This window comes from Physella acuta, unplaced genomic scaffold (assembly GCF_028476545.2).
Source record: "Physella acuta isolate Inbredline_101_S28 unplaced genomic scaffold, ASM2847654v3 ptg000503l, whole genome shotgun sequence".
NCBI lineage: Eukaryota > Metazoa > Mollusca > Gastropoda > Physidae > Physella > Physella acuta.
The window spans coordinates 131,438-183,918 of NW_026732022.1; the positions used below are offsets into that span (position 1 = coordinate 131,438).

Consider the following 52,481-nt stretch of genomic DNA (forward strand, 5'->3'; position numbering starts at 1 on the left):
CTCTGTTTTTGTAGGCTCTAGAGTAGACTGAGCTAAAGATGGCGTTCTACCATCAACATCTACAAGCTCTTCATTTTCGCCTTTTGGTAAAAGTATACATAATAAGTTGAATTAAAATTGCAATTCGTTTTTTAGCTTTAGTACATGAGTGATTAAATAAATTACATATTCTATGTTTACTGGAAATGTTTCAAGCAACATCTAAAAAGGCCGTGGTCGCTGATGCAAATTCATAGCAAAGCTCTATGTATGTGATAGACGGGTTGTGATTTATGTCTTCCATCCATGTTTTACTTGTTTCATATAAGAATGTTCGAGAAATTTTGGGGGAGATCACTCCCGGTTTATTTTCAGTAGAAACGCTACACTACTGAACACACAGTCTACATGATCGTGGGCTTTGAAACTTTAAATAATAAAAACTATTAGAGTACTGACTTAAAATATATGACGTCACATCCAACAAGGCCGTGGCTGCTGTGTCCAGTTCTTGAGATAGCTCGATGTAGCTGACAGATGATTGGTCAGTTTTTTCTTCTAGCCACGCCTTACTTTTTGTAACAACCTGGTGAAAGCAATTAACATAATTGTCAATTGGTCACGTGTTGTAGTGCTATATTCCTAAACATGTGATGTTGTTCTGTGTTTTTTAACACATGCACTTCGAAAAACGCTAAACCTGCTTTATCGTGAATAAAATGATTTTTACATATTAAGTACTACAAAGAATTTTTAGTTTGTAATGACTTACATTTTTTATATTTCCCAAAACAGGTTCCAGAACTTGTATCTGTTCTTCCAAATATTTCTTGTGCTCCGTAACAAGCTTGACCTGAATTCTTGTAGGCATCTAAATGTTAATAAATACTAAATTAAAAAAAATATGTTAACTTTGTCATCATCACTAAACTAAACTAAAGCAGTGTTTCTTCTGGCAGATATGCTCGATCACTGCCAACACTAAAAATTAAGAGCGAAGAAGAAGAAGAAGTGTTTCTTCAAAGTACCCCCCCCCCCTCGAAGATAGTTTACCGCCCCCATAACGAAATATCGAAAATATATACTTTTAACAGTGTCTGCCTCCCCTCCCTTGAAAGTTTAGTTCGCCAACCTCCCCCCGCCCCCGAAAATTTCAAGTGCCACCCTTTATCTACTGACTGTACCATATATAAGCCTATCTCTTAAATTATTTTAATTTAAGGTGAATCTTTATAATTATTTATCCTAATATATAATTCCCCATGTGCGCACTTCTCTCTCTCTCTCTCTCTGTCTCTCTGTATGTCCGCAAAATATTTTCGCCGGACATCACGTCAGAAACGGCAGCGATATATGGTGAACTTTATACGGACTTTTGTTGAAAATAATATGTTAGATGTTTTAAATGTATAACCACAATTTTATTAAAAGAAGAAAAATAAAAATTAAAGGCGTATTCGAATGTAGAGAAACAGTGTTATTTATGCAACCGGAAAAGCATTAATAGATGTGAAAAAGAACGCATAAAACTGTGACGTCACTATTGCTTATACATTAACTAATGACGTCATCTGCCGTGTTTAGAATAAAAAGAAATGAACTATTTCATTCAAATTTGATTTAGATCTACGTACACTATGAAACGTATACAATACAATTTTTCCAGCCTAAACTCATAAAATTTATTTTATTTATTTGGATTCTAGATCTAGATATTCTAGATTCATCTATTCAAAGAATACATTTCTATACTAAAGTATTTCAGGCCTTAATTACTTTATTGAAATCTTTGTTTAGCTATGCCATTTGCTAATCTCTATAATATATAAAGCAAAGTTGTCGGGTGCCCGAAAGGGCACTTCTCGGCGCCGTAGGCGCTTCAAATTTGGCAGGATCTTGCCTTGGGGCGACAGAACACGGGGGCCGGTTGGCCGAAAAGTCTACGATGATGGGGTCAAAACTGACCTCGACTGACCGGCGCCTTATATGAGCTATAAATCGAAAAAAAATGTCCACGGAGGAACCTCTTCATAACTCCTGAGGTCGTAGACCGACCCTCGGGCGAATTAATTAAGCATTCAAATTCTCAATGTTTTCGAAAGCCTAAGCAAAGCTGGGCAGCATGAGTAGTATTTTTATAATCTTCCTTGAGTCAAGTATACTTTTAGTTTACCAAAAGTAATATAATAATTCATTGTTTAAGAAAAAAAAATTCATCCAGAAATTAACTCAGTAAATAAAGAGTTAATTATAACAATGAAATAAAATCTAATATATGATTTATAAAACTACCAAGACTAGGTTTTTGTCCTAAATTATTAAACTATAACTGGCAATCCACAATTAAATGAAAACTACTTTAAATAAATATTGTTATATTTCTTTTTTAGATATGTTAACTAATGTAGTTAATTATGTAATACATAATACGTTTTCCTTGGCTTCACTTATGTTATTTCCTGCTTGCTAAAATTATACACTTGGGTATTTCCGTTTTTCACTTTCATTATCTATCCAGCGTTGTGATGAACTATTTTACAATTTGTCTGTGAATTGCCTAAATATACAGTAATAAAATACTTTTTTTTATAAAACGACCTACATACTTTTCTATTAATAAGTATATTTTAAGGAAATTATATATTATCAAGCTTTATAACTAAGAAAATATAATTATATATAACTAAGTAAGAATTAAGGAAGTAGAAGAGCTTTTGATTTTGTTTGAAATTCATTATTTTAAGGTTGTTTGGTTATATTAAAAGGAAATGCTGTTTTAAAAATAGATGAAAATAGATTAAAGATTAGCAGTACCTTAAGTAGGGCTATTTTTGTTGTGAGGAATCAAACGACTGGAATTTTGTAGAGTTGCAGAACATCCTCCGTTAAATAATAGCAGGATTTCCCGAAACGCGTTGTCAATATGAGAGTTATCTCTCTTGTTGTGGTGATTTAACTACGTGTAGATCAGCCACAACAAGAAATCAAAACAACGTATTCTAAAGGTCAGTAAATAACTGTAGATCTCAAACACGTCGTTTTAATTATTTGCATAGCAACTAACGTGGGTAAAGTTCAAATGCGAAATTGAATTCAATTTGTCATATGTAGAGGGCGTAAAATGCAAGTTTAAGCTGAAACTTAAAACAGTCGTTTACGTAACATTTGTGTCTCACAGTTTAAATATTCCACTGGGGCTATTGCATCTGCAGTCGTATGCTATCAGGGGTGTAGCAACACAAGCCGGCCCCGGGGCGAACTACCAATTTTGTGCCCCCTCCCACTTAAATTATATTTATTGACGTTAGTTAAAAAATCTCCCCCTCCCCACCCCACCCCCCTCTTTCCCCACCCCAGCACCAGTTGAAAAGGTTGGTACGCTTTTTACCAGTCACTATTTTTTTAAAGACACACTTAGACTATTCAATTCCTCATCTATCAATGTTTTCTACGCGATTTGACGCCCAATTAAGGTCGGCAGCCTCCCCACCCGCCCTACACTAACTACACCACTGTATGTTACATGCATTTATTAGCTCTTTAGCGGTCAGCAATGTAGAGGTGCCACTTTATAAAACACATGTAGATGATAATTTCAAATGAACATTTATTTAGCCTATCTATTACTTACATGTAGATGTCTGAGTACAACCCCACCTATGAATCTTTGAATATTTTGTTGGAACAGTTAGAGAAGATGCATGTTCATGTCCAAAATAATTTAAGTCATTTTGTCATACAGGTTAGTCTAATTTATATGTTTTTAAAGCACTTATATACTTTAAATCGAATATATGTGATTTATAAACCTGTATTTAAAAATATTTATATTTTCTTGTATGGTTTATGCCTTTGCTAACAATGAGCATTTATATTAACTAAACTAATAAGGTATCAAGATTTGGAAACTATTTTCAACTAGTCTGTTTGCTCTAATTAATTAGATCAAACTAAAAACAAGGAACTGGATGGATAAAACGTCTGACAATGATATGACATTTAAAGATGTAATTTCCATGGTAACATGCGCGAATGCTATATTGATAAAACATCTAGATATAACAGCTGGTAAACTGAACATGTGTATCTTGCTGTTAGATTGGCTGCTCTAGTGCTATGTTCAACTTTTGGTTTTAGTTCTTTACTCTCAGTTTTAAAATATAAATTGTGTAACATGTAACAGAACATTTAAGTATGGCATTTAACTATTATTTTAGAGAATAGTGTTTATTTAATGTTGAGCATACACAAAGCAAGAGTTTTTTAAAACAAATATTGGTTAATATATTTAATTTAGATTGATTAAGCATTTAGTAAACCAAATCAACGTTTAAAGTGAGAGTGACTTTCGGTCTTGATAAAAACATATTTGTTTTAGAGCTTTTTTTTCTAAATTAAATTATAGATTCTTACCAACGAAAGACTTTTTTATAAGTTTCAAATAACTCATCGTTAGACCAAACATTTTTTACAGAATGCAACATGCAGTCTACCAAGACAGTTGTACAACACTAGAAAGCTGGTGTAACAGACACCAAGGAATCTCAAACTGGTGAGAGTGGTTTCTGAAATTAAGAACAAATATTAGCTTAATAGGTGTTGTAACTATTGTCGCCTAGAAGGTTATTTTCTGTTTACATTTAAAACAGTTGTTATAATACACTAGTTTAATTTAAAAGAGTTGTTATAATACAATAGTTTAATTTAAAAGAGTTGTTATAATACACTAGTTTAATTTAAAAGAGTTGTTATAATACACTAGTTTAATTTAAAACAGTTGTCATAATACGCTAGTGTAATAACTATTTTGTTGTTGCTAGTCTGTGGAAGCATCTCTCATTTTGTTTATGTAATGTGTTTAAACACTGTATACTATATCTACAAACTAGAATCAATCTTATTCAAATCAGATTTGTCAAATCGAGTGAAACTTGTTGAGAAAGCTACAGTTTCTCTTCAAGGAACAAAAAAGACTGAAGATGACGTGTCAAAACTGAAACAATGGAGAGAACACATGCTAATATAACAGAGCGACAGCACAACAAGAATTGAACAATTAAGTAAAATGCAGAAACAAAACACTAGAGAAACTGTCTCTAGATAAAAAAAAGAATATGAAAACAACCTACACAAACGAAATAAATTAATGCAAGTTCACACTGATATTTAATAAAATAATGGCCGACGTAACAACCAGCATTACTAAATTACAATTAAAGGTAAGTCAAAATAAAATTACCTTTTCTAAATACTTGTGTACACCATTCTTCAACTCATCTGTAATTACAAGTTTAAATCTGAACACAAATCTAATCAGCTGAAGTAGATAAAGTCTAAAAGGCTTACTGTTTCAGTTATGAAACTGACATTTCGTTCAACATTTGTTTTAAGGCTATTAGGTGTCACCCCGTAAGGTTCGCCCCCCGTCTCACGACGCCTCTGTACACACATACAGGTAGATTAAACCACAATTTTTAGAGAATGTCAATTGTTTCCAGGCATCTCTTCCTACCTCCTCCCCCCTCCTCTCCGAACGAAACGAATTTATATAAAAAATATATGCTTTTAACAGTTTCCGCTCCCCGGAAATTTAGTTTCCTCTCCCCCCCCCCTCTGTGATATATCAGATTTTAATTGTTTGCTCATTATAATTTGACATACTTTGGACTTTTTATTTGTAAAATATCTGTATATTGTGAGGTTAATCTTGAAATTATATTTAGGTAATAAATGTAATGATATCAGGAGCGTGACAAAGTGTAGATGTCTATTACTTGTTTGTTTACCGAAGGAGATATCATTCATTAATAAAACTTAAGGCAAAAGATCCTGCATACTGAAATATAAATTAAAACCATATGTGTAACAAGTCATTTAGTAAACCAAAACTCTTAATTTAATACTGCACACTCATATGCATACGAAAATATACACGAATTAATACAAATATTTGAAAATGTGGCTTCACTGTTGTTTTGTTATAAGATTAATCCCTTGGGCAAATTTTAAAAATGGTTACAACCTCGTGTTATATATGAAAAGCCTGCATTTTGTGCTGGGTGTAGTATCTATACGTAATGTTTATATTAAGCATGTAGGACAGTATCAGGATGTATTTACGATGCGTCATGAGAAAATGTCAACAATCGACAGAATGTGGTTACTTGAGAAATCAAAATGAACGTTACACGCAAGAAAACTCTAACAATGTTCTTATGAAAATGTTTAGTTATATTTATCTTAAGCAAGATTGAAGATACATGCATTAATCAAAACAAACGTTCTCTAAACACAAATTATCGTTAAATTTCAAATTAAATATTTTATCTCTGGAAGAAACACTGCACGTAACTAGTAGAATGGGTTTAGCTAATTATACTCATGCTTGGGACTGGATTACACACACTTTTTTAAAGATTGTAAATCAGCTTGAGAAACTTGAGGAGAGCAGTAAAAGCAAACGCATAGCTTCATTTTATTTTAACAGGTTAATTTTCTTCTATGTTTTCATGGGAAAATCAAATTATGCATTTCTCTTTAAATAATATTGTCTATGTTATCTAACTAAAAGTTACGATTATTATTATACAGTCATCAACAAACTTTTATAATTTGCTGATGCTAAACCATATATATATTGTTTACATCAAGAAACTTTGGGCGTTAGTCCCTCAATAGACTGATGATTTTAAGGACAGTGGTACACTGGTCTTTTATGACAGTAAATAGAACAACAGCATAAACAGGCTATAAATTTGTTTCGGTAATTGATTTGTCTGTTATATTACAGAGGGATTTTAATTGTTTGCTCATTGTAAATTGACATACTTTGAACTTTTAACTTGTAAAATATATGTATTTTGTAATTATAATCTTGTAATTATATTAAGGAAATAAATTTAATTATATCATGAGCGTGACAAAGTGTAGATGTCTATAAACATATGACCAAATATCCTGCGTACTGAAATATAGATTAAAACCGTATGTGTAACAAGTCATTTAGTAAACCAAAAAATTATAAATTTTATACTCCATATTCATATGCATACGAAAATGTACAAGAATTAATACAAATATTTGAAAATGTGGCTTCACTGTTGTTTTGATATAAGATTAATCTCCTGGGTAAATAAACAAATAATTTTTTGTTACAACTTCGTGTTATAGACGATAGGCCTGCTGTGCTGGGTATAGTATCTATACGACATTAAGACTGTACGACCATTTTAGGATGTGTTTACGGTGCGTCGTGAGAAATTGTCAACAATCGACAATATATGATTACTTGAGAAATCAAAATGTACTTCACACGCAAGAAAACTCTAACAATGTTTTCTATGATAATGTTTAATTATATTTATCTTAAACAAGATTGAAGATACATGCATTAATCTTCGTGCACCTTGATAGTGGTTTTGTAAAACATTTTTGTGTTTGTGCTTCTGTTTTCTTACTTGTTGAGTTTGCGTTTGTGTTACGTTTTCGTTTGCATTTTCAAATGTTTATTTTGGATTTGGTTGGTTGTGGATAAAGTTAATTTGAAAATGCATGTGCTGTCGTTTGCGTTGATAGAACTAGGAATTAAAACGGAAGATGGATTAGCTTTTGTACTACAGCGAGAAAAAGCAGATGAAGAGAAAGCTGCTAAAGAAGAAAAGGCTAGAGAAGAGAAAGCTATTAAAGAGAAAGATGAAAGAAAAGAAGAAGAGAAGGCTAGAGAAAAAGAAGATAGGGCTAGGAGGTTAGAAGAAAGAACTTGGAAATAAGATAATGAAAATAATATAGCAGCAAAGAAAGAAGAAGATGACAAAGTAATGAGAGAATTAGCTGCTGAGATAGAAATAGTGCGTAATAGATCAAGAGCTATTACAGACATGCAAAAAGAATAAGAAATGTCAGAAGTAGATAAAGCAGAGGAGACTGTACAACCAAAAGGAAAGAGGAAAAAAAGAAACAGAAAATAGAGAGCAGATAAAAGGGCTGAAACTATGGAAGAGCAAGTACGCCCACATGAGCTAGCATATGAACAAGAACTATTAGAAATGAAAGCTATAACAGACACAAGAGGACCAAAATTAGAAAGTCAACAGGCAGAACTTAAAGCTGAACTTAAAGAAGAAAATATTGACAACCTTAAGATTGACTCTTTATTGACTGATACGCAGGTACTCAAGAATATTAGTAGAAGTTGTATCGTAAGTCCATCAGAGAATGGCAGTCAACTAGAAATAAGTCTATCATTGAATGGCAGTGATGATTTAATAAGTCCATTGGAGAATGGCAGTAATAAGGATAAACTAATGATTAAAGAATCAGTCAACGTAATAAGCAACAATGAAGATAAAGTACCTATAGAAGATTTACTTAGAAAATTGGAGTTAAATAATTTATAATTATTATAAAGACGATATAGTAGAACTTAAGAATAAATTTAACAAAGAAGTAATGAAATTAACACAGAAATTTATGTGTGAATTAGAATCAATAAAGAAGTACAAGGAAGTGAAGGAAGATAAAACAATAATTAGAAACTACAATGTCAATAAAGCACAGACTAAAATCAAAAGAAATCTAGCAAACTATGGATACAGTCACCATGTTAATAAGAAGCAAAAATCCAGATGTTTTTACTGCGGGAAAACAAGCCATTACCAATATCAATGTTGGTATAGGTTGGCAAATCAGAAAATTATGTACAAAGAAAGTCATGTGGGAAATACAGCAATATTAAGTGTTTAAGAAAGAATGTATCAAGTTCCAATCAGAACTAGAATAGTGTGAACAAGTATACTAATGAAAGATACCGAACCAAGACATATTATGAGAGGCCAAGGCAATGCCATAATATTTGTATTAAGTTGGTTGATGAACCAAGAGAACGAACACAAATTAAGAAAACTACTGACGTTGTTCAGAAACCAGAGGAGAATAAGGATAATGGTCAAGAAAAACCTAATATTAAAACAAATGAAGTGAGACAAGTTACAAGAAATCCAGTTAATCAATATGGTAGCAAGGTTAGAAGCTACAAATACAATTTAAGGGAGAGATGGCAAGCAGGTCATCATCCATTACAAAAGGATTATTTGAGTGGAATGTTATGCCCTTTGATCTAGTAAATTCAACAGCAACATTCTCCAGATTTATGAGAATAATGCTGGCAGATATGTCGTACATTTTGTAGATGACATATGTTTTCATTCCAAGGATATCAAGACACATATACATTCGGTTAGAGAGGTACTAACAATTTTAAGGGAGCATGGCGCGACTATTGCACCCGAAAAGTTGAAATTTGCAAATGAAGAAATGGATTTTTTGGGATTCAAAGTAGGCAAAAATCAAATTAGACCTACTGACGTAAATAAAAATAAAATTCTCAATTTATAGATACCTAAAACCAAGAAAGAATCCAAAGGTGTATTGGGTCTATTTAATTTCTACAGCAAATTCATACCCAAGTACTCAGATATATTCTACCTCTAAGACAGCTAATTACCAAGGACAGCAGTAGAACAATAGGTTGGTCTAAAGAATGTCAAGATGCTTTACAGCTAATAAAGCAGTACTTTGAACAGGAAGTAACGCTTACTGCACCTAACTTTGATAAGACACTAACACTAGTAACGGATGCTTCAAATTATGGATTAGGTGCATGTTTAATGCAAGAAGTGGACAAAGTACTACGGCCTATTTTTTATCTAAGTGGGTCACTGAACAAAACAGAACAGAACTATTCTACAGTGGAAAAAGAATGTCTCGCCATTGTATGGTCCATGACCAAACTACAGAAATATTTATTAGGAAGGGAATTCATCCTTCTTACAGATCACAAGCCATTGATAGCTCTAAACAACAAAAGGATAGCCAACAGCAAAATAAACAGATGGTCATTGATTTTGCTGGACTTCCAATATGAAATAAAGTCTATAAAAGGGAAGGATAATGTAGTCGCAGATTTCTTGTCTCGTCAAAATGTTGATAATACAGAAACTGATCCTACCCTACAACACATAAATCAACACTTATACTGAAAATATTGGTAATAAGAATACACTATCAATTGTCAGTGTCTTAATATTATACAGTCTGTAACTGTAATATATGGATATCAAATAATATGTATGAGTAAACATAAATTGTGTACTTTATCAAAAGAATGTAAACAGTATTATGTTTAACCTATTCTATACTCTTAATTAACAGTGAATAAAGTAAACAAATAAAAGTTAGAGACTATTTATTCCGCATAACAATAAGACAGAAGTTTCATTGATACCTGTGGAAGGCATGAATGTTGTTGTGTTTTGACCTAGATGTGACTGAAATGGGTCAACTAGGAGAGACAACAAAGAAAATTACTCATGCGTGGTAATAACATGCCTTGATGATAAGGAAGTTTTTTTACTACATAGGATATAATTATTTAATTTATGAGTTGAATTAAGTCTTTGAGTATTTCAACTATGTGTTATGGTTTTGAAATTAAGTTCTGTATCAGATTAGTTTGGTAACTTATTTAACCCAATTGATGTAGTCTTGTTTATACTATAGTTACTGGGTAATTGAAATGTTAATTTTTTCTCCTATTTGAATATATATTGATGCATTAAATATTAATCATAATGCTTGTGAATTTAAAGTTTTTGTTCAAAACACTGACACATTTTAATTATCAGGTTTAAATCATAAATTGATTTTGTTGAGGTTCTGTGTATGAACAAGCTGATCGTGATTTGTGCCACTGTGTTTTAAAAATTTCTGAACATTTTCTACGTACTTTGAATTAAACTAAACATATTGTCATATAATTTTTTTCAATTTATGACTACAAGTGTTTAGTCTACAAAGAATGTATTTAACTCTACTTTCAGATTTACAAAAATATTTGTTGTCTGGCACATGATCCTGCCCTACCAGTATTGTACTTTGTAAATTTTGTTGCACAAAATTTTATTTGAAGGGGGGACGTGTCACAGACTGTATTATTAGGTATGTTTATTATATTGTGTTTTACATGAAGTTGCATGAATGTAGAGTACCTGGCTAACGGAAGGACTGTCTGAGCGACTCGTCATGTATTTTTCCATGCTTTTGTGTGAGATCGCTCATTGACGTAAGGGGAGAGAATGGACTGTATAAAAGGGGAGCGCAAGGTGAACGAAGGTGCTTGCTGTGAATGTGTAGTAGGATGTCAACACGTTACTTTGATTCTTGATTGTACTTGCACCAGTTGTTTTTCTTCTGCTATGGATTTATCATTTCATTATGGATAGTGTAAATAAGGTTTATAGTTTAAAGTTACTACTATTGCTTGTGCTCTTGTATTAAAACGATCCCCCAACAACAATGGATATTACTGTTGTTACAAGTCTTAACCCTTTTAGAGATTTTAGGTATATGTTTGTCATATATAGTATAGAAAATACAAAGCCATTCAGAAATGGCTAGATCTGGACAATTGTAATTGTATACGTTGCAGAAGGGGGCAGCCAATAAATCCGCAAGAAAAAGATTTTCATTAAATTTTCTAAAAGAGCGATAAATTATAGTGAAGTGTTCCCGGGAAGGTACACATGTTTTCTGCGAAACAGTACAACAAACAGGGAAGTGGTCACTAACATCACAAGAGGGGACACAGACCTTTATTAGATTGCAGTCAGGTGATGCGTAGATGTGATCAATTATTATGTATCATGGTTACATATTTTATTGTTTTGAGAATTTACCATCCACCATGTTTTGTGTTGTACTTCTATAAACTAACAATAGTAAAACTACTGTAGCCGGATAACATTGCGCCTTTATATGCTGCATACACTTTAAAGAAAAGTTCTTCCCCTTTCTTCATGTCGACAACCACTGACCTAGCAGCGCTAGTTCTATTAAATTTAACATCTACAACTGCAAACAACCTGTCTCCAGCCATCACACGAACTGTAATCTGTTTATCTTCCCATTCATGTAGAGTAACACAAACAAGATATAAACCATCATGTGGTGATACAAATTTTCCTGTTGTTGGATTAAAATGTTGACCGTTATATTCACGTACTTTACTAAATGTTGAAATAATTGATCCATCACTGACAGGTGTGGGATCATCAAGCTCTACATGACAAGCATATCTGTTACATACACGTGACTCTGTGGATTAAAAAACATTTATATTTTACATGTTTAATTTCACACATGTTCTGACAATTTGATCAATAATATTTTGAATTGTCGTTTCATTAGTTTATGTTACAAATCCTAAATGTTAACTTATTATATGTTCTTTATATGTAGTTAAAAAAGTAAGGAAAAATGGCAAACCCAATGAAACTATTTTTAACAAAAAATAAAATGCGTATAACAATCCATAAACTTTCACAGTTTTGTCTGAGACACAAATTGAAATCCTAGACCACTAGTTTAATACTGTCCTCAGTTTTTAGTGGTGTTACTTTATCGCGTCCTACGTAATGAAACTACGAGTGTAGTAGGTGTCATAATACGTCACTAAAGGTACAACACATGTTATATTATGCGTTAAAATCTTACAGTCAGTATGTGTTTTCAATATAGTTTAATTTTATAAGGTTTATCTATCAAAACATGAATTACTAGAACTAAAATTATTTTGTGATTCTTATAAAACTCTAAATCAACCGATGATATTTTTTTATATTTGATTTTAGCCTAGGCTTGTATAGGAATCTATCTTAATATTAGAAACATAAAGAGATGATGTGACGTCAATTGCAATTAGTTAATTTTATACTGCAGCCGTGGAAATGTTTTGCTGTACTAGGATAGACCGTTGTAGGTCGACCCCCGACATACCAGGTGGTGTAATGTACCAGGTGAGGAAACAAACACCTGACGGAAACCCACGGGTCTAGAGACTGGCACTATGGGTGAGTGAAATGTTCCATTCTTTATCACGTCATGGTCTGTCTGGCTAACGAACATCACGTTATGGTGTGTCTGGCTAACGAACATCACGTTATGGTCTGTCTGGCTAACGAACATCACGTTATGGTCTGTCTGACTAACGAACATCACGTTATGGTCTGTCTGGCTAACGAACATCACGTTATGGTCTGTCTGGCTAAAGAACATCACGTTATGGTCTGTCTGGCTAACGAACATCCCGTTATGGTCTGTCTGGCTAACGAACATCACGTTATGGTCTGTCTGGCTAACGAACATCACGTTATGGTCTGTCTGGCTAACAAACATCCCGTTATGGTCTGTCTGGCTAACGAACATCACGTTATGGTCTGTCTGGCTAAAGAACATCACGTTATGGTCTGTCTGGCTAAGGAACATCACATTATGGTCTGTCTGGCTAACGAACATCTCGTTATGGTCTGGCTGGATAACTAACTAAGTTTAACAAGTGGTTATGTGCGTGTAATGGAAAGGCAGAGAGTGAAATATTTAGATAAAATGTGAGCGGTTGAGGGTAGGATATTGAAAAAAGGTAATAAAACAAATCAAACATTTACCAATTTGATATCATTTATATGATAGCTCTTACTATTGTTATATTTAAGCGAGAAAATCAAATAGGTAGAATTGTCTTTAAATCACTACTGTTATATAAATATGTTTCAAAACATTTTTTAAACCAAACTTACCGATGCGATGAAAATTGTTGGACAACTTGGAAATAATATTTTCAAGTTCATCCAGCTAATTTAAAATAAAATAAATAAATTAAAGCATCACAATATATTTACATAAGCTATAATGTAGGACTGGTACACTAAATTTCATAAATATTGTCAACTTGTAAGAATATAAAATGATTTAAGTTTTTTTTTCTCTGTAAATACTAAATAGTCTAATAACAGACTTGTCTTGAGTAATGTAGGATTTATCAATTTTGTGAATAATTTGTGTTTTATAAAAGCATTACAAACACACCTTATTTATTCTTTCTTCCCTAGTTTCCAAGTTCTGGTTATAGATTTGAATCAGTTTGTCAATGGGCATCAACCTTTGTTGTAGGAGTTTGTACATAACACTGTGCTAAAGACCGACGATCATAATTGAAAATCTATACATTTCACTATTTTTATTGCATATTAAAAATTAATCACAGTTAACATTAAAATGCATTGAATTACTATAGGTGAAGTCAATCAAATGCCTATCTATTAAGAATTTTAAATAAATTAACTGACAAGTAAGAATACAACTGTGTACAAAATACTTAGCAATTTTTAAGTTTACCTTTGATTTAAACTTTTCAAATTGCGTTGAAGTTTTGACCACGATTTTATTATTTTCATCTTGTATAGAAACAATCAAGTCAGAGAGGCTTTTAATTTCTTGTGTCATGCTGTCTGTTTTATCTGTGTGACATTGCATCTCTTTATTTATTTTGAGTGAGTTGTTTTCATATTCTTTCATATCTATGGACAGTTTCTCTAGTGTTTTGTTTGACTTGGTTTCTTTTTCTTTTAAACTTTCAATTTCTTTGTTCAGCTCCTTTACTTGTTCACTCATTTGTTTTCTAAGATTTTTAAAATTCTGTTTTTGTTTTTTAGTCAGTTGTGCAATGTTTACCGTCATGTCACTCTGTTCTGTTACAAAGTTGTCTCTCCATTGTTTTATTTCTGATATGTCATCTGTAGACTTGTGTTGTGTGTCCTGTAGTGAAGATAGTGTTGTTTCAATATAGGCGAGTCTACGCTCTAGGTCAGGATGTTCTTCAACTAAAAGTAATCGCGAATATAAGTTTGTCATTTAAAATGTCTGGAACCTTGATAAATAAGTTCCTAAAAACAGCGTTAAACGTAGAAACGTTAATAAAAATATTTAAAAAGTAACAGAAAAAATAGTTTAATCTTTAACATTGCATAAGGTGTATTCATGATATCGCTATATAATTTGTTATATTAAACAAAACTAAGACATACCCGCTGTATGTTGAACTTGTGTCTTGAGTTGTCTTGGTGATTGCACTGTTAGAAATGTTTCTGTTGTCTGTGTGTCAGGCTGTGGTAAAGATGGCGTTGGTTTGTTGACATCCTTGTTGTCTTCGTCTGGTAGATTGGGGTTTAGAATTTTATTTTAGTTACAGTTCAAGGAAGAATGTTTAATTGTACATATATTTCTAGTAAGCTGCAAAGTGTTTTAATTTTTTTTCAAATTTAGGAAATCAAATTTTATTGAAATTCTAATTAGCTTAAACATCTAATATCTTCATTCTGTTAAATTTTCCAGGTCTAGATATTTACATATTAATTTATTTTAAATTGAACTAAGAAGTGTATACCGAATTTATAAATTGAAAGTGCAACATTAATTTTTAACCAAGGCGTTTAATGAAAAATCATTTAACATTTTATTAAGTTATTTCTTTCTAACTCTATTTATGAATAAATAAAGTACGACAGTTGATTTTAAATTCTAAATGTTTACCATTTTATAAATGATAAATGTTAATAATGTGTTAGTTTTTTTCTATATTTCAATCTCTAAAAAAATAATATGTTGTGTGATAGTGCATCGAGAGTGAAATTATATCCCTTAATAATGGTATGTCCCATTTCTTTAAGGTAAATTGTAAGATTCTTTGCATTTTTCTCAAACCAAACTTTTAGGCTAAATGACAGCAGGCTTTGAGATATTAAATTATAAATTCAATTTAAAAAGTGACCAGAAATATGTGACGTAACATCCAACAAGGCCGTAGCTGCTGTGTCAAGTTCTTGTGATAGCTCGATGTAGCTGACAGATGATTGGTCAGTTTTTTCTTCTAGCCACGCCTTACTTTTTGTAACAACCTGGTGATCCCAAACATAAACATTATTTCAACTGGCCAGGTTTTGTATGGCTGTTTTATGAGATAATGTCAAACGTAAAACACTTTCTACCGTCTAAATAGTATATTACTAAGTAGGCCTATATAATGTTTAAATCTCTAAATAGTATATTTAAAAACAATATATATTATTTAATGAAGATACTAGGGTAAGTTTATTTTATTTTTCAAAAATCTGTTTTGTGAAATTAAAAAAAAAATTGTTGTCTCAAAAGAGCACCCATTAATATAGTATAAAATTAGTAGTAGCCTTAAAATGTTTTAATCTTACATTTTTCATAAGTTCAATGGTAGGTCCCAGAACTTGAATCTGTTCTTCCAAATATTGTATCTGTTCTGTAACAACCTTGACCTGAATTCGTGTAGGCATCTGGTTTAAAAATAGATTCTTCACTTATTACATTTTTTTTGCTAGTCGCATAAGTCTATGTGATAGATCGTAGAGGACAGAGACATTTGGTTCACTAAAAAGGGTTAAAGAGGATATGTTTAGTCTCTTATGCTTATGACACATGTGTTGAAATAATTTATGTTTTATTAATTATAAATACATATTAAAAAAAAGTAGAATGACGTTTATCCGTTGTTACGATCGTTGATGCAGAGATAGGTGTAAACATTTGCAGACGTGTGTGTTAGCATCTGTGAAAATATACATTGCCACCCCCCCCCCCTTTACCGCATGACTGCTACATCACAGCAAAAAAATGTCAAGGTGTGATACCAAGGTGTGATACCAAGGTGTGATACCAAGGTGTGATACCAAGGTGTGATACCAAGGTGTGATACCAAGTGTGATACCAAGGTGTGATTCCATGGTGTGATACCAAAGTGTGATACAAAGATGTGAAACCAATGTGTGATACATAGATGTGATACCAAGGTGTGATACCAAGGTGTGATACCAAGGTGTGATACCAAGGTGTGATACCAAGGTGTGTTACCAAGGTGTGATACCAAGGTGTGATACCAAGGTGTGATACCAAGGTGTGATATCAAGGTGTGATACCAAGGTGTGATACCAAGGTGTGATACCAAGGTGTGATACAAAGGTGTGATACCAAATTGTGGTACCATGGTGTGATACTAAGGTGCGATACCAAGGTGTGATACCAAGGTGTGGTACCAAGGTGTGGTAAATTAATTTCAGCAGTTGTTTTACAAGCTATGGAACGCTAGCAAGATATGGGTTAGTACGAAAGTAATATATATAATTACTTGTAGCGACAAAACGTATACATTCGTTGCAAAATGTTATTTTAATACATATTAATGCTACGGAAAAAATAAATAAAACAGGAGTAATCTCCCTAAACATTAACGGTATATTCGTATATCGCCCTAAGTCGTAAGGCACTTTCAGTGCAATTGCGCGTTAAACAGGTTTTTAAAAAAAAATTCTTAAATAACTAAATACATTATATCAGTATAATTGTATCATAAAAGTCCATTAGCTCAACTATCTAGTCTATGATAAGTCAGATGTCTAAAGTTTATCTATCACAAACTTTACGTTTGCTAAATGTAAACTTACATTTGACTGAATAATCCCAAGTTCTAAGCTGTTTGGCACTTGATTTAATCACTCTAGTTCCAATAAACTAACAAATTGTGGCTCCACTTAATCAACAATGTGTGAAGTCATGAACACAAGTTGCAGCTACAACTTAGAGTTGCCTGCTTTAGGTGTACTTTGTACTGACCCGTCCTTTGGCTTCATTTCATACCATTAATCTTAGTTTAATCTAAACATATGTAGCACCATATCGTGTTATCATTGACTGGTTTTATCACTTATATCAGCTCTAAATCAGGTGTGATCAAATCAAACAGTACATGACTGCTGACAAACTTTTTCTAAACTAAATTGGTTGTATGTCAGTGATACATTTCTCTGCATTACACAAAGTCAGCGTAGAGTAAATAACAAGCAAATAAGATGGGTGAAATATAAACCTTGGATCTCGGCCTTTTAAAATCTCAGTGGCCGCCCATGTTAATGACGAAACATTGATGTAAATATTATAAGTGTTCTCTTCACGCTGATCATTTCAAGTGTTCACAACCAAGAAATCCACCCACCTTCTTGAATCATTTCAAGTTTTCACAACCACCTTCTTGAAATTATAAGTGTTCTCTTCAATCTGATCATTTCATGTTTTCACAACAAGGAAATCGACATACCTTCTTGGAATTATAAGTGTTTTCTTCATGTGTTAGTTAACGTAGTGCTCGGCACATATTTGCGAGAAAGGAAATTGACATTATATTTCGATATAGTTTTGAGATGTTTGCGTATTATCTGTCTATATTGAAGATAGGTTTCGTACACAAACTATTGTTTAAAGCGATACCACTTTAATTAGTTTTTTCTACAACACATGGAACAGCAATAGATATTAACCAATTCATAATTAGAGCTAACTTTTATTAGGCTCACCGCGAATAATACAAAAATATATTTGCAATACAAACAGAAATGTTAAATTTGCAAAATACAAGTATAGAGTAATATTTATGATTGTCAAATTAGTTTTACTGCATCCATTTTTCATTATTTTCTTATTAAGGACTTAATAATATTACAAATATACAGTCTTAATATTATATAAAGTAAAAGTAATGCTAGATAGAGTTATAAAACAGTCATGATATCTTCGGTGTATAAAGTAAATAATCCTAGCGATCCATTAGGCAGACGAAGTAGAGTTCTTGTATTTCTTGACCTCGGCATATGAACAGAAGTTTTAGTTATTGAGTTACGTGGACATTAGACCTAAGCGGACTCGTGGACGCTGAACTTGCTGGATCCAGATTCTATCTTGAGACTTTCGAGTTAGCAAAACTTTTCCCCTACCGCATAGCCACGCCATTACCTCTTCAGTGTATGAATATAATTATAAGCTCATAGCGAGAATGAACCCTTATGATAATATTCAACTGAGATAATATTTTGATTTGAAATTTTTGGTTTAGAAATACACTATATTCCTTTCAGTTAAAATTTCTTAAAATAGTAAAACCGCTTCCTTTTTGCAGGAAAGACCCTGGTCCTGATTGTTGAACTTTAAAATATAGTTCTTGACCTTTCTTCATCGGAACTCCTGTTGATCCGCAAGCAGAAATATTGTCAGTTTTTGCATAAATAGTTTTATACTTTAGTTTTCTAACTTGTTTATGACGTCACACTCCGTTGACTCAAGCACATGGACAAAAATTGTGTCTTCATGAATTCAGCCCACTTATAATGATTATTATTACTAAATGAATAGTCAATTTAAGCTACAAAAGTGCTAATAGTTTTATTATTCACTATTTTATGTGTATTAACAGTTTATTTCACATATTAGAATAATTGAAGAAGTTATCTTTGGTTACGTTTTTGCGACATCAGCAACAAAACATAAAATTGTACTTGGGTGCCAAGCAAGTGCACAGGAAAGTGATGCTTCGCCTAGCTGTCGTTGCTTCAAGCTCTAAATAAGGAAGAATGTTAATATAGACTTCTCCTTTATATATAATGTACACTTTCGAACGTTACAGGCCACGAGGCGGGTGAGGTAGAGTTCACCTGTTTCATCGACCTCGGTATATGGACAGAACGATGCTGAAAAACAGTGATCATGCTGCTGGGTACAATATAAAAAATTTAGCCTTGAAATAGGATTGTAAAATATTAGAAGAATAGAAAAAACTAAATACGACAACAGGAAGTGAGGTGGTGGACAACTATCCTGGATACCACCAAAGATAGGTCTTTACAGTGACCATGACAATAACACTTACAATAGACGTACACCTCGAGATCAATACAGTAGCGTTAAAATATGCTGACAAATATACCCACTCCAGTGATGGTGAGTACCCGCATCAGTGGCATTATACAGGCATCCAGTACTGACAATATAGTTATTAAGTACCCACAGCTTCAGCACTGAGTACCCACTTTAGTGACTCTGAGCACCTACGGATTTAGCACTAAGTACCCACTGGCTAGTAAAATCATATAATACGCGGTAATACAATTGGATTTTATTCAAAGATATATAAGGATTTATTTACTTACCACTCCGATATAAATCAACCCCATTTATCTTGGCAAAAAAAAAAGCGACGCACCCCTACCACTTTTTTTGTCGTTACACAATACGCTTGGTTTCTTTTCTAAATGTTATAAGAGTCATCTACCAGTCCAGGGTAAATCCCTAACGCTAACCCACAGCAGTGATACTGAGCACCCACAGCTGAGTACTTATAACAATGTTATCGATTACCAACAGCGCCAGCGCTGAGTACCCAAACAGTGACACCAAGTACTCAGTACACATGACTTCAGCACTCAGTACCCATTGATTCAGTATTGAGGACCCACAACATTGTAGCTATAGCATTGGCATTGGGTATCAATAGCACTATTATTCGAGTATCGGAGCAGTAGAACGTACCGAAAAAGCACATAGGCCTTCTACCAATAGCAGAAACATTGGGTAACAACAACTAAGGCACTGAGTATGCTATTTTACTGTTTAGGTAGCGACGTACAAATCCATGATATTTATTTCAAGTTAATTCCATGTTTCCAGGCAAGATGGGTAAAAGTAAAAGATGAAGTTGAGAGAACAGTAGCAATTAATTACAATGAACTAGTTGCGTGATTTTCTAACAAAACTGGCTAGTGAAATCGTATATTACGCGTTAATACAATTGGTTTTTATTCTAAGATTTATAATGATTTATCTACTTACCATTCCGATATAAATCATCCCCATTTATCTTGGCAAAAAAGCGACGCACCCCTACCACTTTTTTTATCGTTACACAATACGCTTGGTTTCTTTTCTAAATGTTATAAGAGTCATCTACTTACCAGTCCAGGATAAATCATTCCGATTTTAGTCGACAGAATTGCACCCCCTCCTCTCCCATCTTGATGGTAAACGATCTTTCCAGGTCTCTGGTTCTTAAGAGTGTACTTCACATTTACCCAAGCAATGCAGAAAGCAGTTGAATAAAGACATGTATCCGTTTAATTAACTTTGACCGTTTATAATTCAAAACTTCAGCTTATTAAAACTGACTTTTACAGCTTTTTGTGCTTCCCTCCTGTCGGCAGCGGACGACCCCACCCGCTGCCCCTCTACATCAACTAGACCCATGGGTAGCCTACACTAAAGTAGACAGGTCCATGCTACTTCACTGATAGTAGTTATATAGCTGTAGACTTGTTTTGTATTAAGATAGTATACAAGTACAGAAAGCAAACCAAACACTTACGATAATATAAAAAAACCACCAATCAAACAGCCACAACAAATAAAGCAATCACACTTAACTTAATCAACAAGACTAGACAAAGAACAGAAGAGGAAAACATACTAGTAGCAACGGCTATTTATGGATCGACTATATCGGAATATAGAATATTATAATTTTTTTTTTTTAAACTGTGGCGAACAGACGTACATTTTAACGCGAATTATCTTCTTAACGGTCTTGAGAGTTGTGTTTGATGTGCGAAAACACGGAAGCTATAGTGGTTTATTTCTCATTTAAAAAAGAAATAAAACTCGATTAGCCTTGTTTAAGTTACGTAAAAATTACATTCTTCACTAAACCTTAACCCAACTAAATAAACTAAGCATTTTTTTAAATCCCTAATTAAACCCAGACCCCCCCCCCCCTCTCCACACACAATATATCTCCTTATTTACTGTATGTCTTTATATTTTAAGTTGTTTTAACTTTTTAAAAGGCTTATTATTTCTTTAATCTGATGTTTATATTACACGCGAAGTAACTTTCTGCTTGCCTAATGTTTCTTACTTTTATTATGCTTGTGTAACATTGGCGATGCTGTATGTATAATTTAGATAAATAAATGGACAGAGTCAAGATATTAGTTAATTAACGGTTGTGTTAGGATCAACCAGTGGCGGAACTAGAAAAAATGGGCCACCCCGCAAAAAAATTATTTTTGGGCCCCATATATATATATATATATATATATATATATATATATATATATATATATATATATATATATATATACATATATATATACATATATATATATATATATATATATATATATATATATATATATATATATACATATATATATATATATATATATATATATACATATATATATATATATATATATATATATATATATATATATATATATATATATATATATATATGAAAATAAGTAGGCCTACATAGAATACTCAATTCGGGCTTGTTTGAAATTTGAATTTTTTTTTTAATTAAAACATGTTACAACAACACATCATTTGTGTGAGTGCTATTAGTATGTTTTGAAATTCTCTGTTTTAATGGCTGGCATAATGATTCTTAAACTTTTGAGTCGGTCAAAAGAATATTTAGTGTTAAAGCTTTGTATTTGTAATGGTTTCTCGCCTTATGATTATTTTTATGTTTTTTTTTGTATTTATATTATTAGTTTTAAATACATTTCCTGTTTATGCTATACGATTCTTCATTATGTATTTTAAAAATAATAATAATTAAGAAAAGTAATTGCTTTTTAATTTGTTTAGTGCAAATCTATTAAAAGTTTCTTATGAACACAAATATTTGGCAATTTAAAAAAGGAAATAAGTCATGGAAGTGGTTTGAACTCATGTAGCATTTATATTTTTATTCTTTTACGAAACAACGTGTGTTGGCTACTGTAGAACATCACTACTGTAGTAGATCTGTTTGTTTTTTTACAAGAAAATTATTTTTTTAAACTATAAAAAAAAATATTACGGTCGGCTTTGGGGTTTTATAATATCAATTTTGAAAACATTGATTTTTATAGCTATACTATTGTATAGTACGTCTTATTTAAGTAACAATTCAGAGAATCAATTGCTTTTTAATATAGATAGTACAAAACAATTCAAATGAGCTTCGTGGGCATCCCTATTTTAAAGAAGGGCAGTAAGTCAAGGAAGTAGTGTGAATGTTTACCTACCTTTCAAACTATAGCTCTTGTAGATTTTAAAATATTTTTCTACGCAACAATCTCTGCTATAGTAGACCTGTTGTTTTTTGGTTCTTTTTTTACAAAACCACTTTCAAGATGCATGAAAAACATAATTTTTGAAAAAAAAAATTCATTGTTTTTGGGTCGGAACTGGGCCCCTAAACGTCTTGGGCATTAGTTCCGCCCCTGGGATCAACACAGCTTAGCTATATGTCACTTAGTAACAGGGTAGCAAGTCCAACATGCAATAGGCCTATATATATATATATATATATATATATATATATATATATATATATATATATATATATATATATATATATATATATATATATATATATATATATATATATATATATATATATATATATATATATATGTATATATATATATATATATATATATATATATATATATATATATATATATTGTCAGACTTATGTATGGTTTATTTATGTGTGCGTGTTTGCGTAGGTGTTAATTCACATACACTGTTACTCACTAGAATCACAATAGCGGTTTTTGTTTCTAGAATAACTGTAATTTATTTATTTTTTACCTTGAAACAAAAGTTATTAGCAATATCTTTCAAAATATTTACAAATTCATAAGATGGATTAATATTTTTTTAAATATATCTCACACATATTTAAGTTACCAAGTGAACTTATTCCACTGTTTTAATAGTTCATTTTGTTTGTCCGAAAATGCGGATTTCAATTTCATAGTTTACCCACAAAAAACTAGGTTTTGATTTTAACAAATACAATGATACACATATACATTGAAACAAAAGATTAAAAAAAAAACAGATGTATCTTATGTGTTTAGTGTGGTCACGTACAGCATGTTAATTGGTGATCACATTGAATTAGTTGGAACTGTATAATGATGACCAAAAAAACAACAATATACAAACTATTACATTTTTTATAGACATGTAGTAAGCTGTTAGCGTGTGCTTAACATGGTGATTAAATATATATACTAGCTGCATCCCGTGCTCCGCCACGGTAAATCTTTTTTAAATGTACCAACTTGGGAACAGGACAAAACTAAACACAACACAAACGAACGCAAAAAAAACACAAACGAAAAAACAAACACAACACTCATAACATAAACACAATTTAAATGCAATCATAAAGGCAGATTGCTCACAGTCTAGCCCGTAGCGCCAAATCGCGCCCTTTCCGGTGATTTGCACCCCTTTCAAACTTTCGATTTGCACCCCTGTCCCCCCCCCCCCCCGCCCTAAAACTTTCGATTTCCACCAACCCCCCTCGCAAATTTTTTCCAACCCACTTTGGCGCCCCCTAAGGTTGGCACCCGGGGACATACCCCCCCCCCTCGCTACGCCTCTCCTATAAAACCCCTAGCTTGTCCGCAAACCGAAAGATAGAATAATAATTAGTAAACAGTATAAATAATAGGCAGTATTTAAAATATCCGTGTTTTACCTACAATATTTTATCCATTCACGCATTTTTTCCCAGTACTTTAAATTTTAAAAATTTACAATAGAGTTTCATAACTAAAACCATTGCGCACCGAATGAACGTGATGACGCGTCTATAATAGTCCTTAATAGTTGATTAAAAATTATAAGTAGTAAACATTACATTCAGTGAATAAAATAAATAAAAAATAGCCTTTTATCAATCAATGCTAATTATAATATTCCAACAATAATGTACTTTTACACGTCTGCATAATTTGCATTCACATTTTGCTAATTATATTATTCCAACAATTATTCCGTCTTGCAGATTTTGCATTCACATTTTTAGCGTGAGTTCAATTTATTTTTAAAATACCTCCCTTGGCAAAATTACTAAACAGTTTAATTAGATTTTTCTAACCTACAGCTATTATGTTATTAAAATGTATCCACTTTCTCTAGGAATATTAACGAAAACGATATTTGACATTGATCCTTGTTTTAGCAATGTGCATGTATTTAATATTCTCTTTACGTTATGCAAAATTGTACAAACAGTGGAAATTATAAAATAGCTCTATGTCGTTATATAAACAAACCCTACTCTAATACTTATAATAAGACACTGCTGTGCACTGAAAAGCACAGCACGGTGCGTAGTTTACTTTTATAGTCCCAAAATCTATAGCGATGACGGAGAGACACAGCCCGCTTATATTATACTAGCCCTTAGCTTGTAAGAAACCCGCAAGGTGTCAAACTAAAGCCTTTTAAAAATTCTCTCTTGTCTCCATACGTTATCTGCTTCTGTAATCATTCACCAATTATTCTACTATTAAACCTTTGCGTGACGTCACGTTCAGCCGACATAGGTGTATCCTAACAGTTATGGAAATTTAAGGACACGTTTCTTACCTGTGTGTTACATATCCGTCATCGCCACGGTAAATCTTTTTTAAATGTGCCAACTTGGGAACACAACAAAACTAAACACAACTCAAACGAAAGCAAAAACAAAACAAAAAACACAAACGAAAAAACAAACACAACAAACATAACATAAACACAATTTAAAAGCAATCATAAAAGCATATTGCTCACATTCTAGCCCGTAGCGCAGGGGCGTAACGAGGGGGGGGGGCGGGGGGGGGGTGCGGACCGCACCGGGTGACACCATTTAGGGGTGACACCAAGGCAAAAAATAGCAAAATATATAGAGAAAAACTTAAGGGAGGGGGGTGCAAATCGAAAACTTGAGGGAGGGGGGTGCAAATCGAAAACTTGAAAGTTTGTCCCCGGGAAGGGTCGCTACGCCTCTGGGGGGTGACACCATTGAGTGCCGCACCGGGTGACACCCGACCTCGCTACGCCACTGCCGTAGCGCCAAATCGCGCCCTTTCCGAGGTCTGGCGGACGCGCCTTACTCAGTGAATGACTATAAAACAGAGGCGTAGCGACCATTCCCGGCGCCCGGGGAGAAACTTTCGATTTACACCGCCCCCCCCCCCCTCAAACTTTCGATTTGCACCCCCCCTCAAAATTTTGATTTGCAATTCCCCCCCCCCCCCCTCGCTACTCTTCTGCCATAAAACCCCTAGCTTGTCCGCAAACCGAAGGATAGAATAATAATTAGTAAATAGTACGTTCAGTGTATAAAATAAGTAAAAGGCAGTATCTATAATATCCGTGGTACCGACCATATTGCACTTTATAAATTCATGATTTTTCTACCCTACTGTTATTATGTTATCAAAATGTATCCATTTTTTAAATAAATCTAAACGAAAATGATATTTGACACTGATCCTTTTAATATGTTTTAGCAAAGTGCGTGTATTTAATATTTTCTTTACGTTATGCAAAAGAGTAAAAACAGTGGCAACTATAAAATAACTTTATGTCGTTATATAAACAAACCCTACTCTCTTACTTATAATAAGACAATAAGGCACTAAAAAGCACTGCATGGTGCCGTGTGTACTTTTATAGTTCCAAAAACTATAGCGATGACGGAAGGAAGGACTGACACACTACCAGCCCGCTTATATTATATATATATATATATATATATATATATATATATATATATATATATATATATATATATATATATATATATATATATATTTGTGAATTTACCTTCCACCATGTTTTTTGTTGTACTTCTATAAACTAACGATAGTAAAACTACTAAACCAGGATAACTTTGCACCTTGATCTGTGTAACACACTTCAAGGTAAATTTCTTGACCTTTCTTCATGTCAACAACCACTGACCCTGCAGCGCTAATGGCGGCACATTTCACTGCTATAGGCGTACACAACCTGTCTCCAGCCATAACACCAACTACAATCTGTTTATCTCCCCATTCATGTAGAGTGACTCAGACAAGATATAAACCATCATGTGGTGATACAAATGTTCCTGTTGTCTGATTAAAATGTTGACCGTTATATTCACGTACTTTACTAAATGTTGAAATAATTGATCTAGCACTGACAAGTGTGAGACCACCAAGCTCCACATAACAAACATATCTGTTACATACACGTGACTCTGTTGATTAGAAAACATATGTATGATATACATATTTGATTTTACGTCATCCATCTATGACGTCCACATTAAATTTGGAATTGTAACCCCCCCCCCCTAACCACACGCGTCCACTGTCGACGAACCCTCCTCCCTTCTCCAATGTGGACGTCCTCATAGATTTAGAATACCTCTCAAAACATGCTGCAAAATTATTGATACATCAACATGTAATTTGATCATTGCTATATTATTAATGACATAGTGGTTTTTGTTTTCGGTAACATCAATTGCTAGGCCCTAATAAAATGTAGATTTTTTTCGCGTGGACGTCATAATTGTATGATCCCCATGCTCTGACTATTTGATCCATAATATGTGCATTATCGTATTATTTGTTTATGTTACTAATCCTAATCATAAACTCATTGTAAGCGTTATGTGTTGTTCAGAATGTAAGTAAAATTGGCAAACCCAATTCAAATCATTTTAACAAAGAGTAATTTGTGATTAATAATCCATGTTTAGATAACAAATTGAAACACTGAACCATTAGTTTAGTTCGCTCCTTAGTTTTAGTGGTGTTAGTTTATCGTGTCCTACGTATTGAAACTGCGAGTGTAGTAGGTGACCTAATGCATCACTAAAGGTATAACAAATGTTATATGCGTTTTGTATATTTTATAGTTGAATTATATATCAAGAAACAAGAATTACCAGAGCTAATGTTATTCTGTTGAACTTATAAAACTTTAATAAAACCGATGGCAAGATCTGCACCATCGACATAATGTATTGTTCGTTTCACATAAGAGTAAATTAATGTGAAAATTTTTAATATTATTAAGTTATTATTTTATTTTAGATTTAACCCCTGGGACTCCGTCTTAATATTAGAAACATAAAGGTTACTTAAATTGAAATAAATAAAATTTAAACTGCAGCTCTGTAAATGTCTTACTGTACTAGGGTAGATCGCTGTAAGTTGACCCCCGACATACCAGGTGGTGTAATGTACCAGGTGAGGAAACAAACACCTGACGGAAACCCACGGGTCTAGAGACTGGCACTATGGGTGAGTGAAATGTGCCATTCTTTATCACGTTATGTCTGGCTAACGAACATCACGTTATGGTCTGTCTGGCTAACGAACATCACGTTATGGTCTGTCTGGCTAACGAACATCACGTTATGGTCTGTCTGGCTAACGAACTTCACGTTATGGTCTCTCTGGTTAACGAACATCACGTTATGGTCTGTCTGGTTAACGAACATCACGTTATGGTCTGGCTGGCTAACGAACATTACGTTATGGTCTGTGTGGCTAACGAACATCACATTATGGTCTGTCTGGTTAACGAACATCACGTTATGGTCTGTCTGGCTAACGAACATCACGTTATGGTCAGTGTGGCTAACGAACATCACGTTATGGTCTGTCTAACTAACGAACATCACGTTATGGTCTGGCTGGCTAACGAACATCACGTTATGGTCTGGCTGGCTAACGAACATCACGTTATGGTCTGTCTGGCTAACAAACATCACGTTATGGTCTGTCTAGCTAGCGAACATCACGTTATAGTCTGTCTGGCTAACGAACATCACGTTATGGTCTGTTTGGCTAACGAACATCATGTTATGTCTGTCTGGCTAACGAACATCACGTTATGGTCTGTCTGGCTAACGAACATCAAGTTATGGTCTGTCTGGCTAACAAACATCACGTTATGGTCTGTCTGGCTAACGAATATCACGTTATAGTCTGGCTAACGAACATCACGTTATGGTTTGTCTGGTTAACGAAATTCACATTATGGTCTGTCTGGTTAACAAACATCACGTTATGGTCTGTCTGGCTAACGAACATCACGTTATGGTCTGTCTGGCTGACGAACATCACATTATGGTCTGTCTGGCTAACAAACATCACGTTATGGTCTGTCTGGCTAACGGACATCACGTTATGGTCTGTATGCTGGTACGTCCGTGTAATAGAAATGCAGAGAGTAAGATATTTAGAGAGAGCGTGAGAGTGGGAGTTAAACAAACGTATAAAACATTTTACCGATTGGTTATCATTGAGAATTATTTGATAGCTTTTACTATTCTTACATTTAAACGAGAAAATCAATAGGTTGAATTGTTATAAAATCACTATTGTTATATAAATAAGTTTAAATTTTTTTTTTACAAAGCAAACTTACCTATGAGATGAAAATCGTTACACAACTTTGAAATAGTATTTTCAAGTACATCCAGCTAAATTAAAATAAAGTGTTAAGGAAATAAATGAAACAATCACATATCTACTGACCCACTAGCTTCAATATATAATGGTAACTTTTAAGAAAAGTTAACGATTTATTGTATATTCTTATTTAATTATTAACACTATTTATCAGCGAATTCTCAAACATTATGGACATTGCTGGAGTAATTTAGGATTTATCAATGTTGCAAATGATTTTTTAAACAATATTACAAACATACCTTATTTAATTTTTCTTCCCTATTTTCCATGCTCTGATTAAAGATTTGAATCAGTTTGTCAATGGGCATCAATCTTTGTTGTAGGAGATTATACATTACATTGTGCTAAAGACGACGATCATAATTAATGATTTATTCATTCAACTATTTTTGTTGTATATTAAAACACACATACAATTAGCAACTATATAAAAGTTATGATAATAGGTTAAATTAGTCAACGGCCCCTTTTAACAATTTAAAGTAAATTAACTGGCAAGTAACAATAGAACTGTGTACAAAAAGCACAGCGATTTTAAAATTTACCTTTAATTGCAAGTTTTCAAATCGGGTTGATGTTCTGACCAACATTTATTATTTTCATCTTGTAAAGAAACAATCAAATCAGAATGGCTTTTAATTTCTCGTTTTATACTGTCTCTTATATCTTGCATCTCTTTGTTTATTCTGCGCACTTTGTTTTCATATTCTTCCATATCTAGAAACAGTCTCTCTAGTGTTTTGTTTGACTTGGATTCTCTTTCTTTTAAACTTTCAATTTCTTTATTCAGTTCCTTTACGTTGTTATCTTGTTCACTCATTTGTTTTCTGAGACTTTTAACATTCTGCTTTTGTTTTTTAGTCAGTTGTTCAATGTTTACCTCCATGTCACTCTGTTCTGTTACAAAGTTGTCTCTCCATTGTTTTATTTCTGATATGTCATCTGTGGACTTGTCATTGGCGTCTTGTAGAGAAGATATGGCTGTCTCTATCTGCTCAAGTCGACTGACGTCTTGTAGAGAAGATATGGCTGTCTCTATCTGCTCAAGTCGACTGACGTCTTGTAGAGAAGATATGGCTGTCTCTATTTGCTCAAGTCGACTGACGTCTTGTAGAGAAGATATAGCTGTCTCTATCTGCTCAAGTCGACTGACGTCTTGTAGAGAAGATATGGCTGTCTCTATCTGCTCAAGTCGACTGACGTCTTGTAGAGAAGATATGGCTGTCTCTATCTGCTCAAGTCGACTGACGTCTTGTAGAGAAGATATGGCTGTCTCTATCTGCTCAAGTCGACTGACGTCTTGTAGAGAAGATATGGCTGTCTCTATCTGCTCAAGTCGACTGACGTCTTGTAGAGAAGATATGGCTGTCCCTATCTGCTCAAGTCGACTGACGTCTTGTAGAGAAGATATGGCTGTCTCTATCTGCTCAAGTCGACTGACGTCTTGTAGAGAAGATATGGTTGTCTCTATCTGCTCAAGTCGACGGACGTCTTGTAGAGAAGATATGGCTGTCTCTATCTGCTCAAGTCGACTGACGTCTTGTAGAGAAGATATGGCTGTCTCTATCTGCTCAAGTCGACTGACGTCTTGTAGAGAAGATATAGCTGTCTCTATCTGCTCAAGTCGACTGACGTCTTGTAGAGAAGATATGGCTGTCTCTATCTGCTCAAGTCGACTAACGTCTTGTAGAGAAGATATGGCTGTCTCTATCTGCTCAAGTCGACTGGCGTTTTGTTATACTTTTGCCAACACTAAAGTAGACAGGCCCATGTTACTTCAGTGATAGTAAACATATAGCTGTAGACTTGTTTTGTATTAAGATTGTATACTAGTACAGAAAGCAACGCAAACACTTGTGATAATATAAAAAGCCACCAATCAAACAGCCACAACAAATAAAGCAATCACACAAGATATTATTTTATTTTTAAAAACTGTGGCGAACAGATATACATTTTCACGCGAATCATCTTCTTAACGGTCTTGTTTGATGTGCGAAAACACGTAAGCTATAGTGGTTTATTTCTCATTTAAAAAAAGAAATAAAACTCGATTAGCCTTGTTTAAGTTACGTAAAAATTACATTCTTCACTAAACCTTAACCCAACTAAATAAACTAAGTATTTTTAGCGCAATTTCCATTCTGGAGAATTTCGTTTATTAACCCGTCATTTCTGTATGGATGGATGGATGTCCGCAGCTTTAAGTCGTATCTCCTCCTCAACGAAGCAATGTCGAGGACTAGTTTCAAAAGCAAAAATGTTAAGCAAGTTCCAAGGATGATTGTGGGCCAAACAGATTGTCGCAATTCCTATCTGGATTTCCCGGAAAAGCCAAAAAACCTCGAACAAATGCAGTTTTTGCTCCATATCTCGGCAACCAGACGACTTAGCGACTTCAAACATTTACCAATCGATTCCTCTTATAATTTTGACCAATATTGCCGAAGAAAGTTTTCAAAAATATCCTTTCGTTTGGTCACAAAAAATTAATTAAGAACATTTAAACTGAGCGTCGTGTAGGTTTTTAGCGCAAAGCTGAGGTTCGAAAGGATTTTACCATAGCGAATGAGCGGAGGTTCGAAAGGATTTTTTTTTCGACTGATACGGGAGGCTAGCCTATCGCGACGTGGGATCGTTCGCGTCACTGCGCGCGCAAGAGAGAGAGAGAGAGAGAGAGAGAGGCGAGCTACGCTTCGCTTGTTTTTTTTCCACGTGATTTAAAATTGTTATGGATAACATAAGGAAATTTCGCTTAAATTGTCACTAGACTTTTTAATAACTTCTTTGATACACTTCTCTCCCTTCTCTTCTCTCTTTTTAAAAAAAAAATATATTAACAAATTTGATTCACTCTCTCATAATGTCTACTTTGAAGTAAATTCATTTTTCTTTAAATCAAGTTGAGGCCAAGATATAAGCAGGAACTTAATAGATAACCCTATGTCCTACCGACTATTCATAGCACAAGGCATGCGAAGTACCAATTAAGGCTGAGTTGACGCATTTTACTGACTATTCTATGTTGGGTTATATTCGAACATAACCCAAGGCAATCAATAACATTTAGTTTAAATATGAGGTATTTTTTTTTAATATCAGGTATAAACATTTTAATGGACTTATTAGCGCAATTTCCATATTGGCAATTGCGTTTAATAATGCGTCATTTCTGGATGGATGGATGGATGAATGGATGAATGGATGGATGGATGGATGGATGGATGTATGGATGTGTGGATGTGTGTCCGCAGCTTTAAGTCGTATCTCCTCCTCAACGTAGCAATATCGAGTACTAGTTCCAAAGCAAATATGTAAAGCAAATTCCAAGGATGATTGTGGGCCAAAAAAATTCCCGGAATTCCTTCCTGGATTTCCCGGAAAAGCCAAAAAACCTCGAAAAAAATGCAGTTTTTTGCCCATATCACGGCAACCAGACCACTAAGCGACTTGAAACACTTACCAATTGATTCCTGCCATAATTTAGAACAATATTGCCGAAGGAAATTTTCAAAAATATCCTTTCGTTCGGTCACAAAAAATTAATTTCTTCTAATTTGTATTGGCTAAGATTACTAAGAATATACAAATATTTCTACCACCATCATCCCTTCGCGTCTCACCACTAGAAGAAGCGAAGCGGTGAAGTTCCAAACCAAGCACACCGGCTGAGGCAGTCGCTAGTGAGAGGTAACGTCTACTTGTTTAAAAACAAACTTGATCACTATCTATTTTTAGATAACATAAGGAAATTGCGCTTAAATTGTCACTAGACTTTTTATTAACTTGTTTTTAAAAAAATCCCTAATTAAACCCAGACCCCCCTCTCCACACACAATATATCTCCTTATTTACTGTATGTCTTTATATTTTAAGTTGTTTTAACTTTTTTAAAAGGCTTATTATTTCTTTAATCTGATGTTTATATTACACGGGAAATAACTTTCTGCTTGCCTAATGTTTCTTACTTGTACTATGCTTGTGTAACATAGGCGGTGCTGTGTGTATAATTTAGAAAAATAAATGGACAGAGTCAAGATATTAGTTGATTAACGGTTGTGTTTAAATCAACACAGCTTAGCTATATGTCTCTTAGTAACAGGGTAGCATGTCCAACATGCATAATATATATATATATATATATATATATATATATATATATATATATATAATATGGTCTATATATTGTCAGAATTATGTATAGTCTATTTATGTGTGCGTGTTTGCGTAGGTGTTAATTCACATACACAGTTACTGACTAGAATCACAAGAGCGGTTTTTGTTTCGAGAATAACTGTAATTTATTTTTTTTTTACCGTGAAGTGAAACAAAAGTTATTGTCAGTATCTTTCAAAATATTTACAAATTCATAACATGTATTATTTTTGTTAAATATATCTCACACATATTTAAGTTACCAAGTGAACTTATTCCGTTTTTTAATAGTTCAATTATAGTTCATTGTGTTTGTCCGAAAATGCGGATTTCAATTTCAAAATTTACACACAAAAAACTGGGGTTTTGTTTTTAACAAATACAATGATACACATATACATAGAAACAAAAGACTTTTAAAAACTGATGTATCTCATATGTTTATTAGGGGTCCAAAATCAAACAACTGCTGCCTTGTAGTTTGTTCTTGGTTGGACAAAGACTATGGAAGCAAATCCAAAAAGAAAAGCAGGCTGAAATCGGAGTCAATGGCCTCAATGGCGCATAACCAGTTGACACGTAATCCTTAATTGTGATGGAAGCATGGTCGAGTAGGAAAAGCTCATGGTTGATAAATTCGAAAAAAGTCTCGAGTTCAAAGCCTCTGGCAGATAAGGCGCGATTCCTCCCAACACTAAAAATTAAGAACGAATAAGAAGAAAGATATGTTTATTGTGGTCACGTACAACATATTAATTGGTGATCACATTGAATTGGTTGGAACTGTGTAATGATGACTAAAAAAACAACATACAAACCATTAAATGTTTATGTACATGTAGTAAGTTGTTAGCGTGTGCATAACGTGTTGGTTACATGTTTTATTGTTTTGAGAATTTACCATCCACAATGTTTTGTGTTGTACTCCTATAAACTAACGATAGTAAAACTACTATAGCAGGATAAAGATGCGCCTTTATCTGATTGAAACACTTCAAGGTAAATTTCTTGACCTTTTTTCATGTCAACAACCACTGACCCAGCAGCGCTAGTTCTTGCACATTTCACTTCTATTGGCGTACAGCACCTGCTTCCAGCCATCACGCTAACTCCAATCTGTTTACCTTCCCTTTCACTTAGACTGACACAGACAAGATATAAACCATCATGTGGTGATACAAATTTTCCTGTTGTTCGATTAAAATGTGGACCGTTATATTCATGTACATCCCAGAATCTTGAAATAATTAATCCAACACTGATAGGTGTGCTATCAAGCTTCACATGACAAGCATATCTGTGACCTACACATGACTCTGTTGATTAGAAAACATATGTTTAATTTTACGAATGTTCTGACTACTTGATCCATAATATTTGTAAATTGTCGTTTCATTAGTTTATGTTATCATCTCATTATATGCGTTTTGTATGCAGTTTATAATGTAAGTAAAATTGACAAACCCAAATAAAACAATTATTTTTCAAAAAATAAACTGTATATAAGAATCCATAATGTTTACATGACTTTGTCAAAGACCATAAATTGAAACACTAGACCACTAGTTTAGTACGGTCCTTAGTTTGTGTGATGTTAGTTTATCGTTTCCCACGTATTGACCTTACCAGTTTAGTAGATCAATTAAAATAAATCGTCACAAAAAGTACAACAAATGATATTTACGTTATGCTAAAACCGGGTGTACGACAAAATCCCGAAATACACATGCCCGAATGCCGTTTGCCCCAAGGTCGATTGCCCGAACGCGACAAACATCCGAATGGGCATGTGTTAATATCAAATAGACATTCTTAATCAATTCAAGTTTGACATTTTGATAACACAATTCTAGGTATAAAAAACAAATTGGTTTATATGTTTTTAAATGTGTAAAATTTTGCATGTAATGTTTGAAAATTGAGAAATTGCTGTAAAAAAAAAAACCCTTAATCTTTAATAATGTAATGTGATGTTGACGGCGGTATTTTATACTCTCTTGGTGAAGGTTTTGAAAACCTTGATTAGCCGACGTGTTGCGGTGGTTATATAGCACTTATGACACGGTGTAGTCGGCGCGGCGTCTCACATTGAAAAGAGGCGCGTTTGGTTGATTTATTTTGTTTCGTTTAACTGGTGTGGTATTTAACTGGTGTGGTGATCATTTCACAATAGAATGAGGCGCGGTCTAGGCGGCGAATTTAAAAACTAAAAGTAGTCAATTATATTTGATCTTTATTTAATTTGTTTAGATAATGTGTTGAAGCTATTACATAATACACAAAATGAGAATCATTTTAAAAACCTCAGATAAGCGAAAATTATATTTTCGTCTTGTTTTATAGATAGCAAAAGATGTAGGACCTACACTTTCTATAATATAGCAAATACTGATTAATTCATAATGCCAGCTTGCAGATATTAAATAGTATTTTGTTCCCTTTCAATTTGGTTAGACATTTATTTAATTATCAACATTTCAAGTTTAAATTGATTAAAAATGACTTTTGGTAATCAGTAATGTTCACATTTTTCGGGCGAACGGCTTTCGGGAAAATGGCTTTTGGGCATTGTCGCATTCGGGCAAGTGTCTTTCGGGAAATCGTCCGACTCCCATTAAAATCATGCAGTCCGTATGTGTTCACATTATAGTTTAATTCTATAAGGTTTATCTATCGAAACAAAAATACACGAACAAAAGTTATTATGTTGTAGACCTACTTAATAATGACCGATCACAAGATCTGCACAGCATTTTGTAATGTTCATTTCAGTTTACAGCAAATTAATTAGATACTAAGATGTTAAAAATGTATAATTATAAATGTTTTCATGTTATTACTTTTTTTATATTTCAGATCTGGCTCGTATGTGAAAACTTCTAAATATAAAAACATAAAGGGATGAAGTGACGTTAATTGAAATTAGTTAATTTTAAACTGCAGCTCTGTATATGTCTTACTGTACTAGGGTAGACCGCTGTACGTCCGTGTAATAGAAATGCAGAGAGTAAGAGATTTAGAGAGAGCGTGAGAGTTGGCGGTAAACAAACGTATAAAACATTTTACCGATTGGTTATCATTGAGAATTATTTGATAGCTTTTACTATTCCTACATTTAACGAGAAAATCAATAGATAGAATTGTCATAATGTCACTATTGTTATATAAATAAATTTTAAAAAACTTTTTTTACAAAGCAAACTTACCTATGAGATGAAAATCGTTAGACAACTTTGAAATAGTAGTTTCAAGTTCACCCAGCTAAATTAAAATAAAGTGTAAAGGAAATAAATGAAACAATCACATATCTACTGACTCAATAGATAATGGTAACTTTTAAGAAAAGGAAATGATTTATTGTATATTCTTATTTAATTATTAAAACTATTTATTAGTGAATTCCCAAAAATTGTGGACATTACTGGAGTAATTTAGGATTTATCAATGTTGCAAATGATTTTTTATACAATATTACAAACATACCTTATTTAATTTTTCTTTCCTAGTTTCCAAGTTCTGGTTAAAGTTTTGAATCAGTTTGTCAATGGGCATCAACCTTTGTTGTAGGAGTTTATACATTACATTGTGCTAAATTGAAGATTTATATATTTAACTATTTTTATTGTATATTAAAACGCACATATAATTAGCATTTATATAAAAGTTATGATTATTGGTTAAATTAGTCAACTGCCCCTTTTAACAATTTGAAGTAAATTAAATTGCAAGTAAGAATAGAACTGTGTACAAAAAGTACAGCAATTTTAAAATTTACCTTTGATTGTAACTTTTCAAATTGGGTTGAAGTTTTGTCCAAGATTTTATTATTTTCATCTTGTAAAGAAACAATCAAATCAGAATGGCTTTTAATTTCTTCTTTCATACCGTCTCTTATATCTTGCATCTCTTTGTTTATTTTGCGCACTTTGTTTTCATATTCTTTCATATCTTGAGACAGTTTCTCTAGTGTTTTGTTTGACATGGATTCTTTTTCTTTTAAATTTTCAATTTCTTTGTTCAGCTCTTTTACTTTGTTATCTTGTTCACTCATTTGTTTTCTAAGGATTTTAAAATTCTGTTTTTGTTTTTTAGTCAGTTGTTCAATGTTTACCAAATTGTCACTCTGTTCTGTTACAAAGTTGTCTCTCCATTGTTTTATTTCTGATATGTAATCGGTAGACTTGTGTTGTGTGTCCTGTAGTAAAGATAGTGTTGTTTCAATATAGGCGAGTCTATGCTCTAGGTCAGGATGTTATTCAACTAAAAATAGTCGCACATATACAGTTTATGATTTTAAAGGAATTAAATATGTAAAAATGGGTTCTTTAAAAAAGAAAACACAATTAAAGTAATTTTCTTTTTTTAAAATTAAACAGTATCAAATCGTACAAGCTTTAACATTGTATACGGTTTACAATGCAGCTACTTAACTAGTTATACCAAACAAAACTAAGACATACCCGTTGTATGTTGAACTTGTGTCTTGAGTTGTCTTGGTGATTCTACTGTAAGAAATGTTGCAGTTGTCTAAGTGTCAGGGTGTGGTAAAGATGGCGTTGGTTTGTTGACGTCTATGTTGTCCTCGTCTGGTGGATTGGGGTTTATAATTTTATTTTAGTTGCAGTTGAAGTAAACACAGGATTTTATAGTACACACAATAATTTTTACTAGTTTAACTAGTTAAAACTATAACGCCAACCATGTAATACTCTGATAAAAAAGAACTTTGAATATGATCCAAATGTATACACATACAAATAATTCCAAAATAACCGAAATCTATATGTTGTTTTAAAATTAACTTTTACAAGAATAATTATCGAATTTATAATAAATATTAATTTTAAAAAACCTTAATGTTCTATTGACATTTAAGGCTCTTCAACGTTGTGTTAGGGCGAATAAGGTTACACGATGTGCTTGTACACATCTTTTTTGTTCATATACTGATTTACAATATTCACTAATGTGACGTCGATTTCATAGAAAAAAGAAAATTGGTTTGTTAGACAGTAAAATTATAGACCTATCTCTTTAACTTTGTATTTGTAATGCCTGTAAACTAAACTGTAAAACAATTTCGTTGCATTCTTCTCAGTAGAAACACTTTATTACTGAACGCACATGACACATGACAGTAGGCTTTGAAATTTTAAATTATAAAAACTATTAGAGTACTGACCTAAAATATGTGACGTCACATCCAACAAGGCCGTGGCTGCTGTGTCCAGTTCTTGTGATAGCTCGATGTAGCTGACAGATGATTGGTCAGTTTTTTCTTCTAGCCACGCCTTACTTTTTGCAACAACCTGGTGAAAGTAAACAACAACAATATTGTCAATTGGTCACGTGTTGAAGTGCTATATTCCTAAACACGTGTTGTTGTTCTGTGTTTTTTAACACATGCACTTCGAAAAACGCTAAACCTATTTTATAGTGAATAAAATGATTTTTACATTTGAAGTATTACGAAGACTTTTTAGTTTGTAATGACTTACAATTTTTATATTTCCCAAAATAGGTTCCAGAACTTGTATCTGTTCTTCCAAATATTTCTTACGCTCTGTAACAAACTTGACGTGAATTCTTGAAGGCATCTAAATGTTAATAACACTAAATTTTAAAAATATATTAACTCTGTCATCATCACTAAGCAAATCTAAAGCAGTGTTTCTTCTGGCAGATAAGGCTCGATCCCTGCCAACACTGAAAATTAAGAGCGAAGAAGAAGAAGAAGAAGTGTTTCTTCAAGTTAACCCTCCCCCCCTCGAAAATAGGCTACCGCCCCCCTAACGAAATATCGAAAATATATACTTTTAACAGTGTCCGCCCCCCCCCCCCCTGTAAATTTTAGTTCGCCCACCTTCCCCCCCCCCCTACCCCAAAATTTCAAGTGCCATCCTTTATCTACTGACGGTACCATATATAAGCCTAGCTCTTTAACTATTTTAATTTAAGGCGAATCTTTATAATCATTTATATATTTATAATCTTCCCTGAGTCAAGTACAATTTTAGTGTACCAAAAGTAATATGATAATTCATTGTTTAAGAAAAAAAATATTTCATCCAGAAATGAATTCAGTAAAGAAAGAGTTTATTATAAAAAAGAAATTAAATCTAATATATGAGTTATAAATCTACGAAGACTAAGTTTTTGTCCTAAATTATTAAACTATAACTGGCAATCCACAATTAAATGAAAACTACTTTAAAGATTGTTTTATTTCTTTTTTAGATATGTTAAATAATGTAGTTAATTATGTAATACATATCAGAAAAATTAGATAGTTTTCCTTGGTTTCACATATGTTATTTCCTGCTTGCTAAAATTATACACTTGGGTATTTCCGTTTTTCACTTTCTTCATTATCTAACCAGCGTTTTGATGAACTAATATTTATCTGTGAATTGCCTAAATATACAGTAATAAAATACGTTTTTTTATAAAACGACCTACATACTTTTCTATTAATTACTATATTTTAAGGAAATTATATATTATCAAGTTTAATAATTAAGACAATATAATCCTAATATATAACTAAGTAAGAATTAAGTAAGTAGAAGAGCTTTTGATTTTGAACTTCCTCTGTTGAATAATAGCGGGTTTTCCCGATCGCGTTGTCATTATTAGAGTTATCTTTCTTGTATTGATGATTTAACTACGTGTAGATTAGCCACAACAAGAAATCTATTTCATCAAAACAACTTTCGATCTAAAGGTAAGGAAACAATTGTAGATCTCATACACATCGTTTTAATTATTTACACAGCGACTAACGGTGGTGAAGTTCAGATGCGATATGGAAACATGATAGGTTGTATATCGAGGCGGTAAAATGCGAAATGGAAGCACAATTTATCAAATGTGGTGGCGGTAAAATGCAAGTGTAACCCTCACTCAGTGGGGATGCTTTTACCCACTGAGGTGTTGTGGTTAAGACGGACTGACCCTGAGATTAAGTACACACTGACACCGACAGTTGTTGTCAAGTACTCGCTTTATTTACAGCATCGAGCCATGACGGCGATGCAACACAGTAGTACGACGATTTCAAAGAGAAAATACTGAAGCAACAGGAAACCAAGAAAACAAACTAGCCAAGAAAAAAAAACTGTAGCCCTAAAACAAAAATAAATAAAAAGTTACATTCATGACAACACCACGTGTAAGCTACAATATACACGGGTACAATAAAATATGTTTCGGCCAGTACACAGCACTGCCAACAAGTACCAATATGTAGTACTACAAATAAATACTTATATTAATACTCACCCTAACTAGTGTGCACATGCAGCACTAGCAGGAATACACAAATAAGTATTTTAACAAACATAATTTATATAACTACCTTCATTAGGTTTACATCTTGGTCACCGTGTCCACAGACAGCAGCCTTGTGTGTGACTGACACGGCTAGGCATGAAACTACCCACAGGTAGCATCGCTCACAAAAGCATGAAAAAACAACTACGTCCACAGGGCCACAGCCCCACAGGGGCCGCAACTCAGTGAATTAAAACTTCATATTTTTATCCCCCTTGGCTGGTAGCCATATGTGTTACACAAGCTTTAGCTGAAAGTTAAAACAGTCGTTTACGTAACATTTGTGTCGAGTAGTTGAAATACTGCACTGGGACTATTGCATCTACAGTCATATGTTATCAGAGGCGTAGCGACCCTAGCCGGCCCCAGGGCAAACTATCAACTTTGTGCCCCCTCACATTTAATTTATATTTATAGACGTTAGTGGAAAAAAAATCTCCCCCCCCCCTGAGCTCTAGTTGAAAAGGTTGGTGGCACTTTTAGCAGTCAATAATTTTTTTTTGGTGCCACAATTAGAGTGTGTACTATTCAATACCTTAGCTATCAATGATTTCTACCCAATTATCAGTCAACAATTTAGTGGTGCCACTTATAAAAAAAACATGTAGATGTTACTTTCAAATGAACATTCATTTAGCTTATCTATAACTTACATGCAGATGTCTGAGTACAAACCCACCCATGAATCTTTGAACATTCTGTTGAAACAGTTAGAGAAGATGCATGTTCATGTCCAAATTAATTTAAGTCATTGTGTCACACAGGTAAATCAAATTTTGTATATATATATATATATATATATATATATATATATATATATATATATATATATATATATATATATATATATATTGTAACGGACACCAATCTATCAGCCAGATAGATGGCGAACGCTCCCGGATTCGTTTAACTGATTATACACAGATGGCGACAAGCCTAAATAAAAGAAAGTTAACACACTAGTTCGCTAGGACTCGTAATTGATGTCTAGGGGAAACACTAGAGAAACTACTGATGCCAACAATACATTTAATCTGCATATAACTTGTAATGAATGTAAAAAGTCGTGGCAGAACACTAGATTTATACAGGAATAAAATAGATTTACAGAATGAACAAAACCCAACTTACAATTCGTGGGAAAAAATAATACGATACACTGTCACAACTTTTAACACTTCAGAAAAATCACCACAGTATACACATCACTGCTATAAGCATAAAGAATTACTTAACCACAAGTAATATAAGAATATGCTACTTAAACTATTTAGTACTACACGGCAACACACAGGGCTTATGTCTCTCAACGACGTCTGATCAATGAACTGCCTATTGTGCGTCACCAAGTCTCATAGATCACATTAAGTCATACGACCACACAGGTCGAGGGTCATGGGATCAAATGTGATCCAGGCCACAAGGGCCACCCTGAGGGTCATGGGATCTAACCGGGAACCGAAACCCGTGATCCAGGCCACTGCGTAACAGGGCCACCCTTCTCGGTTCCGAACCGAGGAATCGAACCTCGGCCGCCGCCGTGGCGCGCCGAGATTCTAACCACTGTGCCACACCACAGACTATATATGGTATTAAAGCCAAATGTAAAAAAAAAACATTACCAGACCTAAGTAGGTCACAATATATATATATATATATATATATATATATATATATATATATATATATATATATACATATAGAATGCTTTTCCAATATTATATTCTATATCGAACTCATTTGAATTATAAATCTGTATTTTAAATAAATATTGTTATGGCTAGTGCCTTTGCCCACGACGAACATTTATTTTAACTGAATTAATAACGAAAACTATTTATCTACTAATCTATGTGCTCTAATTAATTAGATCAAACTAAAAACCAGGAACTGGATGGATAAAACGTCTGACACTGATATGACATTTAAAGATGTAGTTTACATGGTAGCATCCGCGAATGCTACATTGATAGAACATGTAGATATTCTAGCTGGTAAAGTGAACGTTTCTATCTTGCTTTTAGAATTGGCAGCTACATTGATATGTTCAACTTTAGTTTTTTTTTTTTTTAATAACAGTTTTTGAATATTAATTATGTAACATATAATGGAAAATTTAGGCATGTCATTTAGTTATTTAATGTGAGTGAATAGTTGTTTTCTTATTATGGAGCATACGAAAAGAAGTGATGTTTATTTTTTGAACAAAGACATAAGTTAATATATCTATTTTAGATTGATAAAGTTTGTAGTAAATCAAATTGAAAAGTTGAAACTGATAGATAGTTTTTGTCCTGATCAAAACATTTTTTATGTTACAATCGCTTTCTAACAAAATTGTATATTCTTACCAATTAAAAAGTTTCAAATAACCCATCTTTAGACCAAGCTTTTTTTACAGAATACATAATACGGTCTACCAAGACAGTTAGTACAACACAAGACACCTGGTGTAACAGACACCAAGAAATCTCAAACTAGTCAGAGAGGTTTGTAAATTAAAGAACAATTAATAGCTTAATATGTGTTTAAACTATTGTTGCATAAACAGTTATTAACTGTTTAAATTTAAAGGAGTTGAAATAATACACTAGTAATTATTTTGTTGTTGCTAGTCTGTGGAAGCATCTCTCATTTTGTTTCTGTAGTGTGTTTAAACCATGCATGCTATATATACATACTCGAATCAATCTTATTCAATTCCGGATTGTCAAATCGTGTGAAACTTTTTGAGAAACCTACAGTTTCTCTTCAAGGAACAAAATAAAATGCTGAAGATGACGTGTCAGAATTAAAACGATGGAGAGAAATCTTGGTATCAGAACAGTGCGACTGGACAACAAGAATTGAACAATTAAGTAAAAAGCAAAAGCAGAATTTTAAAAACATCAGAAAACAAATGAGTGAACAAGATAACAAAGTAAAGGAGCTGAACAAAGAAATTGAAAATTTAAAAGAAAATGAATCCTAATAAAAAAAATACTAGAGAAACTGTCTCTAGATAAAAAAAAAGAATATGAAAACAACCCACACAAACGAAATAAAGTAATGCAAGTTCATACAGATATTAATAAAATAATGGCCGACGTATCAACCAGCATTGCTAAATTACAATTAAAGGTAAGTCAAAATAAAATTACATTTTCGAAGACTTGTATACAACATTCTTCAGCTCATCTGTAATTACAAGTTTAAATCTGAACACAATACTAAACAGCTGAGGTAGATAAAGTCTAGAAGAGTTTCCATAATGAAACTAAAATTTCTTGCAACATTTGTTTTAAGGCTATTTAAATGTCACCCCGTGAGGTTCGCACCCCCGCCTCGCGACGCCATCGTACACCCATACAGGTAGATTAAACCACAATTTTTAGAGAATGTTAAATGTTTCCAGGCATCTCTTCCACCCCTCCCACCTCCTCTCCGAACGAAACGAATTTATATAAAAAAATATATGCTTTTAACAGTGTCCGCTCCACCGGAAATTTTAGTTTCCTCCCCCCCCCCCCTCTGTGATATTACAGAGGGATTTTAGTTGTTTGCTCATTATAATTTGACATACTTTGGACTTTTTATTTGTAAAATATTTGTATTTTGTAAGGTTAATCTTGAAATTATATTTAGGTAATAAATGTAATGATATTATGAGCGTGACAAAGTGTAGATGTCTATTACTTGTTTGTTTACCGAAGGAGATAACATTCATTAAATAAACAAAGGCAAAAGATCCTGCATACTGAAATATAAATTAAAACCATATGTGTAACAAGTCATTTAGTAAACCAAAACTCTTAATTTAATACTGCACACTCATATGCATACGAAAATATACAAGAATTAATACACATTTTTGAAAATGTGGCTTCACTGTTGTTTTGTTTTAAGATTAATCCCTTGGGCAAATAAATAAAAAAAATTACAACCTCCGGTTATATATGATAGACCTGCATAATGTGCTAGGTGTCGTATCTATACGTAGTGTTTATATCAACATGTAGGACAGTGTCAGAATGTATTTAGGATGCGTCGTAAGAAATTGTCAACAATCGACAGAATGTGGTTATTTGAGAAATCAAAATGTACTTTACACGCAAGAAAACTCTAACAATGTTTTTATGAGAATGTTTCATTATATTTATTTTAAACAAGATTGAAGATACATGCATTAATCAAAACAAAAGTTCTCTAAATACACATATTATCGTTTAATTTCAAATTGCATATTTTATCTCTGTCTAAGATAGTGTAGGTTTGTAATTAGTCAATGAAATTTACCAGCTTGTATATTTAAAGAGTTTACTAACTTGCACATTTAAAGCAGCATTTTGACAATGTATATATTTTTATTTATGGACTAACAATCTTGGGTAAAGTGTATAGTACCGCTTTATCCGTATCTCCGGGCACAGAGATTTAAGACTCGAACCGATGAAATAGTACTATGGTTCACATAATTAATATGTTTGTTACAAATTTTATTGGTTAGGGAATTTTTCATCTATCATGTTTCGTGTTGTATTTCTATAAACTAACGATAGTAAAAGTACTTAGCCAAGATAACTTTGCGCCTTGATCTGCGTGATACACTACAAAGTAAAGTTCTTGACTTTTCTTCATGTCAACAACCACTGACCCAGCAGCGCTAGTGGCGGCACATTTCACTTCTATAGCCGTCCACCACACGTCTCCAGCCGACACAGCAACTCTAATCAGTTTATCTTCACATTCATTTAGTGTTACACAGACAAGATATAAACCATCATGTGGTGATACAAATTTTCCTGTTGTTTGATTAAAATGTTGACCGTTAAATTCATGCACTTCTTTAAATGTTGAAATAATTGATTCTTCACTGACAGGTGTGTCATAAGCAAGCCGTACATGACAAGCATATCTGTTACATACACGTGACACTGTTGATTGGAAAACATATGTAGGGTATACATGTTAAATTTCAAGAATACTCTATTTGATCCATAATATTTGTGAGTTGCCAAAATAGTATCATTGAGAATAACTCTAAGTATAAACATATTATGTGTGTTTTGTATCTAGTTCAGAAAATCACCACCTCAACTTCAAATTTAACCGGAAACGAAAAATGTCATTAAAAAAACGGATTTTTATCCAGAATCGGCATTTTATCCAGATTGAAGCTTGATCTACATGTAGTTACTGCACATTGATACTAATTATAGTCGTAATCATACCTTTAAACATTGCACCTAAGATCAAACCTGAGAAAAGTAGCATTTAGAGTTAATTTCAGGCAACTCTGAGGGGCAGGCCCCCCCTCCCCCCTCCACCACCCAACACGAAGCAAGTCCCCTTCCACGAAATACAACATATGAAGAAAAGATTTACTTTTACCAGAGTCCGACCCCTCCAACAAAATTTAGTACGAGGGAGGCCGACTCTGGTTAAAGTAGGTCTATATATTTTCTATATTAATTATATTTCGTTGGGGGGGGGGGGGGCGATTTGACGTTCTACCGAGGAGAGGGGGGAAGAGGAGGGACTTCGCCCCTACACGAAGAGATGCATTAAAGAAACTCTGTACGCAAAACGCTTTTAAGATTAGACACGTAAATTATACGTTAATGTCAGGTTTTTACTTTCTCGTATATACGAAGTATAGAGAAAGTATTGTAATCGTGCAAAAAATTTTTTCGCGATTTCTACAAATCTCGACGTTTTACACCTCACTGATACGGAAAAACATAATTTTGCAATCTTGTCCGTATGTCTGTGTGTCTGTGTGTGTGTGTGTCTGTATGTCTGTGTGTAAACACGATTATTTTGAGTACCGTTACAGCTAAGTTGATGAAATTTCATATATAAGTATTTTATCAAAATCGTAGATCCGTATCAACTTTTGAGCGTTTTCCGATAAAAAGGAAGTGGTACTTTTTCCACTTTGAATTTTTCAAAAGCCTATAACTTGAGTACTATTTCAGATAGATAAATGAAATTTCACACGTAAGTAAAAGATCTAATTGAAATTTCACGAGCTACGAGTGTAGTAGGTGACGTAATAGGTCACAAAAAGTACAACAAATGTTATATGCGTTTTGTTATAATTATACAGTCTGTATGTATCCACATTATAGTTGAATTAAATAAGGTTAATATATCCACTAAGAGTTGTTAGAACTAAATAATCTGATGTACTTATGAAACTCTAATAAAACCGTTAACATGATTAGCACCATACATGTTTAATATTGCTTATCTCACGTTAATTTAGGTACACATAGTAGAAACATAAAGTAATGATGTCGACTCCCGACATACCAGGGGGTGCAATGGACAAGGTGTCTAGAGACTGGCTATAAAAGTAAGTGAAATGTTCCATTTTATATCTAGCTATGGTCTTTTTGGCTAACGAACATCACGTTATGGTCTGTCTGGCTAACGAACATCACGTTATGGTCTGTCTGGCTAACGAACATCACGTTATGGTCTGTCTGGCTAACGAACATCACGTTATGGTCTGTCTGGCTAACGAACATCACGTTATGGACTGTCTAGCTAACGAACATCACGTTATGGTCTGTCTGGCTAACGAACATCACGTTATGGACTGTCTAGCTAACGAACAATATGCTATGGTCTGTCTTGCTTACTAGCAACACGCAGGGGGGGGGGGAGGATGCAGAGATATTTAGCAGAGGTAAGCTAAAGTAACAAACTGATTTCAGATCGGCTAGCATCGATTATTCTATGTCAGTTATGTTACATTTTCACCAGAAGTAAAGTATATTTACCGTTAAATCATCATTGTTTTAAGATAATAATTTTTTTTTAAGCGCACTTACCGATGAGGTGAAATTCTTTGGAAAACATTGAAGAAGCATTTTCAAAATTGTCAATCTAAATTAAATACAATTTAAATAACATAATGAAATAATCACATAATTACGTAAAACATACGATAGCTCAACTGAATTTATTTGGAAGTGGGAACTTTTTATAATACAAAATGAAATATAAATGTATTAAAGAAAACAGATGGTATTAACTGGACTAACAACAGAGTGTTAGTAAATAATGCATTGCTTTATTTATGTTGCAATTAATTTGTTAAATAAACTTATTAGAAACATACCTTATTTATTCTTCCTTCTCTATTTTCCAAGTTCTGGTTAAAGATTTGAATCAGTTTGTCAATGGGCATCAATCGTTGTTGTAGGACTTTGTACATCACATTGTGCTAAAAGGATTATTACAAATTTGACTATTTCTACTGTATATTAAAATTTCAGACATAAAAGTGTGCTTTAACATTAGTTTTAAAATAAGAAGTATTACAACTGACCTTTAATTAAATGTTACAATTGGTTATAATACTTGGAGTTGATAGCGGTATAGAGCTGGACTGCTTACCCGTAAGTCTCGAGTTCGAATCCGGGTTCAAGTCAGTAGACCGTCCTTGAGTCCACCCAACTCTAATAGGTACCTAACTCACGTTAGGGAAAGTAAAGGCGGCTGGGCATAGTGCTGACCACAATATCTCTTCATATGCCAAGGTCACAAAAACAAGTGAACTTGCCCCATGAACCGTCTGGTTTGAAAGGGAACCTTCACATGGAGTTGATAAACTGGCAGGTAGGTGCATAATTGTGGACCTAATTAAGTATCAATTTAAATGTTTACCTTTGATTGCAACTTTTCAAGTTTGGTTGATGTATTGACCATCATTTTATTGTTATCTTCTTGTAAAGAGGAAATCATTTCAGAATGTCTTTTAATTTCATCAGTTATACTGTCTGTTTTAACTATGTAAAATTGTATTTCTTTATTTATTTTGAGTAAGTTGTTTTCATATTCTTTCATATCTAGAGACAGTTTCTCTAGTGTTTTGTTGGACTTGGATTCGTTTTCTTTTAAACTTTCAAATTCTTTGTTCAGCTCCTTTACTTTGTTATCTTGTTCACTCATTTGTTTTCTGAGGTTTTTAAAATTCTGCTTTTGTTTTTTAGTCAGTTGTTCAATGTTTACCCCCATGTCACTCTGTTCTGTTACGAAGTTGTCTCTCCATTGTTTTATTTCTGTTATGTCATTTGTAGATTTGATATTGGTGACTTGTATGGAATACATGGTTGTCTCTATCTGCTCAAGTCGACATAATATATCTAAGGCAATACAATGTTAAGTCAATCGGAGAAGTAATACTGTTTAAGAAAATAAATTAAAATATTTCACTGTTCCATTATTGGTTTAATGATTACTTTAAAAAACGTATTTGGGTATACCTGATGATTGATGAAGTTTTTTAAGATTATGATCTGTTGATTCACCACTGCCATGGTCTTCTGTTGCTGTAGGTTGTGGTGTAGACTGATATGAAAATGACCTTCCTTCAGTATCTACAGTGTTTTTATTTTCGTCTTAAAAACATAAATCAACAATAATCTCTAAAATTTTAATCAAATATGTTTTTTTTCTAAAGTATGAATACTTTTTAACTTTTTTTTTTCAATATAATTTTAAGCTACATTTACTGCAATGTCAGGGGTATTTGATAAAATGAAATTTATTAATATTAAATAATATTGACACACTCAATAATTTTCGAAGCTTTCCTGTTATTATTTTATTTTTATTTTCTATTCAGTTATTGATAATTAATTGATACACCAGAGTATTAAACAAAATATCAGACACTTGTATTTTAAAATATTTACCTAAAATATGTTCCGCTACATCCAACATGGCTGTGGTCGCTGATTCAAGTTCTTGGCATAGATCACAGTATGTCAAAGATTTGTTGTCACTTTTATCTTCTAACCAAGTTTTACTGTTTTGTACTGCCTTATGACATTAAACATTAACATATAGCGTTAAAAGTGTGTGTTGGTGTGTTGTTTAAAAAACATTGTTTTCTTTAATGTTTGTAGGTTTTAAATAATATACTTTATGTTTAACAACAACAAAATAGACAAATACCACTTGCCACTTACAACTTGTAAAGCTTCAACCACAGGTTTAATGACGTTTATATTTTCTTTTAAATAGTTCATGTGTTCTGTAACATATTTTACTTGAATTCTAGGACGCATCTGAATAAAATAGAGTAAGTTAGATCGTAAAAACTAGAACGTAAATTAAGTTTTTAATTACGTTTTTTTAATAAAAAGAATGTCTTTTTCACGGCGTCGTAACCAAATAATTCTTATACACTATCCTTAAAAAGTTTCAGACTTGAATTATTTAAACATTATTTATAAACAATAATTTCATAGAATTTAATTGCCATCAACTCACATTTGTAGTCTTTGTGATTCGACAGTTGTCTAGTTTTGTAAACATTAAGTTGGTGGAAATTTTGATGTCGTGTAAAACTCGGATTTAAAATTATTTTAAAATGTAAACTCACTTTTGACTGAAGAATAAAACAAAGTTTTTAGTTGGTTTGCTCTTGTTGCAGACAAACTAGTTCCAGTAGTAACAAAATGTCGCTCCGCTTCAATGAACAAAATGTCAAGTCAATAACACAAATTACCCTTACCATGTAGTGATATCTCTATTTATGTGTACTTTGTACTGTATCGTTCTTTGGCTTATTATCCTGCTATTTATCTTCTCAATAAACATATAAAACCTGTTAATCGTGTTATCATCAATATTACACACGATGTGATTTTATCAGTTATAACGAATGTGTGATGGTGTAAGTTCGTTCAAGCTAATCGTTTATGTGTAGGTACCTTTACCCTAGTTTTGATAGTACATCATACACTCACTCACTTGTATAAACAATAAAAATTCGTCAGCGCATAGTAAATAATTTAATTTAGTTTTGGTGAACAGACACGTGATAAAAAATCTCAGTGGTCGCGAGATGTGAGTGAGAGGAGTGGGTCACGGGTCGCATCAGTTTCAAACTTTTAGGAGTGGGGTGGGCGTATGATGACACCCCAATTAATAATTCCCATGGTAACCATACTTTTTCAACTTCAATTTATAACTGTTAGTTTACATTGCTTAAGCACAGGTTCATTAAAGTAGGGGAGTGTTGAGAGAGAACATCTTTCAGAGCAACCAGTTCCGCTTCTAGGTGGATTAATATAATGTGTACACAAAGTGATGTCATTTGACATCAGAGAATAGAGTGAGGATACACACCAAAACATCTTTCATGGTGCAAAAATTGTATATTATAAATCATAAGAGTTAAGCATGTAATCCACCTAAGCAGATTTGAGCGACACCACATTGGGCAATCGTAAATCAAATATTTACTCGATGGTTGGATGTGACTTCCAAGTAACGTTTAGATAATATCAAGAATGGTTGAATACAACAGTCTCCAAGTGTAAAAGTATAAGTTTGTGTGTGTGCGTGTGTGTGTGTGTTTAGAGTGTGTGGGGGAGGAGACACTAACAAAAGAATAAAAATATAATTGTAAATTTGATTGTGTCCGTTGACTTAGTCATTTCGCCGTACATTAGTTTCCGTATTGATTTGTTATGCATAATATGTGATATGATTAAACAAACTATCACAACTTACGTTAGTTAACCTAACGTTTAACTCACAGACTTACACATTTAAACAAACTATTACAACAGACCGCACTAAATAGTCAGTAGAACAATGTATCGACCTACACTTGATTTATAGCTTAAAGGCATCTGTTGACAGGAATTAAAAATGTTACATGGGTGTCTTTATTGTTACAGTTTTGAAAAACAATTATCTGCTGACGTACATTAGTCGCTCCCCTTCCCACACTGTGAGCACGCAACGTTAAACAGCCACACAAAATACACACTGATTAAAAAAATAGAAACGTTCACCTTATATCTGTCAACTTCATCTTGATAAAAACACAACAGAAGCTGTTGGATCAATTCTTTCTACATTCTATAGTATTCGAATTCACGTAATCCATTTTAATCAAAACACAGAAAAACATGCGGCATTAGATGATGGATTATATCTGGTTACTGTCACGTTACAGGAGACGGGAGATGAGCAAATCCGAGTTAGTGTGTTAAATGGAGATAACGCCTTGCAGAAACAAGATTTTGTAAAATCTGCAACATATTGTCTGTGGCAAATCTGCAATTTGTATTAACAAAGAAAGAAGACAAACTCGACTTAAAGCTTCTCAAGCACAAGTGGTGGGGGACACGCAACATACACCTAGTGGCTTACCTTTTATTTGATAGAAAAACTGTTTTCTTAAGTAAACAAAAACTAAATTGTGTTAGACAGCCTCAGTGTTTTGTATGGTAGTGTTGTAGATTGTTCTCGGCTTAGTATTTGATCGTATTGTTTACATGTAGACCAAATATCAGATATCTTTAAGCAACACCCCATTCAGCACAACACGATAAGCAGCACACCGCCTGGTCTACCCTAGTACAGTAAGACATTTACATTTCTGCAGTTTAAAACTAATTCCATTAATTGACTGTAACATGAAATGAACAATATAAAAGGTTGATGGTGCTAACCTTGTCATCGCTTTTATTAGAGTTTCATAAGTACAAAAGAATAACTTTATTTCTAGTAATTCTTGCTTTAATAGATGGACCTTATATAATTAAATTATAATGTAAAGACATACGAACTGAATAAGGCATAATATAAAATTGTTGTACCTTTAGTGAAGTATTAATTCACCTACTACACTTGTGCTTTTAACATGTTGGAAGCGATAAACTAACACCACAAAAACAGAGATCGATCCACCCACCCCTGTAAAGACATTTTTCCTTCCACACCCCCCCCCCCCTCATTATTTAAAATTTTGTATCCACTCACCACTTTTTTCTAGGACGTTTGGCTCTCTTTACCTCAAAATTGAAAAAGATGTTAAAAAATAAAAGCCACATAAAATTGTGTTGTCTAACTATCATTGCTTAACTCATGTTAGGAAAACCAAAGAAAAAATAAGGCAGACGAGCAGGATGCTAAAGTTATCTCCTTTTTTATCTTTTTGTAACACAT

The 52,481-nt window shown here is 33.2% G+C and overlaps 4 protein-coding genes across 5 annotated transcripts in view; all 4 read right to left on the reverse strand.

Moving 5' to 3' along the window:
- LOC131944702 (chromosome partition protein Smc-like) overlaps positions 1–2,976 on the reverse strand; it is a 5,973-nt gene extending 2,997 nt beyond the window's left edge. Inside the window, exons 1-4 of the mRNA XM_059305496.1 lie at positions 2,794–2,976; positions 752–850; positions 439–565; positions 1–80 (exon numbers count right to left, since the gene is read on the reverse strand). The exon at positions 1–80 is cut by the window's left edge and continues 58 nt beyond it. Coding sequence (XP_059161479.1) covers positions 1–80; positions 439–565; positions 752–850 — 306 coding nt within the window. The 5' untranslated portion in view covers positions 2,794–2,976. The remainder of the gene's footprint in view (positions 81–438; positions 566–751; positions 851–2,793) is intronic.
- Positions 2,977–11,466: 8,490 nt separating this feature from the next.
- On the reverse strand, positions 11,467–16,090 carry LOC131944703 (nucleoprotein TPR-like). Its single transcript, XM_059305497.1, has 7 exons — positions 16,077–16,090; positions 15,641–15,767; positions 14,898–15,023; positions 14,209–14,693; positions 13,900–14,004; positions 13,611–13,665; positions 11,467–12,129 (listed from the first exon to the last, which is right to left on the reverse strand). Exons 1-7 carry the CDS (start codon positions 16,083–16,085, stop codon positions 11,738–11,740), a joined length of 1,299 nt encoding a protein of 432 aa, XP_059161480.1. The 5' UTR covers positions 16,086–16,090; the 3' UTR covers positions 11,467–11,737.
- Positions 16,091–34,115: 18,025 nt separating this feature from the next.
- On the reverse strand, positions 34,116–37,291 carry LOC131944696 (chromosome partition protein Smc-like). The gene is made up of 4 exons (XM_059305488.1): positions 36,964–37,291; positions 36,672–36,776; positions 36,395–36,449; positions 34,116–34,504 (listed from the first exon to the last, which is right to left on the reverse strand). The coding sequence occupies exons 1-4, from the start codon at positions 37,237–37,239 to the stop codon at positions 34,116–34,118; spliced, it is 825 nt and encodes a 274-aa protein (XP_059161471.1). The 5' UTR covers positions 37,240–37,291.
- A 7,403-nt stretch (positions 37,292–44,694) lies between these two features.
- Positions 44,695–50,037, reverse strand: LOC131944701 (uncharacterized). Of its 2 annotated transcripts, none has more exons than XM_059305494.1 (8): positions 49,900–50,037; positions 49,484–49,582; positions 49,208–49,334; positions 48,776–48,910; positions 48,177–48,655; positions 47,629–47,733; positions 47,339–47,393; positions 44,695–45,433 (listed from the first exon to the last, which is right to left on the reverse strand). In XM_059305494.1, exons 2-8 carry the CDS (start codon positions 49,580–49,582, stop codon positions 45,042–45,044), a joined length of 1,392 nt encoding a protein of 463 aa, XP_059161477.1. In that variant the 5' UTR covers positions 49,900–50,037; the 3' UTR covers positions 44,695–45,041. The 2 variants fall into 2 exon arrangements, with proteins under 2 accessions (XP_059161477.1, XP_059161478.1); XM_059305495.1 differs by having other exon boundaries at positions 49,208–49,330; positions 49,473–49,582.
- Positions 50,038–52,481: the final 2,444 nt, after the last annotated feature.

Coding starts and splice junctions, on each gene's coding strand:
- LOC131944703 (XM_059305497.1), bottom strand. Junction 14,694..14,897: donor ACAAGTTCAACATACAGCGG/GTATGTCTTAGT, acceptor GATTACTTTTAG/TTGAAGAACATCCTGACCTA. Junction 13,666..13,899: donor GGGAAGAAAGAATAAATAAG/GTGTGTTTGTAA, acceptor ATTTTAAATTAG/CTGGATGAACTTGAAAATAT.
- LOC131944696 (XM_059305488.1), bottom strand. CDS start 37,239: ATGAGTGAACAAGATAACAAAGTAAAAGAGCTGAACAAAGAAATTGAA. Junction 36,450..36,671: donor GGAAAGAAAAATTAAATAAG/GTATGTTTGTAA, acceptor ATTTTAATTTAG/CTGGGTGAACTTGAAACTAC. Junction 34,505..36,394: donor TAACGATTTTCATCTCATAG/GTAAGTTTGCTT, acceptor TCTAATCAACAG/AGTCATGTGTAGGTCACAGA.
- LOC131944701 (XM_059305494.1), bottom strand. CDS start 49,582: ATGCGTCCTAGAATTCAAGTAAAATATGTTACAGAACACATGAACTAT. Junction 48,656..48,775: donor AAAACTTCATCAATCATCAG/GTATACCCAAAT, acceptor GTATTGCCTTAG/ATATATTATGTCGACTTGAG. Junction 47,394..47,628: donor GAGAAGGAAGAATAAATAAG/GTATGTTTCTAA, acceptor TATTTAATTTAG/ATTGACAATTTTGAAAATGC.